We start from the raw sequence: 53,759 nt of genomic DNA, 5'->3' as shown, positions 1-53,759 counted from the left end.
ACGGGTGGGACATTTCCTTTGTGTCGTTGACCCGCTTATTCTCAGAAGACACGGAGCCAACTCCTTAGGTCACTGTGGGCCCAGCACCGGGGAAGACGACTGGACGGGGCCTACTGGGCACCTCTGGGGGAGGGGAGGGCTAGCCCTCTTGTCCAGCCCTTCCTTCTCTTCCAGCACTGCTTGGAGGTCAGAAAAAGATGACTGAAGAGTTTGTCCCCTCCGGAGAAGATGCTGAATCCCAAGACAAAGTCTTGGGACCAAAAAGTATGTGTCTTTCAAATGCCACACCAAATGCCACGCCACGCCATGCCAGGGCTTTACCCGAGCTGTTCCCCCTACCTGGGTGCTCCTTCCTTGATTGCCCTCATTTCCATTTTAGCTCGTTTGTCTAGACCTAGTGTGGACGCCCTGGGAAGAAGACCCCGAGATAAGGACTTGGGTGCAGGTAGTTTATTTGAGAGGCGATCACCAAAGGCATGGAGAAGGAATACGGAAGTGAGACAGGGAGGGGAGGTGCTGGCCATGTGTGAATGCGCGGGTGACTGCCCTCAGCAGCCGGGGCTCTCCTGCTCAGGACCCTTGAGAGACTGTGTAGAGCACACCTCGGGATAGTTCCATCAAGTGGAAAGGAAGTGGGGCATTTGCCCACCATCATCTGCCGCTTGCTGGTGGAGGTTTCTTCCTGCGACTCCCTGGCACGTCTGGCTGTCCCCAAGCGCAGGTCGAGCAACGCCGCAGGGTGTGAAGGGGATGGGTGGGCATGGCAGCATCTGCTGTAGCACCCTCTGAGGTTTCTCCCAAGGGGTCCCTCTTTGCCTGCCCCAAGCTGAATTAGGTGTCCTCCTGGGTGTGATTTCCTAGGTGACCTTGGCTACCTGCCATCAGGCAGATCGACGTAGCTCTTCCGTGACTCAGGACTGAACTTCCTGAGAACTGGGCCACATGGTCTATCTCAGTGCCCCAGTGTGCAGGGTGGAATCTGCTCAATGCATGAACGGGAAAGGCCCCACAGAGGACATGGAGGATCGTGACATCCTCCGCAGTGCCAGGGAGTGGAAGGGGCAGAGCCCAGAACAGTAAACATTAAGTTCAAGGCCCTGAGGACTGTGGCCCAGGCTGTCTAGCATCCCCACGTTGAGAAGGGCTAAGGTGGGGGTTGAGGTGGGGGCAGGAGCAGACATGGAGGTAGGAAACTGAGTCATGATGAGCTTTCTTATTCAGATGCCCGACACTCTCATGATCTTTGGAGGGGAAATCTGGAAGAAGATCACAAGGTTAGAGAGTTAGTAAAACCATAGCCCGTAGGGAAAAAGAGAGCCAGTAATTATACACTTGGCTACACTTCTCTGGATTTAGATAAAAATCAGAGTGTGGGTCCTTGGCTTTAGAGGGACTTTAGGATTTGTCTGGTCCCACCCCTCCCTGTCCACTGTAGGAGGAGAAAACTGAGTCCCAGAGAGGGAAATTGTTTTGTCTGAGGTCTGAGTGGTGAGTTCCTAATTATCCAAGGAGAGGGAAGGGGACCTAAATCTCACGATTCCATTCTGGGCTCTGGACTTACTTGCGCAGCTGACCAGGTCTCACCTGCCCTGGCATTAGCCATGTAGGCCTGTTCCCACAGGTGTGGCTAAGGAAACACACCTGGTGAGCATCAGGCTGCTGGGCAGAGTTTCTAGGGGTTTTGACTCCTGCTGTTCCCATCCTACTCCCAGAACTCCAGGAATAAACAGCTCCAATACAGATTGCCCCATAGACGTAGAATTGGTGTCTTCTAAGGGCATCCTCTGTGGCTCTGTTTACAGCCCTGGCAGCCTGCGGTGGGTGAATGGGGCTGGCCCAGGTGACAGGTGACTGCTCAGCCAGCTGCCCCCACCCTGCCCTCTGGATGCCAGCAGGCTCTGCTGAGGGCTCTGCCCCCAAATACTGGAGTGCCAATGTGCAAGCCTAATGACTGCATTCTTCTCTGACAGCAGAGATAAGCCAGAGGAATGGGAGGGTAACTGTGGGAGGAGACGGTACCAGGTTGTCAAGTCTCCAGGAAGAGCCAGCTCTCCCGGAATGGAATGCAGAAAAGAGGCTTTCAAGTGGTCTTGAGAAAATGAAATTGGGACTCATGTTGATTTTCCTATGGAGGCGTCACCCACTAACAGTAAGATATCAGAATGACGAGTTGTGGAATGCTTAGACTTTTAAAAGATACCATTTAAGAGCCTTTAAAATCTTTAGTGGAAAAGAAAAAAGATTCAAACTGGAACGAGAGGTCAGGCTCTAATCTGCCACTTTATTTTGCATGTGACTGTAGGAGGTGGGACAGACAGTAGATAGGCTGTTTTCATAAACCACATTTGGGAATTTACCACAGCCAGAGGCAGCACGCTAAGGGAAAAGGACCTTAAATAGTAACACAGGATGCTGGATTCTTATGTCAATGCTACTGTCATCTTACTGGGTACAATGTCTGCATTCTTAAGCTTCTGTCTGTGTCCTGTTTTTCATCTGTAAAGTAAATGAATTGACGTAGCAATACCCCGAGAACATGCTGGTGCATGGCCCAGGAAGCCAGTATATAAAATGGGGCTCAGAGATGAACAAGATTTGGACCCTGCCCTCAAGCAATTCCCACTCTAGAAGGAGTGGGAGACAAAAGACAGTCACGCACAGGGGCAGCACACGTCAAGTCACAAAGGGCTGAAATGTGAGCTGTTTGTTCAGGGACTGTGTCCAGCTTGCTCACTGAGGCAGCCCTAGCAACTGGCAGTACGGGTACCTGCTCACAACACATGCTTCAGAGAGATTTGCTGAGCACACAAGTGTAACTCTGCCCTCCCTTTCTTCTGTTTCTGATCAGTTGTAGTTCCTCATTTGGGGTTTTCCACACAAGAGGAGTCAGGGTTTGCTATGGGTTTGTTTAGATTTCGACTATATAATGTGTTAAAGGGAATTCTTTTTTTTTTTTTTTTTAAATATGCTCGAGTTGCAGAAACAAAGTCATGATTTGGAATCTCATGGAACTTCCCTGATAAGCCCCATCGTAAGTCAAAAATTGTTAAGTTGAACCACTGTAAGTCAGGGACTGTCTGGATTTGCTTAGACATCTTTCTCTCTTGCTAAATCATAAACTCTGTTCTATTTACTAACCTGAGCATCTAGCATAGTGTCTGGCACATAGCAGGTGGTTATGGCAGAGGAAGCCACTTGTTTCCCAATGTCTATTCTCACTTTTTTTTTTTTTTTGAGAGTGAGTGCCATGGTGTCAGCCTAGCTCACAGCAGCCTCAAACTCCTGGGCTCAAGCAATCCTCCTGCCTCAGCCTCCCAAGTAGTTGGGACTACAGGCATATGCCGCCATGCCCGGCTAATTTTATATATATATATATATATATATATATATATATATATATATATATATATTAGCTGGCCAATTAATTTCTTTCTATTTATAGTAGAGACGGGGTCTCAGTCTTGCTCAGGCTGGTTTTGAACTCCTGACCTTGAGAAATCCACCCGCCTCGGCCTTCCAGAGTGCTAGGATTACAGGCGTGAGCCACTGTGCCCGGCCTATTCTCACTTTATTAGTAAAATAACCTTGATTTCTAGTTGCATCTATGGCTACTTTGAATAAAGACCAAATATTTCAACCTCCCTGGCAGCTACCTAAAGCCCTGTGACATGACACCTGGAGCTGTAGCAGCCATGTCAGACCAGGAGATGCCTTTTTGGGAGTAGAAGCTGCACAAACATAAAGGACAGAACAAAAAGATAAAGGTTGTGGTTCCTGGCAGGGTATGGAATGCCTTATGGTGTAGGCTTGCCCACCTTAGGAATTTTAGGTGGAAGAATTAAAACCTTTCCGTTGTTTGAGCAACTATTTGGGATTTTCTGTCACTTGTAGCTAAACAGTTGTGATCGAAAAAAATATATGTCTTTTAAAAAGTTGATTTGGTTGAGTTAGTATTGGCTGAACCCTAAAAGAAATAGAAAACTGTTGGCCCACAGGCTTCAGTTCTCAGATATATTATACCATGTAGTATTTTAAAAATATGTGACTACTAGGCAGAGCATGGCACTCAAACTCTTGTGATCTCGTATCTGACCCACTGTGCCAGGCACATTTCCTACCCCCAGATGCATTTGCGTGTGTAGCCCCTCACCCTAGAGTGGACTTTGCTTGGGTTACAAGCAGTGGATCATTCCACAGCTTCCCGCCAAGTGTTTGGTTGTTCATTTGCTCATCTGATGTCTGCCTGATTCAAAGAACGATTTATAAAGGGGGGAAAAGGTCAGGATAAAAACATTTCACTCAGCCTTTAAAAGATCTTGGTCCCCGAGGAAAGCCACCTCTCTGGTGGGATTTGACATCAACCGTTTGCATGCAATAACGAGAGCTGCGCCAACCAGCTGTGGGGAGGAGGCATCTCGGGCCGTGGTTTGGTGTTCTCTCTCGTTGGGAAAAAGGCAGAACTCTTTCCTCCCCTCCTTAATCCCACCTCTGACACAGACTTGCAAACACATGTCGTATTGGGCCAACTGTTGGGATCTGAAATTTTTTTAGTAGAAATGTTCACTATTTTGTCATTTGAAATCTAGTGTAAAGTAATTGGAGGAAAAATTGCCTATGGGGGACATTATCGCAATGAGTTCTTGGCTCGGGAAGCCTTGCTGTTCCCCTGAGCAATCAAGCACCGAGGAGCACACCTCATGCTGGAAGGTCTGGGTACAAATCCTAGCTTCCCACATACTAGCTGGGTGACCTTGGCAAGCTGCTTGACCTCTCTGGTCACAGTCCCCATGTGTGCTGGAGCAGGTTCATCCCCCCCGAAGAAGTGGATATTCATATCGCTTCCCACCTCTGTGTTCACTGACATCGTGTTGGCTGTGGCGGGAGCCTTCACCTGTGGTCCCCAACCCCCTTGGCTGTGGCCCAGTACTGGTCCGTGGCCTGTTAGGACCAGCCTCTTTGCTTTGAAGCTGGGTGTGTGTAACTCCTAGAAAGGAAACATTGGTTCTGCTAGAGGTCCGGGGCCCTTTGTAAGCACCTGGTCTGACCTCTGTGCCCAGTGCTCCCAGGTGCCTGGAGCACCTCTCCCTTACAGCCCTGGCTCCCGGCCTCCACAGCACAGCACCGCCTCAAGAGTGTCCTTGCTCTCTCCTAGTAGCTGTCTGTTACCAGCCAGGCACTGGGCCCAACCAGCTACCCCATTGGTTGGGAGCCTGTGTGTTGAGCCCTGGCCCTAGGCCTTGTTGCAACCCCCTTCCCTTTTTTTAGGGCAACATATATTTACATTCGGAACCTCATTTGCCTTCCCCGGCAGCCACCACTGGGCCTCTCACAACACATCTCTCAAACCAGAGGGCGCAGGCTTGGGGCTTTGGACCCTCTCCTCCCCAGGGTCCTCTGCTCCACTCACAAAGGGTTCTGCCTCCTCCACAGGGTCCACTTTTGCCTCCCAAGGGTCTCAGCGAGCAGCCGAAGGCCTCACCTCCCAACTTCCAGGGGTGAAGCAGAGAGAGACCATCCTGTGAAGTTCCCACAAAGCATTTGCCATTTGCTCTGGCAGAGCAGTGGCTATGGAACTTTTCCTTTGTAACAACTGAAGAAACTGAGGCATGCAGGGGAATTATGGGTCTTCCACAAGGTCACACAGTGAGTTGGAGGAAGGAGGTAAATCGGTTTAGTTGAAAGAATCTTTCCCACAGCTGTAAGTCAGGATCGTGGCTAAAGAAAGCTGAGAACCTACCACCCCAAGGACAGACAGACAGCTGGAGTTCACGGCCAGCACTGGCATTTGAGAAGACAGAACAAGGACTGGCTGATTTTTTTTCCCCCTTTTTTAACAGCAATCAACATTTATCCACAAGGCCTCAGTGAGGTACAAGGGAATGGAAAAAACTTTATCACCAGCGAGGGCCAAGTGCTGACCTTCGGATTTTCGGTCCGTGATTCCCAGGACTCGAGAGAGCCCTTGATGGTAGGGGAGTGAGGGAGAAGAAAGGGGTGAAATAGCAAATAAGGAGGTGTCTCTGCCCCCCCCAGTCACTGCAAGATTCTGGGGTGACTGAGGGGGTGAGGGAGGAGGCAGGAAAGTCACATTTGTGTGGGAAAACAATGAACATGAATATAAAGATATTGAATGTAGAAGCAAATAAAGAAATCTTATACGTGATTTAAAAAATTTTCAGAATTAAAAAATTTTATATCTATTTTCAGAAAATAGATATAAAATGTCTTGACTTCTAGTGCCTACAAATAAAAGATGAATTTTCAAATGAATGACTCCTCATTTCCTTACGTTTCTCATCCAGGGGCTGGTCATGAAACTTTCCCAGAATTAAAAATAGGCTGGGCGCGGTGGCTCAGGCCTGTAATCCTAGCACTCTGGAAGGCCGAGGTGGGCAGATTGCTGGAGGTCAGGAGTTCAAAACCAGCCTGAGCAAGAGCGAGACCCCGTCTCTACTATAAATAGAAAGAAATTAATTGGCCAACTAATATATATAGAAAAAATCAGCCAGGCATGGTGGCACATGCCTGTACTTGCAGCTACTTGGGAGGCTGAGGCAGAAGGATTGCTTGAGCCCAGGAGTTTGAGGTTGCTGTGAGCTAGGCGACACCACAGCACTCACTCCAGCCTGGGCAACAAAGTGAGACTCTGTCTCAAAAAAAAAAAAAAAAAAAAAGAATTAAAAATAAAATACTCTCTGAGCACCTCATTTCTCCGGTGCTTTGGTCCACCCCCTCCTCCCCCAGCTAAATCGGGCAGCCACTCTCCCTAACGCCCTCCGGCCCTCCGACCCTAGTGAGCCTGACCTTGGGACACTGAGCTCAGGGGAAGCCTGCACTAAGCCTGCACTGAGGCTGCGCAGGGGGAGGGCCTTTCAAGGCTGAGCAGGACAGGGGTAGGAAGGGTGGGGTTCGCTGGGTGAAGCTCAGTGGTTTCCGGAGTTAAGACAAATCTAGCGTCGGAGCCTGGTTTCACTGATTATCAGCGGCTTGACCCTGGGCATGTTGCTTAACCTTCTGAGTTTGTTTTCGCCTTTGTAAAGTGAGAAAGCAAGCTGCTGCTGCCCTCTATGGGCCGATGTGAGAACTGCATACAGACGGTGGGACCCCCTATCCCTAAAACAAAGATGTACCCTCAACATCCAACCATCAAAACCAGAAGCCTTCAGCTGCTCTGTTGCCTCCGGATACTTTTTTTTACTCTCTGGTGTTTTTTGTTTTTTTTTTTCTAAAAGACAGACCTGGAAAAAGACAAAAGAGCTCAAGATAAGGCAGGGTACATCAGGAAAGCTGGAGACTGAGTCAGTGAGAAAGAAACTTAAACCAACAGCTAAGTGAGGTTTCTAAATTGATCTCTGAGGACCTACGTGATCGGCCACTCGCCACAGCAGCGGGGAGAATTAGCTGGAACCTTGGCAGCGTGAGGAGAGGCCTGCGCCAGACCTGGGAGTCTCGCTCTTTTTTTGTAACAGAGAAAATAATCACCTTTTTGGAGACAGGTTGGAAAGGACACAACTGGACCACGCTCAAATTCATACAAACCTTTTACTTAAAAAAAGGTCATATAAAATAATAACAAATGCAGATTTCTGCATCTAGTGTAGATAAAAAACGTAAATGATGTTGAAAGGCACACATTAATTTAAAATTTCAACATAGAAAGTCAGATGACCTTTTGTACTCAATGTAAAAAAATAATGTCCTTAAGGTTGCTCTTTGGAACAGCAGCATTTAAGGTTTTCTTGTCATACTTTGGGACGTTGCTGTTGTAGTCACAGAAGAAATATTCCCCTGAAAGTTGTAATCAACAGAGAAAATTTGGTTAAAACCAGTCAATTCCTTTGAGTGTTTTCACGGAAATGTCAGACAGCCATGACAAGCTGAGGAAGAGGGTTGAACTGAAGGTCTGACTTAGGTAAACTTAGAGAGTGCTGTCCTTGGTTGAAGACAGATAAAATCGGACAAGGAACATTATTTTAATGTATGGCTTTGTTGTAATTATAACGACTTGACTAGCTTCTTAAATAATAGAGCCTAGGATTACAGAGAAACGACCAACACCAAGTTTAACACAGTAGACTCAGCACTACTTTCTACATAAACCATTTCAAATTCAGTTCTTTATGAGTGAACCTGAGTTTCCAAGGGCTTAAGCCACCTCTGAGCTTTAAGTTAGGCTTGAGAAATTCAGCTGGTGCCTGGGAGGCTTCATCAACATTCACCTCTACGGAGAGGCTAAAAGAGGAATTTCCAGATGGCAGGTCCTGGCTCCGGACCAGGAGGTCCTTAGCCAAGGCTGTCGCTATGTGGCTCCCGGAACTGCTGAGATCTCACTTCTTAGATTGCTTTGTTAGATAATAAACCAGCAGCTGACGCTTGCGGGCATCTGGGCTCCAGCCAGGCCCCATGAGGGTTCATGCCAAGAGAACTGCAGAACAGAGTTGGAGCCTTGGCCTTATATCCTTGCAACCCAGGCTTTTTGTGTGGCAGGAGAACATTTAGAAAAAGCATAATAAAGTATTATCGGACAGTTCCCTTTACCTCTGGTATTACTTTTCGCCAACTCTAAACCCACCCCACCCACTGCTAACAAACCAAAACAGAAAATGACAATTCATTTTCAATTCAGCTGTTCACATGGCTCAGGATGATGTCTCAAGGCAGGGATGACCAGCAATAAGCAAGGGAAAAAGAGTCTATTAGTGGCTTGTGATTTACAAAGCCAAAGGCCTTTAGGGAAAAGGTCAGGAGTCAGTGTAAACACAGACACCAAATCCAGGAGAACACGGTTTGGTGGTAAGAGGAACACTTCCCCACTACCCAGACTGGCCAGAGGCCGTGGGGTGGCAGCCAGTGGGGAGCCGTCAGCCCGTGCACATGGTGGCCCTTGAGAACAGGTCTGCCCTTCTCTCCCTGACCAGCTGGGATGGACACCTGCCTGGATTCCTTGATGCTGGGAAGTGGTTTTTATGAACAGAGAGAACTGTGCCCGTCCCCCTGAGCCCCAACCCAGAGCAGAAGCAGCTGAGACATGGGTCTGGGCTGAGGAATAGGTTTCCCTACACCCTTGTGTCACCCATGTCTTCACGAAGGACTTGAAGGTGGCTAAGGGATCCCCAGGAACGGAATGGAAGGGCTTGCTGGTGGCAGCAGTGACCCAAGAGGACCAGTGACCAAGACCAGATGGGTCAGTGGTCACCTTGGCGGATGTCACTGTGGACGGAGGGCACTGAAAGCCATTGCCCTGATACCTTGTCACCAACTGCTACCAGATAGCCCTGCTCCTCCCTCTCTACTCCGAGACCTTCCCTCCACGGGAGAAGTGTGCATTTGGGGGACACCCTGTACCGTTTTCATAAGATGGGAGCTAACACAGTTTCATTAGGGAAAGACATATTTCTTTTCATACCTGAGTTTGTGGAATAATATTTATACTTTCTACATGTGATTTTTACCTTTCTGACTTCTCGACTGACTTGGCAATGAGGCAGATAAGCACAAGGACAACTGCTAGCCACACACTGGGCACGTTCTGCAAGTCACAGACCTGTAGCGACATGCTGGGCCTTTGGACCCTAGTATCTTGGAGTTCCCCCCCCTCCTGCCCACCCATTTTGCAGAAAAGGCAAGTGAGGCCCCTTCCACAACTGATAGCACAGGGTGAAGTGAGGAAAGGGTTGGCCTAGCAGTGTGTTTGGAAGGAGGCGAGGATCTGAGCGAATGTGTGCTGTCCATGGGTCCGGAGTCTACACACTGGGCAGGCAGAGCCGGGGATCACGTGCATCTAGAGGGGACAGCTGGTGGCTTGCCTGTCTGTGTGGGCCCAGCGGGACTTCCTGCTTCAATCCTGACCGCCGGTCAATTTGTGGAACAGGTCCTCATCGAGCGTTTCATTCTGGTCCTTGGAGCGGGTGGACAAGAAAATGTAGCCACCGATGTACTCGTGCACGACCTTGCAATCGGCGCTCAGGCAAGTGAACGCAATGGAGACGTTTTGGTCGAACTCGATGGCCACCTGGACGAGGAGGGCACGGATCAGCTTAAACTCTGACAGGGGACGACGAGAAAGAGGCTGCTTGGGAGATGATGGGGAACTGTGACACAGGCTAAGGGGGCCCTGGAGCGGCCTCCTGTCAGCCGCTGAGGTGAGGTGGCTGACAGGAGATATCCCAAAAGATCACACAGAAAACCACCGCTTCCAATTAAACACTTGCAGAAAACGTGTCTTTGTTCTCTTTGCGCCCTCTTGTGGTGTCAACTTTGCCGCACAGCTGGTAAAACAAGTCCCAACACAACACGGCCAGTATTTTCTGTGTTGTTTAGATATAAGAATTTCCCAAGCACTCCCTGTGTTGAGGGGCAGGGTGCTTAGTGACTTGCTAATAGAGAATAAAAGGTCTGCCTCAATTTCCCTACAGTCACTGCCTGGCACCTTTCCCAGCTGAAAGTCATAAACTCTAAGCACTAGAAAAAAGACTTAGATGCTTCACTGGTTCTCAACTGTGGCTGCCCACTGGCATGATGTGTGGAACTTCAAAGGTTACTGAAGCCTAGTTCCCTATTCCCAGAAACTCAGGTTTGATTGGTCTTGGGTGTGGTCTGGGCAGTAGTATCTTAAAGCTCTCCAGCTGATCCTAACATGCATCCAGGTTTTAGAGCTACTGCCTTAGAGGTTCATCCAATCTCTGACCTTCATTTTACAAATGAGAGCCCGGATGGTTGCCAGCAATGCTAAAAGGACCCAGGGTGCGTCCCTTACCGTCCCTCTATGTTGATGGCTTTCTACCGGAAAAACGAGAATGCAAAAGGAACGAGAGAAGATAGATTCTATACCAGCAACGTCGGAATATTTTAAATCACCAATAGGACGCTGCTGGTAACTTCATCTGAGATTTCCCAGGACACACGCTTGGCCTGAATGATGTCATTCCTAGGATGGGAGATGACAGGAAACTGTCACACAGGCTAAGGGTTTGCGGGCTCCTCATCTCAGGAGGCCACACTATTCTCAGTCATCTCTGTGCACCGTGGTTCTCCGGCACTTTTTCTCTTTTGGGACTGGAATGTTCTCCAGTTGGGCAGCTGAGCCTCTGAGCCCTCAATCAGTCAGATGGGGCCTTTCTTGTATTTATATTTTGTGTAGCAGTTACATCTCAGGTAGTTTCCACTAAGTAATCACCAGCCTAAATCTTATATAATCCCGTGATGAGTCAATGAAAATTAATCAAACTGCTCAGCAATTTTAGCGTCTGTCTGTATGGAAAGCCTGCACAGAGACAAAGCCAACTTGCGGTGTTACTTCAAGAACATTTGGCCTGTACTTGTTAGGAAACTGCCCAGAAGTGCATGTGATTATTTCACCAGGTAATTACTACCTGCTTGGGGGTTCTTAAATCTAAGTATAAGAACACCTTTTAAAAATCAGAATAACCTGCAATTCTGACAGAACATACATTTACAGGCTCAACACTGAATAGCAAAAACTTTCACTCTACCTGCCGGATTTCCCAATTGACATTCCACTGTTTCATGTTTGTGAATCTCCATGTTGTAATTGGAATCCCTGTGGCTACATCAATTCTAATCAACCTGTTATAGGAGACTCCGAGGATGTCATCTTTCTTGCTTCCTTTAAATCTTAAAAAAAAAATTAAAAACAAAAACCCCAATAATATTAGTTAAGAGAAGCAACTGTTTCCTATAATAATGATGTTCATTCACATACAGCTTCTTAAGGATAAGATAATACCAACATTTCTGAATCATTTTAGAAGAATAGACAATGAGGGGTTAACTTTCTACAGGAGGGCATTTTTATGGTGACATAGAAAATATGAGGAATGGAGAGAATGAAGACTATCCCGCAGACATTCTTTAAGTGAAATTGACATCAGAGGAAAGTAAAATAAGAGGAGGTCAAATCAATTCATTCAAAATTAGCACCACCGCTGTGTGCCAGGGACCCTCCCAGGCACTGGGCATATTATAGTGAACAAAATGGATAGAAAATTCCTGACTAGTGGGGAGAGAGGATCATAAGTGTGAAATAAAGATGCCAGATAAGGTTATGAGGAAAAACACAGCACAGAAGGGGTCCAGAGAATACTGGCAATGAGGTGTCACAATCTAAAACAGGGAGGTCAGGCAAGGTCAGTGAGATGGTGATATTTGATCAAAGAATTAATGTGCATGACGGAATGAACCATATGGCTCTCTGGGGCAAGAGTATTCCAGGCAGAGGGCACAGCCACTTTGTTTATTGAGTGCTCAAGGACCTGGCAGGAGGCCCATGTGGCTGGCACAGTGAAGGAGGGGAGAGGTGTGTGAGTTAGAGAATTTTTTTTTTTTTTTTTTTGAGACAGAGTCTCACTCTTTTGCCCAGGCTAGAGTGCCGTGGCATCAGCCTAGCTCACAACAACCTCAAACTCCTGGGCTCAAGCAATCCTTCTGCCTCAGCCTCCCAAGTAGCTGGGACTACAGGCATGTGCCACTGTGCCTGGCTAATTTTTTCTATTTTTAGTTGTTTGGCTAATTTCTTTATATTTATAGTAGAGACGGGGGTCTCACTTTTGTTCAGGCCAGTCTCGAACTCCTGAGCTCAAGCAGTCCTCCCGCCTCGGCCTCCCAGAGTGCTAGGATTACATGTGTGAGCCACTGTGTCTGGCCTGAGTTAGAGAATTAGGGAGCGAAGGTCTTAGAGGCCAGGGTAAGGATCTGGTTCTTCCTCCGAGTGACACAGGAAGCCTTCAGAGGGTTCTGAGCAGAGGCTTCACATGATCGGACTTAAGATTTTAAAAGGATCCCTCTAGCTGCTGAGTTGGAAACTTAGGGGTCAAGGGTAGAGGCAGAAAGACCAGGTAGGATCACTCTGGACCTGGTGGTGGTGGAAGATCATGGTGGTCGTAGTGGTGGAGGCAGTAAGGAGAGGTCGGATTCTGTGGATACTCTGAAGACAGAGTCACCAGGATTGGCCAATGGACAGGCTGTCACGTGAGAAATACAGAGCAGAGTCAGGAATGACCTCAAGAAATTTGGCCTGAACATCCAGAGGGAGGAGTTGCCCGTTACTGAGATGCAGAAGAATGTTGGGGTCGGCGGGCTGGTTTAGACGGGAAGATCAGGAATTCTGGACATGTTAAGGGGAGATGGCTGTTAGACATCTAAGCATTGTTGGATTTACGAATCTGCAGTTCAAGGGAGAGTTCTAGGCTCAAGATATACATTTTGGAGTAATCAGCATATAAATGAAGCCAAAAGAATGGCTGAGCCCAGGAAGAGGAGTGTTTTAAGAGCTGAGGCCTGTGCACTCCAGTATTATACAAGCTTGGGAAGATGAGAAAGAACAGCAAAGGAGGCCAAAAGAACAGACCAGTGACAGCGAGGAAAATCCGGAAGGCAAGTGACGCAAGTGTGTCAGGGAGGAGGGCTGGACTCACTGTGCCGAACGCTGCTGAGAGGCCAGCTGGCAAAGGCTGACCCATGGAGTCAGCAATGTGAAGGTCACGGGGTGACGAATGGGTGACCTTGATGAGAGCGAGCGGCAGGGGCAGTGGCGTGTGGAGGGGAGAAGACCTGACTGGAGCAGGGTCAAGACAGAATGGAACCAAGGAACTGGGGACAGTGGTAGGGACACCACGTTCAAGTTCTGCTGTGAAGAGGAGCTGGGAACAGGGACAGCTACTGGAGGGGGATGTGGGGATGTGAAAATTGAGGTTGTGGGAGAGAGAAAAATATTATATAATTGGAGAAAAATAATTCCTAGTTGAATAAGCCACTTTCCACATCACTCTTATCTTTTTCACGTTCCCTTTGTGTGATTACAGTTTACTGTACTTTTCTGGAATTATTCCCGTATCTTTGATTGTTCATTCATTCTACCACCATAACGCTTAATAGCACAAGTTAGCTTGCTTCTTGCTCCACCTGCTTTTCTCTAACATAGGGGACTCCCTGGGCTGCTCGCTGGAATTCGGGGAGTTGTGAAGCAAAGAAAGACCCAGGTTTCTCGGTGTGGGCAGATCCTGACTCCGCCTGCCATCCTACACAGAGGACACTGGCCTTGGAAAAGGCAGATTTTCATCACACCCAGGGCTGCTGCCACAAAGCCTCCCCTCCATAGACAGATGATGGAGGTGGAAGGAAGTGCAGGGGGAAACAGCTGGCAAAAGGGCCGTGGGGGACAGGAGTAAAAGGCAGGGGAATTTGTTCAGGGCCCACACTCCCCTTCACAATTTATCAGGCACTTTCCTTGCCTTGTTGCACTGGATTTGCTCAGAATGCCCTGTGAGCAGAGGCTGAGGCTTGGTGAGGCTGGTGACAATGCCCCAGGTCACATAGCTAGCAGAGGCAGAAGTGGGCCTGGAAGCTGGGCCTGGTGGGCTCCAGTGTGTGTGTTCTTTCCCCACCATGCGGGGTTGACTTCAGAGTTATAGGTGTGTGTGTGTGAGTGTGTGTGTGTGTACACACATGTACACACGTCCATGCACATAAGGGGGTGTCCAGCACAGCTTCACCCTCCCTCACTCTTTTGCTGCAGTGAATAGAGCAGGAGTCGTTGCTTGTTTGGGATAAACATGGGGGACAGATGTTAAGTGAGATGTTTCAGTGAACACAAAAGTCTGGATAGACTCCCTTGCTAGAAGGGGTTGAGGAAACTCAGTCTTTGAAGAGCTGAGAAAACAAATGAAAACTGTACTTTCCTATAATTCAATGTTTTCAAATAAAAACCCATCTTCCAACCCTCAAATTATAAAATGGGAAAGTGACTGAGAGCACTTACTGTACTGCAGGATTAAGTTTAGATTTTGCTTAAACATCAGTCTTCCCTACTGAACTGGAAAATGTAATTCGATTTACAAGCACACTTGCGGACACAGTTTGGGAAACCATTCATTTCATACAGTGGGGCAGAGCCGTCGCGCTGGGTGGGGATTACAGTGAGGACACTGGGCTCTATGCCAAGGCATGCCCCTGACCAGGAGGAGAACCTGGACAGCTCACTTAAGCTATTTCTCTATATTTCAGTGCTTTCATCTGTAAAACAGAAGTGGGTAATAGATGGCCTTCTCTGGGTCCTTTGGACCAATGGAACAGGGCTGCTATCTGATAAAACCAGATGAAGATAAGACATAGGTTTGTTGGAACCTTTCTAGAAACCCCAAAATTCTGCAAAGCCATACCATGAGACACAATATGAGATACAAAACAGAGAGGAAGCTGACATGAAAGAATGTCACAGCTTTCATAAAATCACAGGTGACATTTTCCCTCTGGCTTTGCAGAGGTAGTCATCCTAAAAGAATGAAATCTCCTCCTTTTAAAATTCTCTTTCCTACTTAGCTGAGGTTCAGGGCTGTGGAGCAGAAGGTGTGGACCATGTCTGTGAACAGCCCAAAGTGTTTGGCCATTTTTGAAAGGGCAGCTTTCTAAAATAAAGAGTTCTATTCCTGCACTGCTGATGTCCCTGCAAACTAGTTCAACCTCTGTGGAAAGCAATATGGAGATACCTTAAAGCGATACAAGTAGATCTACCATTTGATCCAGCAATTCCACTACTGGGCATCTACCCAAAAGACCAAAAGTCACTTTATGAAAAAGATACCTGCACTCGAATGTTTATAGCAGCACAATTCACAATTGCAAAGTTGTGGAAACAACCCAAGTGCCCATCAATGCTTGAGTGGATTAATAAAATGTAGTATATGTATACCATGGAGTACTATTCAGCTTTAAGAAACAATGGTGATATAGCACCTCTTGTATTTTCCTGGATAGACCTGGAACCCATTCTACTAAGTGAAGTATCGCAAGAATTGAAAATCAAGCACCACATGTACTCACCAGCAAATTGGTATTAACGGATCAACACCTAAGTGGACATATAGGAGTAACATTTGTCAGGTGTTGGGCAGGTGGGAGGGGGAAGGAGGGGATGAGTATATACAAATATAATGAGTGAGATGTGCAACGTTTGGGAGATGGTCACGCTTGAAGCTCTGACTTGAGGGGGGAGTGGGGGACATGGGCAAAATATATAACCTTAACATAACCTTGTACCCCGACAATATGCTGAAATAAAAAATAAAGGGTTCTATATTCTTTGCTAAATGAGAATAAACTGGGTTCCCAGAAAGCCACTCACAACTGAACAGAAAGTGAGACAGGCAAGTGAACACTGTAGTCACCTGACAAGGTAGTAGGTGAGGCCGAATTCAGGTAGGGACTGCCACGCCTGGATGAACCGCAGCTTGGCTTCAACCAGGGGCATCTGGGCCACGTTCTGGTGGGCTTCCAGGATCCGGGCTGCCAGCTAAGGAGAAATAGGAGACATCAAACTCCCCTCCATGTACACCCACTGCCCTGTAATCATGCCATTAGTGCTGGATCCCCAAAGAGAACAATAAATGCAAGGCCTGACTGCAGCTCTACAAAGACCATTCATTCCCATTTTTCTATAAGACATGACAGGAGAGAAGCAGAATGAGATCAGGAAACACAAAAGCTCCTGAGGTTGCAGATGGAGAGCTCTGGGGTCCTTCTGTCCGAGATCCGTGGAGTATCCACAGACAGTTCAGTTCATCTGTGTAACTTTTGACCCATTCCTATGAAGGCATAATTTTAATTTTCAGTTGGTGGTAACTAAATAGTTTTTCTTGATTAAGTTCAATCTGGGAATGTCTCCATATTCAGTCAGCATTACAGTCACCTCTAACAAAATTAACAATAATTTCCTAATATCATATAATACTTAGTACATAGGCAATTTCCCTGTCAACTGATTTTTCATGATGATGGCATTAATCAGATGGAACTCCTTCTTTTATTTTAGAACATAGAGATTCTACTGCAAACAATCGCCCCAACAAGATTAGCAGTACCTGTTTAGACTTGTGTTTTTTTGCACATCGAGGTGACACAAAACACTCCGGGTTCATGTCAATGTTTTCAAGACTTGTAGCCACCTGAGATGCAGAGTTCCTGTTTTTCATTCTCAGAAATGAAAGGATGTTGAGGACCTCTGGCTGGTAGGAGCTGTCTGCCATGGTTTTGCCCTTCGATGCCAAGATGCAGGCAGCCATCCACCGGGCATATTGATTCTCCTGCAGCAAAAACCCGAGGGCTGGAAAATAAGCTCAAGTGCAAAGACACCTTGCTATAAACAGCAGGACTTGGACTTTCTTCTCCATTGTAATACAAAACTATCACCTTCTAAGCAAGGAAAAATGTGAAGTGGCACACGTTCTGAATGTCTGTCAACCACCTAATGTAACACCCGGCAATAGCCTTTGAGGCCTGTGTTGAGTTTCTAGATGCTAAGGGGCCACAGGACAGGAATGCTGGCTTTGATAAATTCCATGCAAGGAAATTTGCATTTAAAGATGATCCAAGGACACAAAGGAGTGCCATGAAGCACAGACAGGTGAAACCTCAAACTACCAGAGAGCCTTCCTTGGTACATATTTCCAGTTTTAGATCATGTCTGATGTCTGTGACAAAAGAAAATAATAAAAAAAAATCATTAACTGATTTCCTGTATTATTCATATGCTGATCTATCCTCAGTAAAGATTCTAATTATAAAGTAGCAGTCAGGGCCATTATGGGACCTGAACAAGTTAGTAGTGGCTTCTATTGTTCTTTAAGGTCTATGCTCATTTTTGAGCTCAAGGAGTGAACAGGAGGGCTCCCTAGAAGCTCAGGGTATGCCCTTGAGAAGAGGAATTGTTCAGTGCAACAGTGCATGTGGTATGTTGACTTATTGGCCTCAATCTTCACACTCTTGGGATCTACACCCTTTGCCTTGTAACTTAACAGTTACAAGAGACAGTGCGATTCCAGTCTCTTGACATCGGCTCAGTTATGTGATCTGCTTTGGCCAACGGGATGTGGAGGGAAGTGACAGTATGACAATTTCAAGCCTTTTGCACTCCTGCCGTCACTACGAGAAGTTTCCCCCAGGCAGCCTGGGACCCAGAATAAGTAAAATCAGCTCAACTTGTGGCAATGTCTTGCTGGAACCTGTGTCTCAAAGCAGATCTGACCAGCTGACACCAGCCTGGATCATCCAACCCTCAGCCTACCTGTTGAATGTCATTGTGATTTTGTTACTTGTGACTGTAGCAAAGCAATAGCTGACTGACACAACAGTGCTCTAATTTTATAAAAAATCATATAGGTTTTGCTCTTAGGCTTAATAAAGGTGAAATGACTAATGTTTTTTGTGGTTTTACTTACATGGTCACATCTCAAATACACTTCGTTCATACCATCAGCAACCGGGATTAGTAACTTGATTCCAAATTTTCTCCCTGCTACATTGACATCTGGCACGACTTCACAGCCTGAATGGCAAAAGACAGACACAAAACTGAGTACTGAGGAATCTGTTAGATAAATATCAGGTGTGCATCTAAAATAAAGACTTTGAACATAAACCCCACAGATTTTGTTCTCTTCCGAAAAATGGAGGAGCAAGCACATAACACTCATTAAAGGATAACTAAATAAGACTTATGAAAAATTAACATGGGTAAAGAAAAATGATTTTCTTTTATGATTTTCTTAAATAAGAAAAGTCCATTGAGTTCATTTTGCAGTTTGACATTGGCTATCCTAACTCAAAGGAATAACTATGAATATGAATGTCAAAATAAATCAAAGCAGAGGAAATACTCTGATAGCCACATGAGGACAGTTGAGTGTGCTGGTTAATTTAATAGAGAGTTTCCAGTATATACTCACAGTGACTTTTAGAAATTAGAATAGATAGTAACCTGATACTGGATTAAACATAACTGTTCTGAATTCAGAAAGCTTTTCAGGGTCTTACAATGCCTCACATGCTACATTTATGGACACAAGTTATCACCATGTCCTAGACTCTGGACACGCTGGGCAGGATGGGAGGGCAGAATGCAAGTGACCATATTCACTAGACCACATTCGAGGTCCACGCTCCATGAGGTCGAGGAGCTGCAGGTCTGGAAAACCTAGATCGATAGCAGTTCCTCTAGATGTAAACCTTGCTTCATTTTGTAGGAACCTTGCCTAGAATTGGCAAGATGTAGAGTACTCTTACCTCTAAGATTTAGTTTTTCTACTGGTTCTCCTTGTTCAAGTTCCTTATTTTTAAAGTAGGCTATAGACGTGTCTTTAAAGACAAACCAATATTGTTTGAATGTTTTTAATATTAACTTCTTGGGCCTGCAAATTAAAGTGCAGTAAATGTTTAAGTCACCATCCAGAAAAGTAGAACACATTACAAATTTCAAGCAGATCAAGATGTTCTAAAGGCACTGTCTAGCCACATACTCTTTATTTTTTAAAATGATTTTCAAATTGACAACTCCTTTCAAAAAACTAGCAATGAGGTGTTGATATACGTATAGATTTTAATGAGATGGCTTAGGAGTTAGACCACCTTGGACCACAGTCTGGCTCTGTCACTGTGTGCCCCTGGAAAGACATTCCATGTGCCTGGGCCACATGCATTGCCTCTATGTGATGGGGACAGCAGCAGTCTTCAATCCCAGGGCTTTTGTGAGAATGGAATAAGGTCATCCATGTGAAATGTTTATCGCAGGGCCTGGCACAGCTGGAGTGCTCAATACATTATGATGACGTAAGTGAGAAACCCGAATCTGGAGACATTTGAAATCTCAGCATACTTCTTGGATCTTAAAAATCTCTCAGGATGAACAGCACATGAGCTTCAATTTACCAGACAGAAAAATCATATCTAAAAGTGAGCAATCTTTTCTGTAGTTTGCTCTTGACTCTTAAGAGAAACCACCAGAGAATTCCCAGTGAGTAGTGGAAACTGTAAGGCTGGTGGGGGGCCCCTTTCCCCTCCCAAGATCAGAAAGAAAAGGCTCACGTGACCAAACCCGTCAAAAACAGCTGCCAGGCCCCGCTGAGAACAAGCATACCCAATGTTCACTGGAATAAGAAAGTTTTGGTTCCTGGAATCTGCAGATACTGCTAGTCCCTCCTCCTGAAATCTGCAGATACTGCCAGCCCCTTTCATTCCTCAAGAACAGACAAAGGCCACAGTGAAAAATCCCAAACCCTTCCCGTCAAAAGTCCCAGCCTTTCTCAAACAGTATAAAAGCTCTCACGCCCCTTTCAAATGGGCGCAACTTCTCTGGCCCCTCTCTTGGGACCTGTGAACCTCGCCCGGGAGCACTCAATAAAGCCACGTTTTTTGGCCCCACTCTGTCTTTTCCTTTCGCCACTGCCAAAAACTTTACAGAAATCACCAATATCTACAGGTTCTAATCTATCTACAATATCTACAGGTACAATATCTAATCAATACAGGTTATACTGTCATTAAAAAATATTTTTTGGGGATGAAATCTAACAGTGGTATCTGTTGGGGCCAGCAAACATTGTACCCTGGACTAGACAATGTTGGTGGTGCCAATGGCAGCCCTAAAGTTTGGGTCATTGAAAATAGGAAATGTGAGAGAGAGCAAGGGGGTAGAAAGCAGGTGGACATAGGCAGGGAAAAGAAAATATGAGTTATATGTGGTTCAGTGGAACAATCGTGGCCTTGGAGGTGATCACGGTATCTCATGTCCAAGGAGTGAAAGTCTGCATTCAAGAATGGGAGAAAGAGATGAAACTTGGTGTTAACATCATGCATATATAATTTTGGGCAAGTCTTTTTAACATGTCGGTACTCATCTTTCCTTAGCTAAAAATGTGTTATCATTAACAACAAGAAAAGGGAGAAGGTGCACATTAAAAAAACAGAACAGTGTATTACAGGAGAATATTACATACAAATCATAAAATAAATTAGAAAACATGATAGGGAGTTAACATTTCCAGAATTAAAAACACCCACTGAGTTAAAAGAGTATTTATTGTGTTGAGGGCTGTAGTTAATATTAATATAATTGTAAGGAACATATTTAAAAGATTCTTTATCTAATACTCAGATTCTCCAAAATGAATAGTATTTTCAAAATAAAATCTAAGGACACAGCCTATGACCAAAAGATGTGGATAGCAAGGTCTTGGTTTACTCCTAGGCATCTAAATATTTCTCTTTAGAATTCGGTTTAATTGGACCTTAAGAGCTCAAATTCCTCCCACTATCTCCTTCCAGTTTGGTTCATCTTCCAGGCTGCTTCCAACACACTAACAAAGCTAGTAGCTATTCTCCATTCTGTGCTCCAGAGGGTGGGTGGGGCAGGCTGGGAAAGGGGGAGTGGAGGAGATACTGGTGGTGAATGAGCGACATACATAAGAGGCAGACAGACTCTCACCATTCTACTCTCTACTGCTATAAATTTGACTACATCAGATTCCACATATAAGTGATTATAAGTGAGATCGTACAGTATTTGTTTTTTTAATAGGCAGTATTATTATTGACAATAATGTAACCTTGTAAATATTTCCAAATAGCTGGTTTCAAAAGGCTCTCTTTACAGCATTAATATCTTTCAAAAACCGGTTATGTTCTAACTTATTCTACAATCACCTTTTACTTATTATTATTATTTTTTTGAGACAGAGTCTCGCTCTGTCACCCAGGCTAGAGTGAGTGCTGTGGCATCAGCCCAGCTCACAGCAACCTCAAACTCCTGGGCTTAAGTGATCCTCCTGCCTCAGCCTCCCCAGTAGCTGACACTATAGGCATGCGCCACCATGCCCAGCTAATTTTTTCTATATATTTTTAGTTGTCTGATTAATTTCTTTCTATTTTTGGTAGAGACGGGTTCTAGCTCTTGCTAAGGCTGGTCTCGAACTCCTGAGCTCAAACGATCCTCCCACCTCGGCCTCCCAGAGTGCTAGGATTACAGGTATGTGCCACCGCGCCCGGCTACCTTTTCCTCAAAGGAGAGATTAAATGTGTTTATTATTTTGAAAACTTCTGGGAGCTTACTACTGATAGCCATGTGTCATCACAGAAAGGTGATAAATTTAGAACATTTACTTTAAAAAACATTTCTCTAAACTTAAGTTTCTTTCTTTCTTTTTCTTTGAGACAGGGTCTTACTCTATTGCCCAGGCTGGGGTGCAGTGACATGATCATACCACACAGCAACCTCAAAGTCCCGGGCTCGAGTGATCCTCCTACCTCAGCTTCTTGAGTAGCTGGGACTATGGGCATTTGCCACCATGCCAGGCTAATTTTTTAATTTTTTGTAGAGAGAGTGTCTTGCTATGTTGTCCAGGCTGGTCTCGAATTTCTAGCCTCAAGCAATTTCTAGCCTCCTGCCTTAGCCTCTTAAAGTGTTAGGATTACAGGTGTGAGCGAGTAATCCCACCAGGCCCTATTTTTAAATTTTATTTCCTTTCTTTCATTTTTTTTTAAAAAGGCATTTGACCCAAGGCATTCTTAAAAGATTTTTTTTTTTTTTTGAGACAAGAAGGTTTTCCTCTGTCACCCAGGATGGAGTGCAGAGGCCCCCATTATAGCTTACTGCAGCCTCAAACTCATGATCAGGTACTTAGCATATCCATCATCTCAAACATTCATCATTTCTTTGTGTTGGGAATGTTCAATATCCTCCTTTTAGCTATTTGAAAAGATATATTATTATTAACTATAATCATCCTAAAGTGGTATAGGTATTCCTCCTATGTAGCTGTAATGCTTTAAAAATCTCTCTCTTCCTCCTACTCTTTCCAGACTCTACTATCCTCTGTTCTCCTTTTTACTTCTATAATATCGTTTTTCAGATTCCACATAAAAGTGAGAACATGTGATGGAAACTTTCTATTCCTCGCCTATTTCACTTAACATAATGTCCTCCAGTTCCATCCATGTTGGAGCAATTATTTTTTTATAAAACAAAAATGCGTAACTTTACTTACAGGTACTTTTCCATGTGAAAACCAGTGAGTCTTACTATGGGACCAAAAATGTTCATGATTATTTGCAATCTCTCTATGAAGTATTATAAAGATTCTTCTATATTTTAAGAATCTTATTTTTATAAAATGTCACCCTGATAACTCTTGTAGCACACTATGTAAGTCATCTAACAGTGGGTACACCTTATAGTTTTGGCATAAACCATTGTTTATGTTGAATATGTAATTTACTGGTAGGATTGTATCTTGTGTGGTTTATACTCAGGGATTTGCAACAAGTAGACTCTTGGAAGACTGGTTGGGCATAAAATTCTAGATTGATGGTTCTTTTAGCATATTCTGTATTCTTGTCTAGGTTGTATTTGTTGCCAATGAGATGACTACTCCCACCTAACTGTTGCTCCTCTGTAGGAAATCTTTTTTTTCCCCTTTGATTTTAAAGACTTTCTCTTATCAATGGTTGGCCTTACCAAGATGTGCATTTATATCGTTAGTGATACTCGAATTTAAGGATTTTTGTCTTCAACAATTATGGAAAATTCTCAAGTATTCTCTCCTGAAGGTTTTCCTCTGGAACTCCTAGTAAATATATATTGGACCTTCTCATTCCATCTAGATCACATTTTTCACTTCTATCTTTTCGAGTTCTCTCTTCAACTGTGTTTTTTTAACTTGATGTTTAATACACCTAATAAGTTTTAAATGTCTTTGACTGTATTTTTTACTTTTAGAATTTCTATTTGCTTCATTTTCAATATATTGCCTGTTGTTCTCTTTTATTATAATTTTTACTTTTTAATTTTATGATTCCAAACATACTTATGGTTTCTTCAGATTATATGATTACCTAAAGTTAATGGAACTGCTAATCCTGTTGCTTGTTGGGTCTACATCTCTTCTGTGATTCATTAACTTGCATGGTTAGTAATTTTTATTGGGAACTCATGTTTTTTTAGGATGTGATTGTTTTCCATCAAAGGCCCAAGCATTCTTGGTTGTGGATATTTCCTGCTAAGTATTTTTACAACTACATTTGCCAGGGTTTCCTAGGTTTTGTGGTCCTGGCCAGTTTCTATTTCACTTTGTTAGGATTCTCATATCACATAAGACATTTAAATTCATATCCACACCTGTGTGTGGCACAGCCTTGCCTCTGATCTCTCAGGAGAGAATTTTCATTTCCCCACAGAACCCCATGCAAAGGTGAACTTCCTTATTGCTTTCTCTTGCTGCTAGGTAGCTTTTCTATTCCCCATTAAACAGAGAAGGCAATGCTTGTAAGTTTCCACCTTCAGGCCTGTGCTTCAGTTCTGGCTTCCTGCATTACACAGGCCTTAACCTGCATCTTCCATCCCTACAGGGAAATTAACATCCCAGCCTCAAGCCATGAGAACCTATGTCCATGCCCCAAAGCCCCCTGTGCAGATGAGGCTTCCCTGGTAGAACTAGTTCCCTCTCTATTTCCTGCAAGTTGGAATTTCTGCTTCACTTCATAATCAATTTTGTATTCATAATTCTTTTATTTTTATTTTATCCAACATTCATACGTATTTATAGCAAGATTGTGGTTGGCATTAGAGCAGATGATATGTTGCTAGAAACTGAAGTCCACTATTTATATCAGGGGTCCTCAAACTTTTTAAACAGGTGGCCAGTTCACTGTCTCTCAGACCGTTGGAGGGCCGGACTATAGTTTAAAAAAATCTATGAACAAATTCCTATGCACACTGCACGTATCTTATTTTGAAAGTAAAAAACAAACGAGCAAAAATGCCTGCATGTGGCCTGCGGGCTGTAGTTTGAGGATGTCTGATTTATATAGTAGGTTTAATAGACTTTGTTTAGAAAAGTGCTCCACTGTAAAAGAAAAAACTTAAAAATCAAAGTACTAGACCAAGGCTCTTAAACTGATGAGGAAAGAAGGCCCAGAAAATTGAAGGGCCTGTTAGCGGTCACACCCCCACCAGAAATAGAGCTCTACTCTCCAATCTTGCCCCCTCCTACTCTTTATTTCTCTCTCTCCTTCCTTTCTTTGTTTCTTCCTTCCATAAACTATATCATATATTAAATTCAACAGCTTGAGACTTTTGGTAGTTAAAAGGTCTATTGGCCAAATGTGAGGACAGTTTTATGAGTCTGAATATAACAGTCACAACAAAAGCTCAGAGAAGTGTAAACGATGCATCTCCGTCATTGAAAACATCTATAGGAAAATGTCACTGTTTGGTTGATGAAGAGCTTGATTTGCTCCATACAGAGAAGATGGAAACCCAATTTCTTTGCAGAACAATTATGAATACTTTATAAAGATAAATTTGTGGATTCAAATTGTCACTTTTTTTCTGTAGCTCTGACTACAACAGTATGAGTCAATTGCGGTTGCAATTATTTATGCCACGGAAGTTAAATGAATGACTCTATTGTTTGAGACCACATCCTACAATCACATTAAAAAAAAAGAAAAAAACCAAAACCAAACTCATAGGAACCCAGTGCCCGCTATTGCTACCTATTGCTACACTTGTTTCTCATTCATACCTGATTCACTGTTCATTCTTTCCAGGTCTTTCTTTGCATCATGTGTTATCAGAGGCAGCCCGTGTTTCTTTTAAAGCCAACTGCCCCAGCGAAGTGCTGGTTTGTTAAGAAAAGTCAACAAACCATAAAGTGACATAAGGAACTGAGAGCACTTCAAAGAGCTTTCTTTCTTTCATCCTAACACACCTTGGCACCATCACAGAGGTGGAAATTCTTTCTTTCCAAGGCAATAAACCATTCTCTGACTTATTAGCAGTTCTAGGTCAGCCTGAGGTGACTAGGGCATTTATCAGAAGCACTTAAACAGGCGAAAGTAGATAAACTAAAATGACTACTCTCTATAAGCCTACAATCAAAGTTCTGGAAACAAGTCAATTTGAAACTATAATCTAAAAGAGCCTTCCAATCATGTCAGAGTCCTGAATTTCCAAGATGGACCCTAATAGAAACTCCAGGCTGGCAAATAGATATGTTTATTATTGCAGATACTGGCCATGTGTATATCACCATTTATTGAGCACATACTAGGAGCCAGACAACACGCTAAATGCTTCATATGTACTATTTTACCTAATCCTCCCAATAAACCCAAGGGGAGGTATATTCCCATTTTACAGATTGGAAAACCGAGGCTCAGAGATGTAAAACATTGCCCAAGCTTACCCAGCTAGTGTGTGTGTGGTGCAGCTAAGATTCAACCCATTGTTTGTCTGATACCAAAGCCCATGCTCTTACCTTTGAACCGTGAACCTGCCTCGGGAATGTGCAATTCAAACTCCTGCATAATTTATCTGAAGGGCTTTGTTATGAGTAACTCCTTCTCTCCTTAAAAGTTACTTACCTAAATAATCTGAGATTATCTGCAAGCTTAGGGATATCAGTAATGTCCTCCTAAGGAAAAACAGATAACATTTCATAAACAGGAACTTCATAAGTGGTGCCAGTACTCTAAACTTGCACTGTCCAATACAGCAGCCACTTGCTGTGTATGGCTATTTAAATGTGAACTAGTTAAAATTAAATAAAATGAAAAACTCAGTTATTTAGTTACATTAGCCACATTTCCTATAGTTACCTTGTGGTGGTGGTGGGGGGTAATGGAGTACATGCAGGGGGACCTGAGGTGGCTGACAAAGTGCTAGTTCTTGATTTGGGTGGTGACTTGGGTGACAACTTAATACCAATTTGTTAAGATGTACATTTATGTGTTTTTCACTTTTCTGTATATATTATAGATCATAAAAAAAAATAGATTAAAAAAATTGACCAAGCAGTCCCCGGAGCTACCATTCACGTTAAATGTTTGAGTTAGCAATGATCACTTTTACGTAGAAACAAAATATTTTATGATTGCTACATTACAGTGGGTAGCTCTAGCTAAATCTAGGTCACTGATTAAGCTCTCAAAAGGAACCTGGTTCAAAGTTCATTCTGCAATGCAGGTTGGTGCCTGTTTTCAAACTGAAAGCCTATTGTTTAGTTAGTGCCACATAAAAGTATTGAAGGAGGGAGGAGAGAATTTTTCATTTATTTTAAGCAGAATCACTTTCCTTTTGGGGAAAGTAGATACAAGAGAACTCCAATTTCCTGGAGCCCAAGTCTCATCTCTGCAGAATTTTGGCATTTAGTTTGTATTAAGTATTTGGTCTTGCATGATACCAATTTCCTATTTTACAACATGCAATGATAAAAAAAGCACACAATGAATTCCTAAGAATAGAGCGGCTCACTCTATCCATTATTACTTCAGATCCAATTACGACAGACCCACCTCTCTGATTCAATGTGATTAAACTAATAATTACTCCCATGATTGAAGATCTTAAACAAAAAGGTGGCACCCAATGAGTGAATCAAACAGGAGGGGCATTCCAATTATAAAGCTGACATTCAGCCACATTTCATGGATAAGGAGCAAGAGATGATAAAACAGTTTTATTTCTTTATGTTTTATTGGAGGTTTTTTGTTTATTTTCTGAAGTCCAAAGGGTTCAGGAACTTTTTACAATGTCCCAGCAAAAGGCCCTCACTTCTACCAAGCTCGCCCAGCTTAAATGTACGACAAGGTAAATAGATAATATGTTAGATCTGGAAAGCATTTTCTCTAGTCTCAAAGCTGCCCCGTGCAATAGACGGAATGTTTCTTTCTAGACTTAAGGGACCAAGTCCATGTTCCACGCCAGTGAAGCAGAGCCCTCTACAGTCTTTCCCTCACACCATGCCAACTTATCCCGAAAAAGAAATACAAAATATTGTTAGTAGTAGAAATGAAATATAGCCCCTTTCAGAGCCAATCTCAGAAAAGCTGGTTAGTTCTTGCTAAGTTGAAGCTTGTCAGGTGAAGAGCATCTTTTCTTTTTTTAAAATCAGATGAAATATTCTCTTATTTCTAAAAAACAAAGGTCCATTTATATTCGTCAATCAGTTAGAGCAAAGCCACAACTCTGGGTTATCAGAAAGGTTCCTACCAACGTGTTGTCCACTTTTCCACCTTCTAGGGTCACTTCCAAATTAGAAAGAGCTGCTTCCACTTCGTCAACCTCAGACTCATTTGTAAAATCCTGTATTTCAGCGGACAGTGACAGCTTGCTAATGTGATACTAAAATGAAAACAGAGGTTTTAGATATTTTGCACACACACACTAACCCATCAGCCATTTCTTTCTTGAAGACAATTCCCTTGGAATACTGAACATCTCCTGAAAAGAGAGCTCCCTCCTGTGCATGGAAAATGACATTTTAATCTGAATCATTCTGAGATATATGGCAAGTCGTGTTCACATCTGGTTTTTCCCCACCACTGATTGTAGCAGGGAAGGGATAAAAATTGCAAGACTAAATGCCTCACATAAAAGGTGCACATGTGCGGATGATACTCTTTTGTCAAAGGGAAAAAAATAGTATGAAGAATACAAAACTTTAAGCACAACAAACTTGGTTCGTCTCCTTCCAGAGAAAAGGTAGAGGAGTTCCCATACCTGTAGTGCTGCAAAGATCAACATTTCTTCCTCTGTGCAGTCGATTTCTTCTAAGAGAATGGCCCACCTGGCTTGTTCATAAAGTTGGTTTATCCGGACAGCATCGTACTAGAGAAAAAAACAGATATGTGTGTATATGTGGAGAGGGGTATATTTATTATATTCCACAGTATGAAAATTCTGGAATAACTGAGACTATCCTCTGTTAATCAGAACCTTCAGTTCAGATAACTGAAGGGAACATCTCTCACCAACTTCTTTGGGTGATGGAAGTTTTTAAAAACTGGATTGTGGGGATGGTGGCATACCTATTTAATATACCAAAAATTACTGTAGTATACACTTACAATGGGCGAATTTTATGGTATGGACATTATAGTGCAACTGAGACATGACAACTAAGAAAACCACACACATAATGGACCCCAAAGAAACATGCAGCCACCCTTGCCCCCAAAGACCCCTGCTTTAATTCACAGTTTACACACAAACTCTAAATAGTATGTGAGTGTGTGCAGCCACTGAAATTTGAATTGCTCTGGGAGGCCGAGGCGGGAGGAAAGCCTGAGCTCAGGAGTTTGAGACCAGCCTGAGCAAGAGTGAGACCCTGTCTCTACTAAAAATAGAAAAAAAATTAGCTGCACAACTAAAATTAGAAACAAAAAATTAGCCAGGCGTAGTGGCTTGCGCCTGTAGTCCCAGCTACTCAGGAGGTTGAGGCAGGAGGATCACTTGAGCCCAGGAGTTTGAGGTTGCTGTCAGCTAGGCTGATGCCACGGCACTCTATCCTGGGTGACAGAGTGAGACTCTATATATAAAAAAAAGAAATTTGCATTGGATTAACAAACCTGTATCTAGCAGTTTGTGTGTCTGTCACTCAGTTCCAGTGTTTACAGTTCTAATACTGTAGGTGCCTTATTGGGAGTAAGTTAAGTTACTCAATAAGGCTTCTCTCAAATGCAGTTAATAAAGATTTATTTACTTATATATTCTTTAGAGACAGGGTCTCACTTTGTTGCTCAGATATGAGGGCAATGGCATGATCATAGCTCACGACAGCCTCAAACTCCTAGGTTCAAGCAATCCTCCTGCCTCAGCCTCCTGAGTAATTGGGACTACAGGCATGTGCCACCATGCCCCACTACTTTTTCTATTTTTTTGTAGAGACAGGGTCTTACTATGTTGCTTAGTTTGCTTAGGCTGGTCTTAAACTCCTGACCTCAAGCAATCCTCCCACCTTAGCCCCTGAAAGTGCTAGAATTACAGGCAAGAGCCACTGCACCTAGCCAGACTGTAAAAATTTAATAAAACCTTCCACACCTGAATATTCTTATTCTCCCCCACAAATATTCTTTCTTTTTTGAAAGAATATTAGTTAAATAAAAGTTACCTACATTTACAAATTAGCATTAAGAGAAAAACAAGATCTAGAATAAGATGTCATAACTAGATACTTCTACCAACCAGCAATACAGATAACGAAACCTACCGATCATAGTTTTCACTCTGTTAAGAAGGAGTTACGAGTTAGCTCCAGTCACTCAAGATTCCCTGTTGGCCTGATAACAGCTTTCACTATCCTCCAGGTCTCTTGTTAAAGCTGATGTGTTTTTCTCTACTCCAAATTAAAATATTATGAACTATCAAAGTTATAAAGAGTTTTTTGTGTTTTTTTCAATTCACACACTTTGAACACATTTAAAGGGGCAAAAGGGTTTATCATGAACAAATTCATTTTGATGAAGTCAAAAGGGACAACAAGATATTCAATAAAAAGTTAGTCTCCCTCCCTTGTCTCCCACAAATAGTAGTTTCTCTATGGATTGTTTTGCATCTTACTCTGTTCATTTAATAATATACCTTGATATGTTTGTGATGTAAGGTTCATAAAAAATAACAATATACCTTGAGTATGTTCCGTATCAAAAGAGAGCTGATTCAGTTTTTTGTTTTTTAACAACAGCATGTATCATAATGTATTTCGCCAGTTCCCTACTGATGGAAATTTAGGTGGTTTCTAATGTTTTCCTAAAACAAACAATGTATTCACAGTAATCGTGGTCCTTATGTATACACATCAATTTGCATGTGTGAGTATGACTGTGGTATAAATACCTAGGAGTGGACTTACTGGGTCAAAGTTATGTAGAATTGTAATTCCAATAGATACTGCCAAATTGCCTTCCATAGAGGCTAGATTAATTTGTACTTTGACCTATAAGCAGTGTGTAAGAGAACCTGTTTTGCCACATTTTTGCTAAGATAGCATGTGAAACTTTTTAAGCTTTGCCCTATATGCGATTGTAGTTCCCTTTCTATGCACTATGTGTTTATATCCTGTGTCCACTAGTCTACTGGGTTGTTGGTCTTTTTATTATTGTTCCATAGGAACTCTTTATATATTAGGGAAATTAGCCTTTTGCTTGTAGTATGTGTTGTACTGTAGTATGTTTTGTATGTTTTTTTGTGTACAGTTTTTTGGCATGATTAAAATTTTTATTTTTAAATAAAATCTACCAATCTTTTATGAATTCTGGCTTTTGCATTTTTTGAATATATTATTTTTGAAATGTTATATTCCAGTATTTTATATATCTGAGATTACTTCGGATGTATGTCTTATACGCATCTCTCCTGTGCAAGCCAGAGAAACTTCCCACTTCTCACTGTAGAATTTATTTTCTATTTTTAAGGTGCCTTGTATATTTGCAGTGGTTTCATGGGTGCTGTCTTTTGCTCTCTTTTTTTTGTTATTGTTTTTGAGACAAGGTTTCACTTTGTTGCCCAGGCTGGAGTGCAGTGGTATGATCATAGCTCACTGTAGTCTCGAATTCCTGGCTAAATTTTTCAATTTTTTTTTTTTTTTTTTTTGTAGAGATAGGGTCTTGCTACATTACCCAGGCTGGTCTTGAACTCTTGGCCTCAAGTGATCCTCCTGCCTTGACCTCCCAAAGTAGTGGGATTATAGGCATAAGACACTGTACCTGACCTCTTTGCTCTTCTTGATTTGATTTTAGATTATGAAAACATGAGCTACATCTTTTTTTTATATCCCCCTATATCTACTCAGTGCATAGTAGGAGTCTTAAACTTGGTTTTATTTATAGAACTTGTAATTTGAAGAAGGGCGAGAGGGAGTACCACCACAACTCTAAAGTGCTTGGGGATCCCCATTCTCATACCCCTAAGCTGTGTCCTGCTAACCTAATTCTTTCTGTCACCTTTGGGGTTGACAGCTGCCATGTGGCTATTAGATTCAAACGAGGTTCACTTTACAGGCTATGAAGTGAGAACTTCTCATCCCATATGCAAGCAGAGGCTGGAGGCCAAAGAGCTTAAGATGACAGCCCCTGTGCCCCTCACCTTCAGTGTCCTTGTCCCCTCTTGGGAGTACAATTCCTTTGATTTCTTCTACCTTTTAGACAAATGCATATTTAATGCTATTCCTCCCTGTTTGATATTTATTCTCATGGCCTGCCATGTCTGGATTCTGTGACTGTGAAGTCACTTCTGTGTTCCTGACAATTTTTTCAGGGGTAGATGACTGAGTTGCCTTCTTTTGAGCTTAAGGCCAATTCTGAAGCAGGGGATTTAATGAGGAATCACTTAGCAAGGAAATTGCTGAAGGCTTCCCAAGGGCCGGGTGACTCTACCATTGCTCAGGTGCTTAAATTGGGAACTTCTGACTTTCACAGCATCTTTGCAGCTTGGGGGAGGTGGGGAGGGGGAGGCAAAAGAAGTGCCAGATATGTGTTCTCTGTTCCCAAGAACTTAGTGTCTACTGGTAGGAAAAACCCCACAGATACGGTGTGATTAGAGGTATGAGTCCTGAAATTGCGTAGTACTTAGTTGTGGCTCAAAGAAGGGAATGGCTCATGTGACCCAGAGTAGGGAAAAGCTCTTCTCTAGAAGGAGTAGGATCTGAATGTGGTCTTGGCACAGGGGTTCTAAATCTGGGGTCCTTGGACTTGGGAGTTTGAGTACAGGTGGTCCACAAGCTCAGAGAAGGAAACACTACATCTTCACTTGCCCCTAACTGTCATGGAAATTTTTTTCCTCCCACGATGAATGTAGGCAATGAACTATGGTATTGCAGAGTACTTGTCCCTTTGTGATCACCAGAATCACAGACTTTTTTTCCTACTGTACCACAATTATTGCTGCTGTCATCAAGTAATGCCCACACACATCACGACTTTGGAATTATGGTGGCTATGAGGCCTGCCACCAGGTCTTATTCATTCAATTAACTAAAAATACGTTACCATGGCCAGGCAACGTGGCTTACGCCTGTAATCCTAGCACCTGTAATCCTAGCACTCTGGGAAGCCGAAGCAGGAGGATCGCTCAAGGTCAGGAGTTCGAAACCAGCCTGAGCAAGAGCGAGACCCCGTCTCTACTAAAAAAATAGAAAGAAATTAATTGGCCAACTAAAAATATATAGAACAAATTGGCCAGCATGGTGGCACATGCCTGTAGTCCCAGCTACTCGGGAGGCTGAGGCAGAAGGATCACCTGAGCCCAGGAGTTTGAGGTTGCTGTGAGCTAGGCTGATGCCATGGCACTCTAGCCTGGGCAACAGAGTGAGACTTTGTCTCAGAAAAAGACAAAAACAAACAAACAAACAAAAAAAACTCCCAAAATATATGTTACTATGTTACCATATCCATTTTGAAAAAGATTTTGGTCACTACTGTTCAACATAACTGTTTCATTTTGCAATCCTACGTATTTTATTTCATTCATTTGTGAACATTAATAGACGACAGTTGGGGTTTTCAGTACCTGGCTTAGTTCTTGGCATATGGTAGTTGCTTAATATAATAAATAAATAACAGATAGGGCACAAATTTGAACAGGTAACACACTCCTTTCCTTCCTAAGCATTAAGGACTCCAGCTCTGTGAGCCACTCTCTTTGCATTTCTCCATTCCTGCAAATGCAGAGGGGCAGTGCACACCGTGCTGGGCACAAAGCCCCACACAGACCCCTGCCCACTCAGGGGCAGCTTGCCACGCTCATTAGAAACCAAAAGATAAAAATTCAGAGACGAGTATACATGTATCAGTCAAACCCTGCAGAGCAAAACTCAAGATCACATAAATTAATGCTAGTCTCGATAACCAATGACTCAAGTTTACATTTCCATGCATTCACTGGAGAGAGAAACAGAAAAAGTTTCTTACTTTAGGATTCAAGTCAAAGAAAGTGTAGTATTTAAATCGTAACAGCACTTGCTCATCTTCTTGGATGCCTTGTTCCATGAGGGAGCGTGAGGAATCCAGCCAACTAAAAAACAGGATGAGTTTCAATAGCCAATTGATTTTCCATGTATGTCCATCATATTATGCTATATATTGTATATTACATATAATTTATATCCTTGAGCAAAGTCAGAGTAAGTAATACAGACTGAATCTGTACCTCTAATCTGAAAATCTGAAATCCAAAATGCTCCAACATCTGAAACTTTTTGAGTACTGACATGAATGCTCAAAGGAACTTCTCATTGAAGTATTTTGACTTTCACATTTTTCAGATTAGGGATGCTTAATCAGTGAGTATAATGCACATATTGTAAAATCTGGAAAAATTTAGGAAAAATATCCAAAATACTTATGGTCCCAAACATTTTGGATAAGGGATATTCAACCTATATAACCCCAAACCAGTAAGCACATAATAATAGCTTATAATTTTGCATTTTATTTTAAGAGTTTTCAAAGTGCTTTATATAGGTTTTTCTCACTGACACTTTAAAGTAACCCAAAGAAGGAGCCAGGGAAGTTCTTATTATCTCGGTTTTACAGATTAGGAAACTTAGTCTCAGTGACATTAGATGATCTCTCAAGGTCATGGGCCTGGTAGTAAAGCCAGCACGCGAGACCTCCTGACTGCGTGCACTGCCTCTCTACTGTGCCAGGGGGCTCTCCCCAAAGCCAGCTCTACCTTATTGCCTAGAAATTTCTGCAGTGAGGGAAATATTCATTATCTGTGTGAATACGTGAGCCCTTAGCCACATGTGGCTGCTGGATATTTAAAGGTGGTTAGCACCACATTTTAATTTTATTTATTTAAATTCAAATTTTAAATTTAAATATCACATGTGGCCAGTGGTTCCTGTGTTGGAGAGTACAGTTCTAGAGTTGAGAAATAAAAACTGAGTAGCAGTGAGGGCAGCGGGGGGTGGAGATTAAAAGTTAACAACAAAATAAGAAGGGGCTGAGCGTCACCCAGTATCATTGAATAAAAATGGCTTGAACTTCCACTACATGAGGCCCTGTGGGGGAACAAGGATGACGAGACATAACTGCCATCCTGAAGAAGTTGACAGTCCAGTGGGGGGAGACCAAGCCTCATAATAAAGGGACAATGTGACATTGGAGTAAGCAAAATTTTAGAACAGAACCACAGGGGAGTGACCGATTCTGAACAGCGATACTTGAGGAGGAGGAGGCAGCATGTGGCTGGGCCTTACGGGGCAAGGAGGGACTGACCAGTAGGCAAAGGGGACAGTCCTGGAGAGGAGGCAGTGGCAGAAAGAGCGAGTGTGAACCTGGGCAGGATGTGGGACAGGAGAGCATGGGAGAGTGCAGAGTCATCCGCCGGCACCAAGTCTTATAGGGACTTGAGTGCTGTTAACAAGTTCGACTTTATTTGGTGAGCAAGGGGGAGCAAAAAAAAAAATATGGCAGTTTGAGCAACAGTTTGGGCATGTTTTCTGAGACCGTATCAAACACAGCTCAAGGACTTGCTCATCAGAACGCCTAAAGAGAGAAGGGGTGTTCCACAAGAGACGATGTGAGCCAGGTGGGCCACCCTAAGTCTCCCCTGCTGGCCCAGGGGGACCAACATACTTACAAACCACTCTGCATCCCATAAAATACGCTTTGCACACCTGTAGTGGCAGAGAATTAGTATGCACAGATGGTCATCCGTTGAGTTACCCAAATGCGTACATTTTGTCATGCTTTAAACGTACTGAGATGACCAGAGGCTGCATTTTCCCGCTTTGTTGCAGAAATCAGCACTGACTTTTTGCTCATAAAGTACAACTCCCAGGCCTACCGACTTGACAATGAAACACTCCTACCCCTATCTCTCTTCCTACGTTAGCACCAGCTCAGAGTGAGGCACAAGGAGCCGCATCCTTACCCTGCATTAAGCTTGGCTTTATCGACCAGAGACCGAGGCTGGTACATATCGGTGAGCGCTTCTGGCGACTGGGGAGGCTGGCTAAATGCGAGGACGCTGCAGTTCTGTTCCGTCAAAGGGCTGTCACTGAACCAAGTCATAGTGGAGGAAGCTGGCGTTCCACTGATGGGGTCGTATGTAGGAGTCATGGTTTTACTGTACAAGCCAGGACTTACTGCAAGGCAAGGGGGGCACACCCTGTGATATGAAATCTGGGGAGCAGAAATCTTTAGAAAAATACTAACATTACTTACACTCAAATGAATTTTGACTTTAAAAGTCTATACCATTTAAAATAACATGAGTCAGGGGGAAGAGCGGATGAGTAAATTCATACCCAACAGGTACAATGCACACTATCTTATAACTTTGACTCAAACTGTACAAAAGTAATTCATGTAATCAAAACATTTGTTCCCCCATAATATTCTGCAATAAAAAAAGAGCAAAGACATGGAAAAAAAATAATATGAGTCACGATAGTGGAGAGATTAGTGACACACAGATAAAGGTCTTATCTGTATATTCAGCTCCCAGAAAGCTCAAGAATTCAGATATGTAAAAGCTTCCAAAAATCAACACAGACAAATGTTGGGGACCACCTCTTTTCTAATAATTCAAAGTTTTCCTATTTCAGCAGGAGTCCTGGTACTACCAGAGACCTGGAGACCTCACAGAATGCATGTACACAACACGTGTCAGCTCCTTAAGCAAATAGCAGCATTCACTGATTTTAAGAATCCAGTAGATGAATGATTTTTAAATCATCTGGCTCTAATTTGCATAAGGAAAGAACAAATACTCCTTTTGTTCTTTGCATTGGAATATACTATGTAAGAAAGCCCTCAGTCTTGCAAGCAAGCTAGAGATTTGATTATTTTTATATAAAAAGAAAAGGATGATATTTAATCCTTCTCCAGAATTTTTACCTGCCTTCCTCTTGCATGCCCCATGAAAAACTGAATTCAGGAAAAAAATCACACAGAGATAGACTCAGGAATAGAGAAGTACATTTGAATATTTTAACTTATCTTTCTTTTGAGACAGAGTCTCACTGTGTCGCCTGGGCTAGGGTGCCATGGTGTCAGCCTAGCTCACAGCAACCTCAAACTCCTGAGCTCAGATGATCCTCCTGCCTCAGCCTCCCAAGTAGTCGAGACTACAGGTATGCACCACCACATCCAGCTAATTTTTATTATTTTTAGTAGAGACGAGGTCTTGCTCTTGCTCAGGCTCGTCTGGAACTCCTGAGCTCAAGTGATCCTCCCACCTTGGCCTCCCAAAGTATTAGGATTATAGGTGTGAGCCATCGTACCCGGCCTGATTTAACTTATCTTTTTTCTGAATATCATTCTTTAATCCTTTTATCCCCAATTCACAGTGAGTTGTACTAAAATTTTGCATTCATCAGCAACATAAGATCTACAATTAAAATAATGAGTTATTATGCATACCTGTTGAAAAAAGTCTGAAATGAATTTCTGTTAGTTCTAAACTTAACTGTATATCTTTTCCTTATCACATCAATCTTGCAATTTTATTCTTCCTCTGTTTGGAAGTGGGTGGAGAGAAGCATATTTTCCTCTTGGGCTCTACTCTACATTCACAAATTAATACAACAAAACACCTGTCACAAATCTAACCTGGTGGACCTGCAATTGTTGGAGAACACTCCAGGTTTAGAATATCTTCAATTATGGGTTCCTTATTATTTTTGTCTTTCTTCTTCTTCTTCTTAAAATAGTCACCAGAAGGCTTTAACAAGGAAAGTTCTTCTGATCTTCTAATATCTAGAAATAAAATAAAATAACAAATAACAAAAGGAAAAAAAAACAAAAGTCAAAAGAAAATTCCTCCAAAGACTCAGCATCATTTTGTGCATTTGAAACCATTTCTCAGGAAATGCCTGAGAAGTAAATGGAACCAAATTGCATCCCCTTTGAAGAAATCAAACGAGGAGGAGAGACCCTCCAAAGTGAGTGGGGGGAGTAAACAGTGGAGGGAGATTTAGTCTAGTAAAATTTCTAGTTTATTTAAAACAATGTATTATGCAAATATTTCAAACACAGCCAAAGCAAAGGGAATAGTATAATACCTGTTTCATGTGCTCCCCACTGGGCTTCAATCACTGCTAGTACATAGACACACATTTTGGGGAAATAAATTTTGTGGGGTGGTAATCGTAATGATTTGTCTAGTCTGTTTACAAATCTCTTTTGAAATAGTTTTAAGCTTTGTAGAAGAGAGTCTGATTTATACCAATAATGTTCGATTTTGTTCAACTCCACTTACGTGGCTGCAGCACCCGGGCCTGGGCTGCCAAGCGTGCTTCCTAACAAGGGAGCATTCTCCAGCCAATTGCTTGAAGTAGGCAGAATTCGCACCTAGCTTTCCTGCCTTCCTTTGCGGAGAGTGCAAAGGGCACAGGGGCTTCTTCAGGGTACTCACTCAGGGTTTTGCAGATATCACTGACAGCTCTGAAAACCACGGCCGAGAAGCTGACTCGCAATCTCACGGTCTTGACGTTCGGCAGGCGAAGGCGAAGCATTTTGTGCTGAGGGGTGAAGAGGAGCTTTGCATCTGCCTGGACCCCGTATTTGTCCAGCGTCCAGTGGGTTTTCAGAAGCCAGCAGTGCTTCTGTTCCCACCAAAGAGCAAAGTCTGACCAGTCCTGGGGTATGTCTGCAGAAACGGAAAACGCAGTTAAGTAAAAGGAGAGTGAGCCTGGAGGGTCTGAGTGTCCTAGAGTCAATTTTGCTGTGTGCAAAAACTGAAACCAACAACTGGTCTTCAGCCCCTCATCTCCTTCTACAATTCAAGGCTCAACAGTTCTTGGCCTCTCTCTAAAGTCTCCAAGTTGGGTGGGAGGGCAGGAGAAAACAGTGACTGAACCTTACCATCATTTATAAGGAAGTACCGTAGAGGAACAGAAACATGGAATTTTTGTTCATGAGGAATGCTAAAGTTCTCATCCTTAAAATCCCTCCATGCCATGGTCCTTTCTGGGAAGGTCAAAAGCATTTGATGTTGTTCAGTCAAGATTATTTCTCTTATAGAAATGGATCTTTACAACGCTGTATCACAAGGGAGGAACAGTAGCTCCTAATCAAAGAGCACACAAAGGTGCTGTAAAATCGACATTTCATTCTTCTCAGGAATGGCCAACTCTCCTTAGTTCCACCATATCCCCAGACATTGAAATCAGAGTAAATATTTTCTCCCTCTCAATGTGAGCATCAACATTTAATCTTTCTCCTCCTTCAGTGTTGGCTTGAAAATATAATCTTTTCTTTTCATCCATGTTAGAATTAATATTCAATCTTTTATTTTGCTAAATTAAGAGCCACCAGTGTATTTATTTACTCATTATTTTTTAAAATGGTTTATCTCTCTTTAAATTAGACAATCTTTTGCTTGATGCTGTTAGTAGAAGTATAAACTGGTACAACTGTTCTGGAAAACCCTATGAATTAGCATTTCCTTTTTGAGCTATACATGCAATAGAAATGATCACCAAAAGACATGTATTACAGGAGCCCTGTCTGTAAGAGTCTGAAAATGAAGACAACTCAAATGTTCACCAAGAAATAAATGGGCAAATATGTTGTGGCATATTCTTACAATGGAATATTATACAGTAATGAAAATAAATGAACGGAAACTATACATAACAATATGGATAAATCTCACAGAAATATGTATATTGTGTGAAAGAAAGTAGATGTGTAAGAGTGTGCTATAGTTTGGATATTTGTCCCCTCAAAATCTCACATTGAAATTTGATCCTTAATGTTGGGGGCAGGGAGGTGTTGAGGTCATGGGGCCGATCCCTCGTGAATGGCTTGGTGCCATTCCGTTGAAAAGAGCCTTGCACCTCCTCTTCTGTCTCTTGCTTCCTTCCTCTTGCCATGTAATGTTGCTCCCCTTCCCCTTTGGCCATGACTGGAGGCTTCCTGAAGCCCTAACCAGAAGCAGGCACTGATACCATGCTTCTCGGACAGCCTGCAGAACTGTGAGCCAAATAAATCTCTTTTCTTTACAAATTGTCCAGCCTCCCGTATTTCCTCTATGGCAATGCAAACAGACTAAGACAGAGTGTATCCTGCAGTAGAAATCGATTTATATCAAGTTCAAAATCAAGCAAATTATTCCTCTGGTGTTAGAAGTCAGTATACTGGCTACCCTTGGTAGAGTAGCGACTGGATGGGGTCAGGTGTGGGGTTAGGGTGAGGAATAGGTAATGTTCTATTCCTTGCTCTGGGTGGTGGTTTCATGGCTTTGTGAAAGTTCATTGAACTGTACCCTCGTGATAAGTGCAGTTTGGGTATTTCTATTATACTTCAATAAAGACTCACTTAAAAAAAACCTTTATCTCACTAGAGTGAAAAGCCAGCATGCAAGGCCTTAGTAGAAGGTAAAATAAATACAAAGAAAATGGAATGTTATTAAATTCTAGATTTGATAGTGTTAACTCCTCATGTGAGGAATCTGCCCCTAAAGACTTCTTTTTCTTTGTTTAAACAGGGAGAGTAGCAAATGGTGGATAAGTGTTAAAAGACACGTTGGCTCCAAGCTGACTTTATCACTGAGCAATTGAGTATTCACAGAGAATTGACACATAGTCTAATGCCACGCCACCTAAGGTCACCTAAAGTTAGACGTCACCAATGGATGGGTCCCATCCTTGTGGAAGTACAGCATTATACCTGCTGGGGAACTTCAGTTTGCCACCAAAGACTCAAATTTTTACAAGCATAGTTGCAATTCAGTCTGAAGTTCTTGCCGAACCCCTATTTCTCTCTCTCCCCTAGGAGAGGGGGGGACTTGCTCTCTGGGCCATTACAAGAAGTATGATCAGAAAAACCTAGATGATCAGACAACCTAGGCCAGCCACTTAGTTGTGAGGCAACAGAAGGAGTTTCAGTACAGAGAAACCATTAAGGAAGAGAAACTTACTGATCTGTTCTACTAACTTGAGCATCACTCCCCCGACATGCAGGTCTCCGGACACTCTCAGCGTGATGTCTCTCCGCTCCTCTACGTCGGGATGATCAACGTGGACCACGAGCTCCCAGGAAGCAGATGCAAAGTCGCTGGATGACAGCATGGTGGCGAATGCTGGTGTCTGCCGAGCACAAAGGCAGACACAGATTGGAATGTGAGTAGGAAACCAGAACGTGCCCGCAGACCCTGCCGAGCAAAATTGTTTTTTGTTTTATTTTTCATTTTAGCCTTCTCTTCAAAAAGCTCTGCAGGATTCACAGTGACCAGATATTAAATTCAGCATCTTAACGTTAAAGACAAAAAGTCTTATAAAAATGATCTCAAACCATCTAAATTTACATACATTATTTTTCCATTCACTCATTCCTCCAGGATCACCTGGTTATGCATTTTCTTTGCCTGATGTATCAATCTTCATTTTCCTTCTCTATTGACCTTCTCTGAACTATTCTAGCAATAGGCAATCCTTCATGTTATCTTTTGGAAAACCAACTTTATTGAGGTATAATTTGCATGCTGTAAAATGCATTAAACTGTATATTTAAAACCTGTGTATTTTATGGTATGCAAACTATACCTCAATAAAGTTGATTTTTAAAAAGAATGTAATTAAAACCTTTATCTCTAACATCTCAAATACATATACATTATTAATATTATATTACTCCCACAAATATTGATGGTATCTTCCTGTATGAAAGCTTAAAATATAAAACAATGCAAAATAATTCCCATTTCCGTCATTGTAATATATAGTTTACCCTTAAATGCACATAAGGATATAGGTCATTAATAATTGCGGCCATGCATTTGACTTACTTAAGTTATTGTTTTGTATCATATAAAAATTGATATATAAATGCATCTATTAAGTTTTTGGATACACCCTCAGCAAAAGATTTTAAAACAGGACTGATAAACATAAAAAGCTCATTCTTCACAGTACAGACGGGGCTGTGAACTTCAAACCCATAGTTTTCGCTTCATTGGAGGAGCTAGAAAAGAAGCCAAGCAGTATCAAAACTGAAATGATTCAGCAGGTAACAGGAACACCAGAACCTCAAATTGGCAGAACTTAAACAAAGCTTGAGGCGTCAGCCCTCTCTTACTTTTAAAGAGAAAGTTCTGCTCTTGGCTGTTTTAAACAGTTAAAGTAAAAATCATTTAAATGATTATAATGAATCTTTTTCACTTTACTATGCAAGGACAGCTTTTGAGAAATCCTTGTTTTCATAAGGCCTTTTTTTGAGAAACATCAATGCACTCAGACTCCTAAGAAAGGGCTTCTCTAACTGACAGTGCACACGAATCCACCAGGAGGTTATTAAAATGCAGATTTTATTCTGCAGGTGGGGGGTGGCTGCATTTCTAATAAGCTCCAGATGATGCTGGTCTGTGGCTCACACAGCCAAGTGAAAAATGAGCTTCAGGACACAGTTCCTTCCTTTAACCTGCCCAAATCAATATTAAGCCAGGTACTATGGTGACTTCCGAGGACCACTATTTTTAATAATAAACAATAATTAAATAACCAACGTCATATCTGTTCTGTGTTCATTTGAAACTGTGTAAGCATAAGAGAATCTCAAAATACACTACACAGATAAATTGAACACGGTAACTCCGAACAGATTTAGCACAGATTTTATGTGTTTGAGTCAAATTCAAGAGTTCAAAAGTAGCTCCTCATGTTTTCATAGCCAGAAGCATGCACTGATGCAACGCCTCTACTCCCCACGCACAGAGGCCCAGGCAGAGCCCTCTTGCATGAGGAGTGGCATGCAGTGATTGCAAGCATTAGGCCTGTTTGCCTCTAGCATCATCAGCTTCAGGTATCATTTATTACATAGTCCCTGGATGATGTGCTCTGTGTTATCTTCTGTTATCCCCTTCATCCTCTTAGCAGCCTTATTTAGAAACGCAGACACATAGGCTCAGAGAGGTTAGGCAACTTGTCTGAAGTCACATAGCAAGTTAGGTGGTAGAGCCCAGATAGAAATCCGGGTCTTTCTAACTTCAAACTCTTATCCACCACACTGGGAAACTATCTTGATAATGTTGCAAGGCCAATGTGAAAGAAAACTAAAACCTCAGGGACTATAAACCCTCCGTAGGTTCTATTAAGCATTTCTAGTTGACACAAATATTTCTCAGCAAAAAGACAATAAGACATAGTCAAACTTGTAATGTGGCATTGAACTGTTTGACTTTAAGATCCCCACAATTTCCCCAATGCTATGATTTGAGGTTGTTATTTAAAATGTTTTGTATATAAAGAAAGCAACCTTTCTTTTACGGTGATCCCTTACTGCTTGTTTCACTGGGCAATCACATGAACGGTCTTTTCTTTTCCTAACCTGTGCGATGAAGATATCACTCCTTTAGGCAATAGATGGTGATTCCCTTACAACGAAATGCAGGCTAAAATCAGACAATCTGGTTTCCCTGCATTCCTTTCCTATCTTTCTGCACCTTCATTTCTGAGTGAACTTCTCATCAGCAGCAAGCTGTTACTTGTTGGGAAGAGCAACAAACTTCAGCCGGGAAAACGCATCCGGGGAGACCAAAACAAGAAGCAAAGTGCACAGGCACACGTGAGGCGCAGCAGCCCTTCATAGAAAACGAAAAGAACAGAAACAAAAAGAAAAAGGGAAGAAAGGAAGGAAGGAAGGGAAAAGGTGGGGTAAATAGTCCTCGACGCTTGCTTGCCTGGAAGATCCGAGTGTGCTCGGTGTCGTAAGGCCACTCGGCCTGTCTTTTGCCAGCTCTGCAGGGTCCCGGGTCGGATGGTGGGTGGACGGAAACCTGCCCCTTACCCCTGTTACAGGCAGCACTTGCGGCTGGACTGAAAGTATTTCGCGCGGCCAGATGCACGGGGCTGGAGAAGGCGGTCATTTAAGCGCAAGGGGCTGCAGAAAGCAGGCGGCAGGGCGCTCAGGAGTCACCGGTGCCCATCACAGCCGCCGGCCCCCCTGCCCTAGACCCTTGTCATCACCCACCTCCTTTCCTGGAGCCCGTCGCGCCCAGCCCCGCAGACGTGCAGAACCGCGCCCCTGGAGACCACCCCAGGCCGAGCCGGGGAGCGGGCGCTGGCGAGGCGGGCCGGTCGCGCGGCGGCTCCGCTAGGCTGCGGCAGGCGAGGTTGGCCGGAGCGAGGTTGCGCGGGCGAAGCGGCCCCAGGACTCGCGCTCAGGCTCGGCGCCCGCCCCCAGCCGCGCTGCGCCGGGTGCACCGACCCCGCCCTGCGTGGCCCCCAGCGGCCCGGCTGGCCAGGGCCAGCGCACGGCGGGGCAGGCGAGGGCACGCCCAGCCCCGGGCCTGCTAGGTCTCGCTCCCGCGGAGAAGAGTCGCAGTCCGCAGCAGATTTTTTTTTGTTTTTTCTTCTTTAGAGATGGGGTCTCGACCTGTCGCCCAGGCTGGAGTGCAGTGGTGTCATCCTAGCTGCATCCTGCAGCCTCCAACTGCTGGGCTCAAGCGACCCTCCCGCTTCAGTCTCCCCAGCCGCTGGGACTACAGGGGCGCGCCTCCGCGGGGCGCGGAGTTTTTAAGGGTGGCGGAAGGGCTGCCCTGCGCCCGGACGGCCGGGAGGACTCGCGACGCACGCTCCCCCGCTGCGGCCCCCCTGGCGACCCCTCATCCCGCCCCTAGCGGGCCGCCAGCAGTTTTCCCGGCCCGAGGCCCGCGGGGCACTAGCCCAGGTGATGAAAGCCGGGCCACTTCCCCTGCCCTCCAGGTACGCCCGTCGCCCACTCCCCGGCGCGTCCCGGCCGAGACTCCCGCCTCCGGGCGCCAACAGCTGTCTCCCTCGTAAGGAGTCCTGGAGCACCTGTGGTCGGCGCGGGGGAAGAAGCCAGAGCGATTCATCCCTGAGTAAGAGGGCGATGTGAATCCCCGCGAAGGGCGAGGCGTCCGACAACAGAAGACTGGTGTGTGTGTGTCTGTGTGTGTACCCGGGGCCAGGCCGCGTGGCGAAGTCCCGGCCGCACCTGCGGTGGCTCACCCCGGGATCACCGCCCACGCCCACGTCACCTTCCTGTTGGAATTACTAGCAAAGAGAGCTGGGCCACCCAGGGAGGGTGAGTGACCTCGGGCAATTTACACAACCCTCCCAAGCCTCCTTTGATCCTCTAACGCGCATTTGTTGAGTGCTTACTGCACGCCAGGCATGGGGCTGGGCTCCGAGGGTGCAGTGGTTACCAAAACAGACGTGGAATTTACAATTTCCTCATCCGTGAAATGGGTAGAGGGATGGAATGCCCGCCATTCCACGGTGGCATTTCATGCAGAACAATACAGGCGTTAGCGATTTGCATCAAGCCCACAAAGCTTGAGATAACTTAAATTTTAATATAAAAAGTTATAGAATTTAGAAGTTGAATCTGTATTTTTGCTTGAACATTACCATATTCAGGAATTATAACCTTTTGAAAGATACTTTAAATTTAAAAAGGTCAGTTGAATATTGTCAGCAAATATAGGATTTTGTAATTAAAATAATTAAAGACTTGAAATGGAATTTCCTAATTTGGTAGTTTGTCCACAGGTCAACAGTCATCTGGTCCCGTTTCCCTACATGCCAACATCAACTGAGCAAATATGCTCTCGTCTTGGGCAGAAGGTGTTTAAAGTTTGCTTTCCAGAGACTGCTCACTGCCACTTACAACTTAGGTTGTGTTCAAGATCTTCTGTGTTCAAGACCTTGAAGTATTAATGGCTCTATTTATACCAGTATGATTTTTCATTTCAGTTGAAAATATCTGGATTTTGCTGAAGAATTCAGCTGGTTTTAATCTTTCTTCTCGGCTTAGGGTATTTTTTTAAGCTTTTAATTGGACTTATACATATATATATATATATACACATAGAGTGCCCAGATTAAGAAAGAGGATATCATCGGTTCCCAGAAGCCCCTTGGTTCCTTCTTTTACATATCACCACCCACTACCACCACCAAGGTTAAACCATTGTCCTGACTTCTACTCCTTCGATGGATTTGTACTTTATATAAATAGAATCAGACCATATGAGTTATTTGTGTCTGGCTTCTTTTGTTCAACATTATGTTTGTGAGTTTCACCTATATTATGTGTCCTAGGCATTTAATTTAATTTTTTACTTATTACCTGTTTACTGTCATTCTCATGACATGGGTCTGACCCATCCCCAAAGGTCCTGGGTTAGAAATGGATTAAAAAGTATATTCTAGTCTTCACAATTTTAACACAAAGAAACAATGCTCACCCTTACTTCCCTTAAAAAAAAAAAAAACAAGCAGAATCAATGCCCTGCGTCTGTTATTCAATTAATTCAGACATATTCATCAGCAATGAATGAGTTGGCTTATTTATTCACTCAGTCACTGTATTACTATAAGCTAGACACTGTATGTACTGAAATTAGTCAGATTAACTAGGCACAGACTTTATCTTCACGTGGTAAGTATGGTGCTAAGGAATGGAGAAGAGGGTGTCTACTTCTGCCAGGTGTTTGAGTGGTGGGGAGTATAAGAAAAGGCTTCATACAGGAGGTGATTTTTGAGATGGAATTTGAAACACTGGATAAGAACTTGATAGTTTTCCATAATAACCTGCAGTTTCTAGGGAACTGTTTTAAGATATTTTTTTAGTTAACAGATAGTTATTGTGCTTCAGGTAGCAGAAGAGTGGAGAATAAAAAGAAGCTATATCTCCCGACCTCAAAATCTTACATGTTCATGGGACAAATATTGAAATGATGTCTGTTATTAATTCCCTGTACACAAATAGACTGACCTGTGAATTAGTACCTTCAAAAAGATAAGTCATGTCTGCATTATCTAATGGGGTATGAGTAGATAGGGCTGGATGACAGATACAGCCATATTCCATTTTCATTGAATACAACAGGGAAATGTCCGAGTGGAGGACCTTTGAAAGTCTCAGCTACTTTAAGTTTAAAACAAATTTTTTTTTTTTTTTTGAGACAAGAGTCTCACTCTGTCACCCAGGCTAGAGTGCAGTGGCATCATCATAGCTCCCTGCAGCCTCAAACTCCTGGGCTCAAGTGATCCTCATGCCTCAGCCTCCTGAGTAGCTGGGACTACAGGTGTGTGCCACCATGCCTGGCTAAGTTTTCTGTTTTTCTGTAGAGACGGAGTCTTGCTCTTGCTCCAGCTGGTCTCTAACTCCTGGCCTCAAGCGATCTTCCTGCCTCTGCCTCCCAGAGTGCTAGGATTACAGGCATGAACCACTGCATGCCCAGCTAACTTTAACTTTTTAAACACAAATGACTTTCTTACTCTAGCACCTTCCCATTTCCACTAGATGAGCCCTCAAAGTTTAAAAAATTTTATATAATTAATTTAGATAGAATGAGAAAGCTGCTTGAAGGAGAAAAGAGGGGGAATTTTTTTTAGTTGATGGTTTTATTTGACAAAACAAATAGGGTGTTACCCAATATCAATTTCTTTTTTTTTGTATTTTATTATTTATTTATTTTATTCTTTATTTTAGTGTATTATGGGGGTACAAGTGTTAAGGTTACATATATTGCCCATGCCCTCCTACCCCCTCGAGTCCAATATCAATTTCTTTCAAGTCTTCAGCTTATAAACCTAAAAATCTGGCAACTAAGAAATGACAATGGATACCTAAACACCTAAAATGTATTTTTTATTTGCATTGAGTCCTTGGGATACACAAAATGGGAGCTGTGTTCATGTGCGTGGAGAACGTGTTTTGCTCAGTGCAAAGAAGCAGAATGTACCTATTACAGCGGCACCCTCCTTTCCAGCTGGATGGATAACAAGCACTTTCTATGCCCAGGCAAGTTCTGAAATTTTCTCCTTGCCAGGGTGGAGAGGGCGTGTCCCGCTGTATCTAAAGAGCTGGATGAAGAAAGATGAGGAAGAGCAAAGAACAGTAAAAAGGCCTTCCATGGGGCCACTCTGGAGCCCACCTTTGAGAATGGAAGGAGCAAGAAACATGGCGCCTCCTTTCCTCCTACCCTCCCTTCCCCCTTCCCTCTTTCTCCATCCTTACATTGCACCCACCTCAACCAAAGGGTACAGGGAAATATACAGTGATAATTAAACCTTCTTCCCACCTCTGATTACTGAGTTCCCTTCCCCAGAGATAATAGTTACTCATTTCCTGCAGAACCTCCCAGAGATCGTCTATGCAGGTAGACTGTTTCTACTTCTTATGCAAGTGAGAGTATTCTATGCACATCGTTCTGCATCTTGCTTTTCTTACTTTAAAATACCTTGGCCATAGTAGTGGACATCAGTCATATTCATGGCTGTCCACCAGGCTTGGAAAGTCCTTTTTAATATTTGTGGGAATCTCTATGTTTTATCCCAGAACTTGACTTCCCAACCTCCCTTGCTGCTAGACCACAGGCCTGTGACCTGGGCTCTTGTCCTTCAGATACACTCGGGCCTGACTTTCATTTGGAAATGAGCGAGGTGCAGAGACAGGATGTACTTGGAGCATCCATCTTTCCTGACGTGGGTGGTGGCAGGGGTGACTATGGTGGTGGTCATAAGTGGCGATGGTTCCTGATGCAGAAGAGATGTCAGTGCTGGCTGGTGGCAGTAGGAAGTGCAGTCAAGTCAAGTTCAGATGATGTGATGGTGATTCCCTCATCGTGTTAGTCCAACAGCATCACTTCTTACACTCTTCTTGTTGCTTAGCGCCTACTCTCTTGCTCTTGCTGTCCCAAAGGTTCTGTGATTAGTACTATTTGCTTAATTATTTTTTCTGCTTAAGCTAGCCATAGTGGATTCTGTTATTTGGCCCTGGAAACCCTGCCTGACACAGAATTGTGAAGTAGGCTGCTGCAAGTAACAGCACCAACAGTGGAATGGGCTGAATGCAGCGTGCAGGGCTTTGGATAAGGAGGTGACCAACACTGCAGGCAGGAAAGCTGGTGACCCCTGTTCTGCAGTGGCAAAACGTTGGCTCCAACTACCATATACAATACTTTAAGACACAGATTGCACTCTGGATGAGGCTGTAGTATTAGGGGAAATAGTAGGGACTATTTAGAATGTTGGTTTATATCGATGTCCTCTTGCTCTTTTAGCAGCCTTGCTAGAGTGGCTGTACCCAGGCCAGAGGTAACCAGCTGACAAGAGAGATAGAAGAAATATTGCTTGGCCAGGGGAGGCCCTCTCTGCTGCAGCTGGAGGTCCAGGTTGACTGAGAGTCTCATAATTTGGGCTGAAAAAACCAAACTACCACCTTATTCAAACTAAAACTGGTATAGCAGCTGTTGAAGGGAAAGGAACAGAACTCTTATAATAGCACTATTAAGGGAGTAATGGAAAGCACTTTTGCATGTGCATATGTGTTCAGAACTCTATATAATTTATATTAATAAATTCTTATAATTATGCATGTCTGTTGCTGTCTCTATTTCTGACTGCTAGGTTTAGAATATGGATACAGTAGCCAGCATTGTTGATTTGAGGGGGAGGCTCAGGTTTATTCTTCTTGTGGCCCAGGAGGGTTTAGTATGCTTTAAAGGAAGGCCTTGAAGTAAGGAGAGTGTAGGAGCTTGGATCATTGTTCCCCAGTTCCTCATGCCCTCTCTAAATTAGGTACACATTCACACCCTTTGCCATGGGACTTTGCAGTTCCTCCCACTATAGGTGTACTTCCCTGCATCTTGATTTTAGGCTTGGTCATGTCACTTGCTTTGGCCAGTGAACAGGTGTGATACAAGCAGAGGCTTGAAGGGGACATGTGTGGTGGTTGTTTGCTCTGTGATACTTAGCCATTCACCACGGGGACAGGATGCGCTGCCTTGAAGAGACAGTTGACTCTAGAGCTGGGGCAGAAAAATTCAAGATGAACCTGGAACAGCTTGTGACGCCAGACAGTGAAGAAGTCCTTGAGAACCGATGGGGGCAAAAGGACACAGGAGGCATCGGAAGGAGTTTATGAGGGCCAGTCTGGAATGATGGGAGCAACAGAATAAATAGTGGTAATAATGGATTATAGCCGATAGAATAAAATCGATCATAGGTAAATTCTATATATACATATTTTTAGAGACAGAGTTTTGCTCTGTTGCCCGGGCTGGAGTGCAGTAGTGGGATCATAGCTCACTGTAGCCTCAAACTCTTGAGGCTCAAAGGATGCCCCTGCCTCAGCCTCGTGAGTAGCTGGCAATATAGATGTGTGTCACCATCTCTGGGTAATTTTTATTTATTTTTTAGAGGTAGAGTCTTGCTAAGTTGCCCAGGCTGATCTAGAACCCCTGGCATCGAGGAATCCTTCAACCTCAGCCTCTCAAAAGGCTGAGATTACAGGAGTGAGTTATCATGCCGGCCCTTATTTTTAAAATTTTTCCAAGGTTTAGAATTGTCAAGTAATTGGCCTGAGGCCACGCCACTATTAGGCGTCGGAGTTGGAATTCAAACCCTGTCCTAGTGGCTCCTGAGCCAGAGCTTCTTGCACTGCGCTGCCCCGTAGCCTCTGGTCATCTCTGTGCAAGAGCAAAAGCAAGAAGGCAGAGTGTTGCCTGCTCCGCCTCGGCTGGGCAAAAGCACATTAGAGGAGATTCAATTTTTTTTTTTTTTTTTAACAAAAAGCCATGAGTATTGATTTTGGAGTTTCAAATACATTTTAGCTAGTAGGTGAATTCACAAATATGAAATTTGTGAGTAATGAGAATAAACTTCATAGAGATATGGATTTAACATCGAGAAGAAAAAGCTAAAGAATTAGAAATGGTTGCTTAAGGGCCAGGCGGGTTGGCTCACACCTGTAATCCTAGCACTCTGGGAGGCTGAAGTGGGAGGATTGGTTGAGGCCAGGAGTTTAAGACCAGCCTGAGCAACATAGGTGACACCCTGTCACTACTTAAAAAAAAAAGAAAAAAAGAAAAAAGAAACAATTAACTGGATGCAGTCCCAGCTACTTGGGAGGCTGAGGCAGAAGGATCGCTTGAGCCCAGGAGTTTGAGGTTGCAGGGAGTTACAATGATGCCACTGCTCTTTACCCAGGGCAACAGAGTGAGACTGTCTCAACAGCAACAACAACAAAAGAAATGGTTGCTTGGGGAACAGGAGGCTGGATGGGAAGGAGAAGGGTATGGGACTATTGCTTTTAATCAAGTATAAGTTTTAATTTGTCAAAAAATTAAAATGAACAATTTTTCAAAACTATTTTATATCACACCCTCTCCCTCATCCTACTGGGCTGGTGAGATGTAATCTGTCATTATTGGGTCTGGCTTTCCTGACCCCCAACATCTCCTGAAGATCCAAATTTTATTTTAGAGAAGTCAGAGCTTTCTGAAAGGGCTCCCTGTCTCTCGTTGCCACTGGCCTGTGAAAGTCCGTCTTCCCTAAGCACTCACTTGAAGGAAGTGTCTTTTTCCTTCTGAGCCCAGTTTGGGTCTGGCTCTTGCCCTGAGGCTCCCAAGGCCACAGTGAGCACCTCCATGGCATCTTTGTTCTGGGAAGGGGATGGTGCCTGGGGTGAGGTAGGGGTGAGGAGGGGGCAACTGCGACTGCATGGTAAGAATGCCAGGTGGCACCGTTGCCTCCAATCCTTGACTACTGGGGCATGAGCCCAAGCCTGCTGTTTCCTGGGTCACCCAGGCAGCCTTTGGCAGTTACCATTTGTGAGCACTTCCTATGTCCTAGGCACAGTGCCTAGTTCGCTGCATACATTATTTCATTTAATCCTCATAACCTAGGAGAACATCATTTCACAGATGACAAAACTGAAGCTTAGGGAGCTTAAGCAATTTGCCCAAGGTCGCCCAGCTACTAAATGGTATATTTAGGATCTGAACTTGCCCATATTTAACTTCCCAACCAATGCTCTCAACAGCTCACAAGACTGTCCTCACACACATGCAACTTTTGCAAGACTGCCCACACACACATGACTCTTTTGCAAATTTCCAATTCTATCTGGTTTTGTTAGGTTGAGTTTCTGGCAGCCTCTGACACTTTATTGCCGTTATAAGGGCTCTATCCCTGCCAGGGATCCCTACTCAGCATGCACTAAGGGCGGTGTACTCCCTGTTGCTTCCCTGCCTTTGTTGAGACTGTTCCTTCCATCTGGACTGCCCTCCACCCTCCTTTTTGTATGTATAACTCCTGCCCATCCTTTAAGAGCTAACACTGCAGGTGGTGAGACTGTGGCAACAACAAGTGAAGGAAGAAGAAATTTTAACTTTGAATGGAGATTGACATTTTAATTATTACATTGAACTGGACTATCTTATTACCATTACTGATATTTTTTTTTTTTAAATGACCAGCAATGTCTGGAGCACTTTTCATGATCTAAGAGGGCCCAGATGTCTCATGAAAGCTGCCCTGGTTTTCATCCAAGGAGAGGAAAATAAATACCCTTCCTCCTGTCTCAAACAGCAGAAAGGGAAACAAGGAAAGCAGTTTTTTGTTTTTTTTTTTAAAATTATACTGCATGAGTCCTACTTGGCCAACATACTGGTGATAAATATAATACTTCTATAATACTTCTATACTTTCTATAATACTTTCTGTGATCATGGAGCTTTGTCTTGTTTGGGTATACATACTTTATTTTAATCCATTGAATCTACTGTTTTGAATTACCTCCATTCTTTCCCCTCTTGATATAACGCTATGCTAAATCTTTGTGCATGTGCTTAATTTTTTCCTTAAGACAAATTCTTACAAGTGGGATCACTTGGTCAAAGATTATGTGTAGTTAAAGGCTTTGGGTCTGATTGCCAAATTTCTTGCCAAGGAGATTGATATTCTCTCCAGCAATATGTCAGAGCTTCTCTAACATTATTCTTTATTGTTATCAGGTGCTGTCTTGTATTAAACATTTGGACTGTGTTAAGTGCTCTACCAGGCCCTTGGGATACTGTTTTTGATGTATAGGTGAAGTTGGGTGGGACATATAACAAAGAACTGAAAATAAAATAGAATATTGCTTTATGGTTTATAAAACATTTTCATGTACCTTAGTTCAAGGCTTTTCAAACTATAATATGCATAGGAAGCACCAGGGGACGTTGTCAAAATTCAGTGTGTCTGATTCTGATTCAGTGGGTCTGGGTTGGGGCCTGAGACTCTGCATTCTAGCACATTCCCTGGTGTTGCAGGTACTGCTGGTCTGCAGACTATGTTTTGAATAGCTAGGCTTAGTTCACCTTCATTCCTGTAATAACTTAACCAAGTAGGTTTTATTATCCCTATTTACATGATGAGGGACTTCAAACTCAGCAGTGCAGAGCTTGTCTGTAGTGCTAACAGTGCAGTTGATTTGGAGCTTTTGATTTCATTCATTCGTTTCCTTCGCTGATTTATTCCTTTAGACGCTGTGGCTGCAGAGGGGAATAACATCAAGTCCTTACCTTTGTGGATCTTGCCTTCTAGTGGAGAAAACCGACAATAGGGGAGTAAATAAATAAATACAAATAAAACATAATTTCAGGTAATAGAAATGTTTACAAAGGAAAGCAAGCCAGGGCAAGGGGTTGAATATAAACTGAAGGGGTTGGCCAAGAGCAGTGCCTCACGCCTGTAATCCCAACACTTTGGGAGGTCAAGGTGGAAGGATTGCCTGAGGCCAGGAGTTCAAGACCAGCCTGGGCAACACAGTGAGACCCCATCTCTACAAAATATGAAAAAATTAGCTTCTGTGGTGGTGCATGTCTGTAGTTCCAGCCACTTGGGAGGCTGAGGCAAGAGGATCGCTTGAGCCCAGGAGTTTGAGGTTTCAGTGAGCTTTGATCATGCCATTGCACTCCAGCCTGGGCAACAGAGTGAGACCTTGTCTCTAACAAATACATAAATAAATAAGATAACTAAACAAAAGGGGTCTTCTCAATTTAAAGTTTATGGCTTGATCCTCCTCAAAGGTATACAGCCATCACTCTTGCACAGTGTTTTGTAGATCATGTTTTGCTGTCAAATCCCTTTCCCCCTATTTAATTCTTATGATAACCCTGTGATAAGTTTAGGGCAAGGATTCAACATAGTCCAACATGTGAACCATGAAAGCTTCTTGAACTAAAATACAGAGGGAAAGAGGCACCCTCATTAAACAAAAGGCCTTTGGTTTTTATCTAAGTTGACAAAGGAGCCCCTTTGGCCTCCTCGTGCCAAGCTCACCCTCAGGGTTGATGGGGAAAGGGGATGGGAGAGAAGACTGGGGATGATGGGGGGATGGGGAGGATGTGTCCAGCAACACACTCGAACTCTTTGTCTTGGAAGCTT

At 43.3% G+C, this 53,759-nt stretch overlaps 1 protein-coding gene and 1 long non-coding RNA gene across 4 annotated transcripts; one reads left to right on the top strand and one right to left on the bottom strand.

Annotated features, from left to right (window-relative positions):
• Positions 1-7,528: 7,528 nt before the first annotated feature.
• FERMT1 (FERM domain containing kindlin 1) lies at positions 7,529-44,010 on the bottom strand. Of its 2 annotated transcripts, none has more exons than XM_076010937.1 (16): positions 43,543-44,010; positions 40,496-40,729; positions 37,988-38,221; positions 37,183-37,329; positions 35,501-35,714; positions 33,532-33,634; positions 28,346-28,453; positions 27,836-27,967; positions 26,209-26,258; positions 19,075-19,199; positions 18,231-18,337; positions 16,875-17,096; positions 16,182-16,306; positions 11,493-11,634; positions 9,807-10,012; positions 7,529-7,788 (listed from the first exon to the last, which is right to left on the bottom strand). In XM_076010937.1, exons 2-15 carry the CDS (start codon positions 40,644-40,646, stop codon positions 9,839-9,841), a joined length of 2,034 nt encoding a protein of 677 aa, XP_075867052.1. In that variant the 5' UTR covers positions 40,647-40,729; positions 43,543-44,010; the 3' UTR covers positions 7,529-7,788; positions 9,807-9,838. The 2 variants fall into 2 exon arrangements, with proteins under 2 accessions (XP_075867052.1, XP_075867051.1); XM_076010936.1 differs by having other exon boundaries at positions 40,496-40,664.
• On the top strand, positions 43,998-45,570 carry LOC142876868 (uncharacterized). 2 transcript variants are annotated; one of them, XR_012923707.1, is made up of 2 exons: positions 43,998-44,469; positions 45,087-45,570. It is a non-coding gene; the product is annotated as an uncharacterized LOC142876868 (long non-coding RNA). The 2 variants fall into 2 exon arrangements; XR_012923708.1 differs by having other exon boundaries at positions 44,163-44,619.
• The last annotated feature ends 8,189 nt before the right edge of the window (positions 45,571-53,759 follow it).

This window comes from Microcebus murinus, chromosome 16, assembly GCF_040939455.1.
Source record: "Microcebus murinus isolate Inina chromosome 16, M.murinus_Inina_mat1.0, whole genome shotgun sequence".
In the NCBI taxonomy this organism is placed as follows: Eukaryota; Metazoa; Chordata; class Mammalia; order Primates; family Cheirogaleidae; genus Microcebus; species Microcebus murinus.
Note: the sequence above shows the minus strand (reverse complement) of the source record. Positions and strands in the feature narration are given on the sequence as shown.

Excerpts from the sequence above, each read along its gene's own strand:
- FERMT1 (XM_076010937.1), bottom strand. The coding sequence starts at position 40,646 with ATGCTGTCATCCAGCGACTTTGCATCTGCTTCCTGGGAGCTCGTGGTC. Across the intron at positions 37,330-37,987 it reads TGATATCTGCAAAACCCTGA|ATATTAGAAGATCAGAAGAA; the intron begins GTGAGTACCCTG and ends TTTTATTTCTAG. Across the intron at positions 11,635-16,181 it reads CTCACCTACTACCTTGTCAG|ATTTAAAGGAAGCAAGAAAG; the intron begins GTGACTACAGTG and ends TTTTTTTTTAAG.